Raw genomic sequence first — 72,089 nt, 5'->3', positions numbered from 1 at the left:
AAAAGATTGACAAAGACATATGAAGAGCATTAGAAACAATCACATCTCTAAAAAAGGTTTAAAGTTTAAATGCATCTGATGGGATGAGAATTTCAAGTTTTAATGTCCTGTGTAATTCATTCAATATAGTGCAAAGTAGTGGTACAGTCTTCCTAAATTTGGTATTTATTTGTGGGGTATCAAGAGTTAGCCAGGCTTAGTGAGGACCAGCCTACATTTTTTATAGTACACAATGATGAGTATGATGTGATGTGGTAAATGAGCTCCATTCATTTACCACCAATGTTGGATGTCTGATTGCCTGACCTGAATTTGCGGTTGATGCCTTCGGCTGTGCTGTGGCGCAAAAAGAACGGCGTGGGGCAATTTTGTGACACTCCAAAAAGATGATAATTAAGTGCATGTTCTAACACAAAAAAGATCTGTCCGCATGACTTCATTTGTATTTGTGGAAAATAACGTTAAGGCAACATCAATATGGCAGGGGTCAGAAGATTCAGCGGAGAATTCCGATAAATTATGTTGCGCAGATGATGTCGAGGAAACTGACAGAAACGTTTTACTTCTCCCTCAAAAGAAAGTGGGATAACAAAGTTGAGAGGGCAATTGTAATAAACAAGTTCAAGGAAACAACTTCTTTTCCCCTGTGCCCTCAGTACATTCAGAAAATACACTGAGAGACAATCAGATTTCCTCCCACACACATACACACGCGCAAACCAACACACACACACACACACGTCAAGTTAATGCAGACTGCGATGAGCCTCTCAGGAAAGAAATAGCTCGGTGAGAAGCGATTAGAGCTCCCTTTGGTCGCCATGGTGTTACCGATGATTGATGTGATTAATAAAGCTGTTGTCATGGCGCCCTCTATGCTTCTGAATGCAGGCCAAAAGACATAGACAGGGAGAGAGAAAGAGGAATAGGTAGAGATAGAGACTCTAAAGACACTCATGTATCTAACCACTGTGATTTATCTTTCCACAGCTCTGGGACAAACCCCACTCATCATTTTATTATTTTACACACCCCATCACCAACATACACATCAGTTGTCTTCACAGTGAAGCTGTTCACTCCGTCAGATCAACTCAAGCTAATTTATTAATTGGATATGTATTCAAATAATTAATTTTGAGTAATTTAGCCTTTGGGTATTAGAATTTCCCAGGAATTTCCCACTCTTCACTTTTATTCACTACATAACAGCTGAAAAACCAGGCAGTTGAGAATGGCCTCACTTCAAGATTAAGTAATCTTTCACTCTGGTTTTAACTAATGCATGTCTGAGTGCAAGAAATAGGGTAATGGGTTTGGTCAGGATTCCTGTTAAGGAACGCACTAATTTTCAGTGATCATGTGCAAGGGGGTTGGGGTGAGGGGTTCACTGTTTTTCCTTACTCCGTCCAGTGCTGAAGTCCACTGAATTTCTTACTGGCGGACTCAGAATAAAGTGGTAAAATAAGCCATGAGTAGTAAATAGAAAGTCCTGACATCAACCCCTGTCTAACATCTGTTTCATTAGCTTCTGCAAAGTTTCTTTGGGGGTCTGCTTTGAAAAATGAGAACATGTCCCTAGGGCTTAATATCCATATGCAGCATTATTATTTAAGTTCACCAAATTTCAACCTACATTACCTCATTTTATGGCCACTTAGCTCTGTTTTGGTCCACACTAACTAAAGAAGGAAATATCCAGCCTAGTTAAATGCTACACTATGTTCACAGGCTAGATGCTAACTTTGTGTGCTGTTAGATGCTGGGTATGTAGTTTACAGTTAAAAACAGATACCCACTTGGACTGAAAATGATGCTAATGGGAGCAGTGAGAGTGAATCATCACTATGAGGGAAAACTTTCTGGAGAAAAACCTGTAAATTCACTTTGACTCTTTTCAGATGTGGCAATCATTATCTTTCTCATACCTTGGTACTAGTTTACTTGAAATTACTTATTGGGAAACTACTAGTTCTGCACCTTAATACCTGTAAGGGATTTTTCTGTAATTATTGTATAATGGAATAAAAGATACAATCCTTTAATCAAGAAAAAAACAAGTCTGAAAGCGAATAGAAAGTCTTACTCCACTGAGCAGGGTGAAATGGAAGAGCTTTTCAATTTGCTTTGTTTGTTCTTTGACATTTCAAAAACTGGGCAACCTTTTTTATTCTTTTTTTCAGGCCAATTTTAAAAAGGCTCTGTGGACCTTCTCCTAATAACTTTTTCAAACATCTCAACCATGAATGGTGTAGCACCGTATTTTGATCGATCTGGGTTTGCCTTAATGTCTCAACAGCAAAGAGCCGAGGGAAATAACGTCATTATGCTTCATAAATGCCGGTGTGCAGTGTAATTAAGTAGGAAATTACCCAGAGGTCAATTCACACCTGGTGGAGCTGAATGACTCAGATAACGATGGGATTGTTTTAGCTTTGATCTCAGCTGCCTGCTCAATGATCATTGGGGGAGGGGGGAGGGGGGGGGGGGGGGTGATGTCCCACTCTGGCTTTGGCCCAGGCTGACGGTTGCGTTTGGATTCACTGAACCAAGATCATTTTTCCTGTAGTTCATCTGCGACCTGTCAGTTTTTCATGGTTCGACAGTGATCGCTTTATAAACAAAGGTTTATTTTAATCACAGCTGAGAGGCTTCACATTGCCCGTGTCTATCCATTATACCTTTCCCATTGAACGTGTTCCTTTTCCAATTCATTAGGGTTCCTATCTGTGTTTCGTAACATAGAGATGGAGAAAGCCTTGCGTAACACAGGGACAGATACATATAGTATGAAACCACATTGGGAATGACAACGTGACTTGCTGGGCTGGGAAATGAACAAAGCTGTGCTGTTCCACTGCTATAGACAGTGGGTGGATATGATAAGTCTTTCCCTACCAGCAGAGCACCGAATCAAATGAAAAATATCCTCTACAGAGTGCAACTACATTGAAAAATCCAACAAGATGTGAAAATATTACCTGCATGATTTGTTAATACTCTTCTTTCGGTGAAAGTTCTCTTAGATTAGATTATTTAATTGCATTAGCATAGCACTGATAACCCACTGCAGACTAGCTCTAGGAGGACAGAAATATTGTAGCTGTTGCCGTTGTGACTCAAACCAAATCAGACATGGCCCTAGGGAAGGAATTTGGAGGCCCGAGGTCCACCTGGCTGTGAATGTAGGCCACTGGGTGAGAAGGAGGGATATTCTCAGAATGCCCCTCCTCCCAGTGTTAAGGAAGTAGTCCTAACCATCGGCGATTATTACAGACGGCATGATAGGCTCTGCTCCGACATGTTAATATTACATGAAACTGTTAGGGATGACAATGAGCCTGAGGCGACAGCGAGACATTGAGATTTCTTCTTTTTTTTTTCTTTACAAGATTCGCCTATTTCTTTTTGCCCCTCAATCCATCCCAGTGACTTTAAATAACTCATGCCCTCCTTATCCAAATAAGGGAAAAGCACAGAGTAGCATTTAATTAATTTGACTTGGGTGTATTGCATTTCATATCGTGTTCCAATACAGTTTACTACGGAGAGAGAGTAGCAAAGTACAATGTGTTCCTCGAGTGTTTCTATGAAATGCTCAACATGTCTTAAATCATTTTTGCCCGATGCCATTTTATAGATTGAGAGTATCTATTCTCAGAAACCTTTTTTTTTCTCGCCCGAGAGGAAATGAGACATCTTTTGTCACAAGAGGAGGTTTCTCAAGCCTATTTTGTTAAAGCTTAAAAGGGTAAACACCTCAGAGAACCCTATAAATTCATAAACATTTATGGTGCATTAATGCTTGCCCAGTCCTACCCAGAGTCTAAAACATTAAACTGTAACATAAACAGGAGACTTCCTATGTGTTTTATCCTCTATACTCTGCACTCTCTCCTCTGTATGACATTCAGCATTACTTACTTTTATACGACCCCTCTCTCTCTCCATGCCATTTTATCTATCTACATAATCTCAGCCACCTTTCTGCCTTTACCCTCCGTTTCTCAATTCATCCCTCCAAGGACACAAGCACCAGGTCATTATCTTCTTCCTGCTGGCATGAATTTGAAGCATATCTATACAGACCTCTCACAACGTAAATGCTCATATGCACTCTTGCTTGGCCGAGGGCTTGTGTTTGATGAAGTCGAGCAGAACTAAGCTGATGGTCATTTACGTGCGCTTCCTTCATCGAATTGCAAATGCACGCATACATGCATGCATTCCTGTGTGCACACGCTAATTCACATCTTTCATTTTCAGCGCTCCGTCCACCTGAAAGGGCCTGTGCCTCCAAGGCAGGCCTACAAAGCCTGGTGACGGTTGGAGGGGCGAGCAGAAGGCATCAGGGAGGTGGCTTATTACAGCGACACAAAGGCACTAGTGTTTAGTGAAGAAGGTTGTATCATACATTAGACTGCTGCATCGGCCTGCCACTGAGCTGAGGTAACCATGGCAACAGGCTGCTGGGAGACAGTGAAGCGAGAGTCAGCAGGCTGGAGTCAGTGGGCCTTCAGCTTTTGAACACCAAGAGAGATTAGCTTAGAGCAAAACCCCTAAACCCCACACTACATGCAGCTCTATGATGGCTACTGATGTTGGAGGAAGTGGAAAGTAAAAGCAGTGGGGATACACAACATTTTTAGGCAAAGATCCAACCAAATAGTTGACATCAAAGCACTTGTGCGAACGCATCCTCTTGAACTCAGCGCTCATGGCAGTATGAAATGCAAAAATTATGCAGAAAGCATCAAGCAGCTGTGAGCATGGATAGTACAGGAATGAAGATAAAATGTCCTGTGATATGTCAGCAATCATTAGATTAAAATGGAATCATTTGTGAGCGGTGGATCAATCCCAGAGATTAATTATATCGTTAGGAGATGTGAAACTCATTGCCATGATGTCTGTAGCGGATCGCCATGGCAATAGAAAACAATGAGTGCATGGGAGATAAAAGAGGAGAGTTGTACTTACATAACAAATCAAGGGCAGGACATGAGGAGGCTCGATGTACGACAAAGACAAAAGGCAGAAGAGTGAGATGGCTGGAGGAACAAGGAGGAATAAATCGATGAGAAGAAATCTAGACAGGAGGTACGAAGGAGAGAGTAGATGAAGACAGATATCAGAAAGTCAAAACAAGCCAGAGACTGACTGATACCTAATCCTTAAGAGAGCTTTTAGCCTAGCTTAGGAAGTCAGGAATGCCGTAAAATATTATGAGTTTTTTAGAGCAGAAACACAAGGCAATGTGGACAGGATGTTGTGGCGGTAAATACTGGAAGAGAGATTATTTACTGAAGAATCGTGTTATGAAATAAACATGAGGAATCATCTTTACTCCCCTCCTTAATCCACCTACTCAAGTAGGACATGACACTCTCTCTCCCCTGTCTACCCGTCTCTTTACTTTATGCAATTTGTGTATCCTCCAGGGAAGAAGCTACGGCTATGTCCACACTAATGGTGATACATTGGAAAACACTGTTTACATGTAGGAAGTTTAGCGGTCAATACTTAGCATTTTTGAGATCTTTTTTTTTTAAGCTAAACCTGCAACACAAACAATATAAGTAGTTCAATTTGTTCTGCTTTTCTCTACTTTAGTTTAATTAAAGTTGGCAGACTTAAAAAAAAATGCTTCATCTCTATTACAATTTGGTGTCAGTCTTCATTCTTCTACTTTCACTCTTTAAGTGAGTAACTTTGATATAATTTGTAATGCAGTGTGGTTACATTTCTTATGTTTAAATGTTGATACCTCTTAAGGTCATGCTTAAGAACTTTGTTTAAACATCAGGAAAACCTCTTTGCTGCATTTTTTTTAAATCAGTGCTTTGGGTATCCCTAACCAGTATTTGGGTTTGGTTTTGAATGATCTCTGAACTACTTTGGGATATTAGAAGAACCTGATTCCTGCTGCCAAGCATTCACACACACAGATGCTTACATTTCCATATGCTGTAAATAAGGTTATTCAGCTACAGCAACACTAGCAGGTCTGTGAGGCCGTATTTAGGCACATCCTAATACAAATATGCTCACAATGACAGTACTAGCATGCTGATGTAAAGCAGGTGTAATGTTTACCATGCTGACTAGCGTTGTTCAGCGTGTAAGCCTGCTAATATTTGCCAATTAGCACTAAATATAAAGTACAGTTGAGATTAATGGGAAGGTCATTAGTTTTGTAGATATTTGATCATAAACAATTAGAAATGTTGGCTTGATGATGGCACTTGACGAAAAGGTAAAAGATCACAAAATTACTTATGAATGGAATACAAATATCTGAACCAAATTTAGTCTGGACCAATAGTGATGGATCAATTGACTGACCAGCCAACTTTGCCATGCTTAATCCTCCATATTATTGTAAAATGTACATCATGATGCAAGATAGTTCATAAATAAAACTATTCAGACCCATTCAATGATTAATAATCAATCATAGATTACATTTTTTCCAGTGAATTTTTTTTTTTTTAAACTGCTATCATCCCACAAATAATGTCAAGCAGTATGTAGGACACATTTTTCTTTAACGTTATGGGATTAAGCATCATTCATCATTTCATTAATTCAGAGACGTGGAGATGAGTGCACACACACAAGGAAATGCACTGACCCTCCCTGAACTGACCCCCTGACAGTATGACACTGATCAAATTTAAACACTGTGACAAAATAGATATTAAACAGACCTCCTGAGAGGCCATCTCTGGCCAGTAACTAAATTATGGCCTGAACTACAAGAATAAATAACCTTCAGGTCATTTGAACAGACAGAAAACCCCTTATCTTATCTTGCTAGACGAGACCAATAAAATGACTTAATATTGTTTGTTATAAAAAAAAAAACATGACAAATGGTTTAACTTTGATAACTATGATATTCAATTGAGGAGATATTAAGTTTTGATTGTATTACATTGTTCTACATATGAAAATACTGACCTCCATTGACTAAGGTTAGAACTTCATATTGAATTTTTAAAAATCATAGGAGTTAATTAATGTTCACATGGTCATTATGCAATAGTATTTTAAAATCACCTAATTGTTTAACTTGTAACTGCATTACAAATCTGATAGACAATCATATTTTAATAATTAAAAAGTCATATTAAAAGAATGTAGTTACTTAAGTTATATGAATGTAAAGAATCACATTTAACATTATTTTCTTTCAATATTAAATAGTAGTCATGTTAAATGTTTATACATTAAGTAAGATTCATGTTGAGTTCATATTTGAAATGATGTTTCATTGTTTATCTAGTCACATAATTGTTGCTTTAAAGTATTAAGTCTTGTGTTTCCACAGTCAGGAAAGTTTATTTGGCACTCAACTAAGATTACAAGAAGCCAGTTAAAGGCTGAATCCTCAACTCAAATTAGCATGTCACTCTGAAGAAGACAGCAGTGATTGAACCGAGTACTGACTTGATTGCTAGGAGCAGTACAGCCAAACTGAGTCGACAGGAAGACTCTTTCACAGCATAGCCTAAATCAAGCTTGACTCCTTTTCAATGGTGGGTAAACACCACTGCTTTCACAAAAAGGCTCATGCCCAGCACAGCTAAAGCCGGGTTGCACTGCGCCTGCTCAACACTGCAGCCAGCTGCAGCTCAACCAACACAAATCCAGACCTGCTGAGACGAACGAACAACAATGAAGCTTGTCAAGAGTAAGGCATAACATGGCTTTGTGATCATTGATGTAAAATAATGTTAAAATTAAAAAGATCATTTCTTTAGCTTTTCTTTGAGTTTCCCCCTTTGCAATGTTCCCTTTTCTAGCCTCAAGTCACACACCTCGAGCTGAATATTTCTAAGCGTTTCTTTAAATTGTATTTTATTTTCAGTTAAAGGCCTTAGTATTCGTTTTCTTTATTATCTCATGCTTTATCATGTATCCTCAATATGTTAAAATATTAATAAATGTCTTCATTTGTCGTAATAAGTCTTTGTTTTCTTTGCGAGAGCAGTAAACACAGTTCACTGTTTTGAAAATGACTTATGGATGTGAGACTGAATAGTTAACCAAATTTAGAGTTGAATTCAGGGTTTAAGAAGCTTACCCTTCAAATGAAGTGGGGCACAAACAATGACTTTAAATTAATAAATGTAGATAATATTCCTACAAGTATCAATGTCAAATTAACTTTGTTAAACTTTTTGTTACATCTGAGAGAGGTAAAACTAGTACAATGCCATTAAAAGTTCTGTTCTGTCATAACTTGCAGTCACACACACACACACACACACACACACACACACACACACACACACACACACACACACACACACACACACACACACACACACACACACACACACACACACACACACACACACACACACACACACACACACACACACTCAATATCTTTGAGAATCACTCCAATGGGGATGCCAGGGGCCTTACCTCCAGGTGTGAGAACTTGAGTAAGGCAGACTGAATCAATAGCCTGAAGCTGTTTCTTAATGTTCCAGCACACTGATCATACTGATGCTACCTTTCCAAGCTTTACAGAGAAGGAAAACCAATTTACCATTGCAAAAAATAAAAAAACTTCATAGAAAATATTTCTTTCTTCAGGGTTATGTCCTTTTCCACAATTGTCAAAGTATAAAAACAAAGAATTAAAAGACAGGTTTCAAGAAGTATATATATATATTTTTAAAAAATCATGTTTATGATCATGATATCTTCCGACCAAGTAATTAGCACATTTTTTAAATTACATCCCAAAATATTGATAATTTAAATCATAATTGGCCTTGCTAATGGCTCTGTTTTGCTCTTGCTCTGTCCAAGTATAGCTGACACATTTTTTAATTGCAAGGTTTTGGTAAACTTCAGTGTAGCCAACCCCCCAAGGAGCTGTACTTTCCTCTTCCCAAATATCAATCACTTGAATGAGATTGTCCCATTAAAAGAGCTTTAATGCTCCTAATCACTGAGGCGGGAGATGAATACTGAATCAATTAAACAGATTTGTGTAAGAAGAAAACACAGATGTGACTTCACACCTCATACGTGAAGACTTTTAAAGAGGATTGACAGGCTTTTTTGTGAGGGTCTGTTCACAGTTTGAGTCCGATATAACATAACTGTGGCATGGTTATGGTTATAGTCATATATATCAAAGTAAGTACAAACCATACACGAGCATTAAACTCATGCAGAGTGTCTATGTAAGCAAAAAAACCTAACAAATGGGGAAAGCTCTCACATCTTTTATGTATTTGTCTTTTTGCCTTTAATCTGATATTTAATGCCTTTACTTGATGTGTTAAACTGGATTGTATTGAAATTGAGCAATAGCTAATATCTTTTTTTTAAAAACATTTATTCATAGTCCACAGTTATTATCATCCCTAACATAAAAATATTACAAAATATCAATATTTATATGCAGGCTCTTACAGTCAAACAACAACATGTCAGGTTTGTACAGTTCACATCAAGATTTTGCTCCGCCACCACAGTCTGTACCTCTGTCGCTTGTGAATTATGATTTGGAATAGGCAGGTGACACTGAGGGAAGAGGTACCAGGTGTTTAAACAGTGCTTGGCTGTCTGTCTAGACTAACAACTTTGCACTAGTTTTCTGCTCGGCCATGAGTGGAAAAGGGAGGAAAGAGAAACAGAGGGAATGGACACAGGTGATGCATATTTCATCAGGGCATTGTGGTCCATCAACCCTACCAATACCCCGGTGAGAGGGGGGAGGAAGAGAAGCGGACAGTATGGTGGTCTCACATTATTGCTTTTTTTTGTTCCAGTAACCTTAGATGCATTCAAAATAGATGTTTTCATTCCATCCCAGCATTATTTGCCAAATGGCAAAAAAAAACGTTATATAAAACCCACAACCACAACCCTGTTCCATAAGCTGGCATTGAGACTTGCTGTAAATGTCAAAACCTCACACAGCATAATTCATAATACAGCAGCCATCTTTTCACCAGGTGATGGTGGTGGGTTGTATGTAAAGTGTGACTAATCAAAGCAATAGAAAAATGTACTGTACTAAGCTCTTTCATGTGAGTCTGCTGAGAAGATATTAAGGCTTTAACTTGCATTTGTTGATTTTATTTTTGGTCACTTCGGGGCAGCGCAACAAGATGAACACATAAAATTGACACATTTCTCATTTACAAATTCAGAAAACTCAAGGAAACAAAAGTATCCATTGGAATCTTTTTTCTGGCCACCAGACAAATCTAAGTTTACATTATGGGTCTGTATATATAGACTATTACATGTTCACATGTTGCATTATGGGTTGTAGTCTTAATGTTTCAAGGCTAGTAAGTATATTCAAGTTTATATTGAGTCTGTTAGTCAGCCCAAAAAGTGTTTTTTAAGCTTATTTTCACTTGCAGAAGTTTCTTGAAGGTTGTGCAATAGAGTGAAAACAAAGCATCTACCGACATCGTTACTGCAGAATCGGACCAGGGTCTGAATTGTCTGTCAAACAGCCAAGAATTACTGCTGTCACCGATGATGAGGAGCTCAAAAAGACAAACAGACAGACTTCAAAATGCTAATTGCTGGAGAAAATATTTTTTGACTGCTTTCAAGAGCCTGACAGCAGAGGGTTTGAGTATATGACTGATGTGACCATCTATACCAATGTGGGCTTTCTGCTTTGAAGGAAGTATTTCACTTTCAAGGCTGACGAGACAAGGCTGCAAGAATGAGGACTCTTCTCTCTTTGGATTATCTGTGTAGCAGGGCAACAGGATGAGTGTGAAAGTGTGTTGTATCTTCAAAAATAATTTTTCCCTATATTTTTTCCTAAAATATATGTCGGTAAAGGGGGGGGGGGGGGTCATGTTATAATCAGGGAATCAGGGCCATCTTATATTTGATCTAATACAATAATATTATCCTCATACCTCTGGTTTAGTGTCTACTGACTGCTGAAGAGTAATACACGAGAGATTCGTATCTCGCTGTTAGTTTCGTGCAATTCCGCTGATGTACAGTTGGTGGCAGTAAAAAATCAGGGTTCCGCCAACAACGATGAAGAAGCATGAATAATGCCAGATTTTTTTTATTCATAAAATGGCCTTGTAAATGTTTGTGAGGATTGAAATAATGTCAACACAATGTGTTTTGGTTTGAAACACAAGAAGAGTCAGAGAAAGGCACCTGTAATATGACGATACTGATTAGCTTTAAGTGGCTTACATTTAAACTTATGATTTTCTCACGTTCACCTGGTGGTTACCATCTCTCTTTCGCTATGACAACCATCCCTTTTGCTTCATTTCCTGAATAAGATGGTGGCAAGCTGTAAACAAATCCAAGCTTCAGAAGTCTCATCAGGAATCAACAGGGTGGCATCGGCTACTACTTCCAGGCTTTTTCCACAGTCTATACGTCGTCCTCACACTCTAATTTCATTTACCACTTAAGAGGTCTTTGTATTTTTTGGGCAAAGCGTTCTTCTGTAAGTGAACCTTTGGCATTTCACGAGAGAATACAGGGACGGCTACATCTCGGTGCCACTGAGTAGCAGAAAGCTTCCGTTCCGGTTCACATGTTCTGTCCTCTACTCCTCAGTGGGATTATGATCGCTTTGTGAGATGTCAACAGGAGTTAATGAATATCCCCTTTCACAAAGCCAGGGTAATCCTGCCAACAAAATGCCCCCCTCATTGATAAGATCTGCCATAATACCAGGAGGGAGACCACTGGCAGCCAGCTCTCAACCAAAAAGGGATTTTTCATGCTTTGATGCCTAAGCTGCATTCCTTTATTTCTTTATTTTGGAACACTCTGATTAAATTGGGTGCAGTTATTATTGGGGGATTTGTTGCTGGTGGTGGCAATGAAACAGTCTACATCCTGCTTAATCTACCCTCAAGTTCTACTTGCACTGTTTTTGTCTCATTTTATCAGTGTTTCTTTCTGCTGCTCTTTTTGTTTTCTCTCCCTACTTCACTCTTTTTGCCGCTCTCTCTTTCTGATCCTCATCTCATCTAAGGTGTGAACAAGTAATTGGCCTCCTTCTTATAATCCTTTTGTGGTGGGAAAATACATTTTTTTTAATCTACCTTCATAAGACAGAATCTGAATTTACATTTTAAAACAAGTGTTCATTTCCCAAAACTCTGGGAGACCAGGATCCTTTACTGCGAATTTATATTTCTCAGCCCCCAAGCACTGCAAGACTTTTGTGCCAGTGATGGTCAGTGCTTGGCATCCATCCCCCTGTGTCTCAAACTCATGATATTCTCTCCTTGAATCCATATGGCTACTGCACAGAGGAGAAAAATGACACAATGTGGGGAATAACAATAATCATAATCACATACCTTATACCTCAAATTTATTGACATTTGTTGACAATATTCTGGTACAAGATATATAGTAAATACTCCCCACACCAGACAATCTCCACTTTGACATTATATATTATGTGAACAAACTTATAGATTCTCTGTGTATCAGAGTTGGTAAATGTAATTTTTTTTTTTACATATACTCTTATAATGTCTCTTTCAGACCTGGAATTATCTTCTCTGAACCTTCTCATTTTTTTCTATACATTTTAAATTTTTTAAATCTAACCGAGGATCTGTATAATGATAAAACTATTCCCTTGCATACATTTTGGAAAGTTCATTTTTCAGCCAAGAAAAACAGCAAGTGCTCACATTTTAGGAACTAAAATGCTTGATAAATTACTTATTATGAATCCATTGTTATTGATCAATTTTCTGCCACTGAACTATTTGACTAATTTAGCATCAATGTCAGCATTCAAGCTAATTGTTACAAAGACAGTCCCTTCAGAATTCCTTTTTCCTTGAATTTACTACTCATAAAGTTTGTGTTTTTACAGTATGTAAAACTCTATTTATTATGAATTTATAGTTAGTCTACTTTGTCACACAGCAACCACATTCTCCTTCCATTTGCAGAGAGGTATTGCTTCAGCAAACTGTAAAACACATCACATCCCGTGTGCCGTGCACTTTTTCCCAGGGAATGTGGCTTTTGCCCATTGGTGTGTACAACAGCAAATCGAATATCTTTGCTGAACTGGAAACTGTCACGGATACAGATATCTTTTTTTCACCCCCCCGCCACACACACACACAAGTGCTCAAGCATGAAGACGACATGGGCCATGATAACTGCGCATGATAGTCACACTTAATGAAATGAACATGTCAAACCTAGTCGAACAGCTCTTAAAAGACCATCCTGTCAAGCTAGTCGTGTGTTCTAGTAGGTGATTAAGCATAAGGCATGAACCCTGTTTCAGTTCACTTCATCATATAGACATGAATCTGCTTAACATAAGCAGTAGTAAATCACCCTCTCCCTGATATTGATTCCAGGTCTAAATTTTGTCCTTTAAGTGTCATTTTGTCAATGGAATTACCGTCTATGCAGACACTAATGTCCATGATTCCAAATCAATTGTTAGTCATTGCCATTCTGCACTGGTACCCAGTAGGTCATTAAATAATACTTTCATGCACCTTTTAAACTCTTCTGATGAGTATTACAGTTCCTTACAAACTGGGGAAAGGAGTTAGACACATTATCACATTGAGGCTTAGATCTACATCAGTGCTTTCAATCATATTGTAATTTTAAAAAAGCCATAAAGGTGGCAAGCACCATATTTTGTGTTATTTCATTACATCCGACACAAGACTAAAGCAAGAGGGGGGGAAAGGTATTTTGCTTTTGAGATTCGTGACAGATCCTTTTTCCCCCAACTGTGATTAATAGTGTGTCTAACATTCGTGATGTTTAATTTGATAATGTCCCCAGGATGTGTTTCATTGTAAATAATTCTTATTGCTTTGTTTTGACTAAGAAAGATGTATGGCCATTCACAGTTTTTAACACTTAATCAGTAATGTGTAATTAGTGTAATCAATATTAGTGAAACAAATCTTCCCCATGTGGAGCCATGGGGCTCCCTGAGCAATAACAAGGTTAGACAAACAACATAATGCTTAACCATTTCCAGACATGCATGGAAAAGAACATTCTCAGATGTGCTGAAGTTCAAAAGACTGGTATTAATCCTCTTTATTTCCCATCAAATCGACTGTGTGTTTCCTAATCATTTGTGCACAATTTACATTCCATTATCTTGTGTGCTTTCATCTTAAAGATGAATAAATAGGACAAAAAGCCTGTTATATTTAAAAGCGGTTGTCATTACTCTGTGCTTCCTGTCATAGCTGATGCTACGGTGGGAGTGAGCTGAGTTGACTATTGTCTGATCTGGCGTAGGCTGGTTTCCATCTGTCAGTAATAGTGAGTGATCAGAGAGAAAATTTCAAGTCTCTTCCTCGCCTCTCACATCTTGTGCTAATTCATTGGAAATTTGATTCTTAACATCTCAGCACAAATTGTTTGCTCGCTTATAGTTTTACCCTCTGCGTTCCTGCAGGAATTCGCTTGGTGATAAAAGAAGCGGATGTTCCTTCTCTGCATGTTTTACTTGTCTGGTTAACCTCATTTGCTTCTTTTTCTGCAGCTCAAGGGTACTTAGATGGAAATGCATTCAGTGAAGTGCTGAGGCTTTAGAGAGAAATATCCTGTGGTGTAGGACCTATGGTAAACATGAGGAATATCTTGTTATTTTTTGCTTGAAACCATAATGGAAACATACTGCAACACAAATTCCAATTAAAAGAAGACAAGAAAGCAGTGCCAAATGAGGCAAAGGAAGGAGGCAATGGACAGATTTCTCAGTAGGTTTTCCCAAGGTGTTGAATGTGCTTAGCGAATATATACCCACTAAATCTCACCTCGAATCAGTCATACTCAGACTGACACCTGCAGGTGTAACTGTCTCCTGCTCGTGTTCCTTAAGTAAAAAAAGAAAAAAAAAGTGCTGCCTTTCCCGGTGCTCTGGCAGCTAAGAGCTGTTGAAGCAATCTGAGAAAAGGCATGTTATGCCCTTATCTGACAGCATGGGCCAGAGACAGGCGACACCTTCCTAACACAAAACCAACTGATTGCAACAACTCTTTATCTCCCACAGCTCCACAGTCACAGAGCTCCAGAAAGCAGACCCAGGCACCCCTTGGGCAGAAACCAGACCCATGCCTGACAACGAATGTCCATCTGTTCCTCAGCCTCAGGAGAAAGTAGCAACACTTCATCCAGACATTAATTTCAGATATTTCTGCAGTACACTGTGTACACAATGGAGGGTTTTGGTATGTTCTTAAAGTTGAACTGAAATTTGAGTTTTCTCCCCTTTTATCTAAAGAAATACTGCTGCAATGGCACACCTTTTTTCCGCATTTCAAAGGAGGATAAAATCGTTTCAGGACTCATTTGTGGAAACAGAGTCTAAGCTTCAAGACTTTAGATGGATATTTCCCTTGACAGTGGTTGACTGACACTGGATAGTCGGTGTTGCTAGGAGATGCCCTTTCAACTTCTGTGGTACGGTAATGACTGGAGCCATGGATGTATTAAGAGGGCTAGAAATGGAGCTTCCACATAGCATTGCTATGTGTCCCAGTGACCACTCATTTTACTGCAAATAAATAATCCCCTGCCAAAAGGCTCTTTCCCCATCGACCACCATTATAAAAAAAACCTTTGTAAAATTTTTGACAGGACACCCCTAACAGCAAAGAAAGTTAATTATTACTGTTTGTTGATAACAGTTTTATATTTGTACAAATAGAACAGCTATTTGTATGTGTGAAGTTTCCAATGTAAAGCAATTTTCATTGAAATGACTGGAGTCCTTAAATCTGGGATCCATTTCAGACCTCCCTGACTTGAGCATGCTTTTTTGTCTTTCGGAGCATACACTTCTGCTCTGAAAACTACATGTTGTGTTCATTGTGAAAGAAACATGGGAGAAATTAATTTTATATTTGTTGGTTTCATGTAGATGGAAACCTTGTTTTCATACAGCCAATCAAACCATTGCATTAAGCAATAACTAGACATTCTGTCATAGGCAGAGCAGACGGTCACACTGAGCCACACAGCAGCCTGCTACACAAAAGCCACTCTGAACAACCAACATTAGCTTTCCTGTTAAAGTCTCCTTCTTATCTAACTTACGGACATGAACACACGTCTTGTCCTGCACCTTAGTTTGTTAATGAGCCACCAAAAAATAACATTCACTGGGGAGGAGTACACGGCTAGATAGCAGAGAACCAGCATGTAAACATACCTGCAAAAGTCACTTCAGTCTGTTTAGACACTGGTGTGGTCCTTGCTCTTCAAAATCTCTGCTAACTACACTGTCTGCCCGTGACATGTAAGTTATAGCACGGGTTTGTTTACTTGTGTTTCATTCTTTATGGCAGCACTCATCCTGCCAGCAAAAATTATGACTAAGTGTGATTTCAGTTAGCCTTTTCAAAATATATATTTTAAGCAAAAAAAGAAAAGAAAAGAAAAGAAGAATGGGTATAGCTGATAATGAAATGATTCTCACCTCACACAACTCCAGCTTTTTCCATCTGATTGTATTTCTTTCCACCCACATGCACTTGGATGGATAAGGGATTTGAAGGGAAGCTGAAATTGATTCATTCCCACACACGGAGCACCTCACACACCTCACGCTTGCTGATGAAGTTTACACTTGCCTTGGAGGGAAAGATTGTAAAAGTACGGTATGTGGAATTTAAAACTGATAACCTTTCACGCCGTATTTGATTTTAAATGCACTTTCACAGGTTATAAAGTATAGAGTACACCCACACTTATCTGAGACATCAATCCCCACCTACACACACAAGTGCACACACACAGCAGAAACTTAAAAATGCAACTGGAAATGTGGAGGAATCTGCAATAGAGCTAAAACAGGTAACAGACGTGTGTATTCTGTGTAGACATGAGGTGTTGTCTTTGTTGATGCAGGAAGAGGCAGCTGGACCAAAAATGTACAGCACCTATCACCATATTTCATTAGTAGCTGGCTGTGTTTGTATAACCCCAAACCTAAATGCAGGCACGGGAGTCAGCAGCGAAAACAAACCTTGCACAGATGGCAAGGAATGGAGAAGAAAAAATAGCTTTCAGGATGTTGCTGACAGAGCAGACATAATTCATTAATAAACATTGTATCCTCTTTCTACTCTAGTTCCTTTCAGCACACGTACAGTCCATTGTGCAGCAGTGAAGCATGGTATATACAAAGATTATTTTTCTTTGAACCCCAATGGTCAATTATTCTCAAACAATACAGCTTTCATTTCCAGAATGCAGGAGGCCAGACTTATTTGGGTTTCTGTCTGTGTAATAGCTAAAAATGCTATTTGGTTTGGTCTGTTTGTTGCTTAATAGAAAGAAAAAAAAAGTTCCAAGAGCTCTTTGTTCAGTTTGGTTTTATGATGAAGGTCACTGCCTGGCTGCAGCATGGTGGAGGTACTATTAATATGTTCTTTTGAAACTGCAGTGGAATATAGACTTTTACATTTGTTGACTAAAGAGTGCCAAAGAAAGCTGATGAGGCCAGGGCATCCACTAGTGAATAAATGAATGGATAGCCCCATATGTTTTTACTGTTGCAAGGCAACAGTTAAACTTGACACTGAAGCTAAAGCTGTGGACTTCAAAGCAGAAAGCACACTTGCTTCTACACATATAGTCATCGGGGGTCAAGAAAACAATATGGCCATCACAACAGCAAGAAGATTTCCTTTGTTTGCTAGATAGGCTGCAAGAAAAAGTCAAAATAGGAAATGGCAAATGCAGCTTATGTGTCTTTGTACTCCTTTAAAGATATCTATTTTGTTTGTCTAGTATATGCATAGTACATTTTGGGCACCACACAAACGTCTGTATAGGGGTTCTTTGCAGACATAATCAACATGACACAGACTGTCACAGCCATGTGGATGCGGCAGGCATAAATTGTCTTAAGAGTCTACAGCTGTTCTAGTATCTCTGTGAGGCTGCACTTAGGTACAGCAGTGATTTGAGCTAAATACTAACAATATGCTCACAAAGACATTGCTAACATGCTGATGTTAAGTAGGTATCATGTTTACCATGTTCACCATCTTCGAGTGTTAGCATGCTAACATTTGCTCAAATATATTGGACAAACTTTTGACCTACTGGTGGTGCTAGATGAAAAGTCAGGGGATCATGATTACAGTTCATCCAGAGGGGGACATGAACGTCTGTAGAAAATGTCATGGCAATCCATCCAACAGACGACATATCACTCAAAACTACAAATGTAAACATCATGGTGGAGCTAGCAAAAGTCATCAGATTCAAGATCTAGTGGGCTTGAATTTCTGTAAAAAATGATATCATTGCAATCCGTGAAATTTATAGAGATTTCAAACTAGGCCAAAGCAATGACCTGACAGACACAAAGACTGTAATGACCTGCTTATATATAATCATCTTATTATCAGCCACTTTATCTTTGAACATCTTTTGAAAAACATGATTTTCCACACCACAGAGAAAGCCAATTTGTATCCCATCACAGCACATTACTTTTAGATTGACACGCCACTCAAAAACGCTGACTGACATGACACAGCAAAATAACAGACACAACGCTGTGTAAGTATTACTGCAGTGTCAAGGATGCCGTGGACTGATGTACAAATGACAATCAAAAAAAAACACTGTGGTTGAGCTTTTCATTTGGAAGGCTTGTGTCTATATCGCATACTGTAAGTGTGTCGTCATCACAAAGTTGGAGTTTCTTTACTTTCTGGTTTGCACCATCACCCTCACACCCTCCACTGCTTTTTAATTCCCTGCTCACAGATTTCACATGCACAAAACCCTGAGTTTTTATTGCCCACAGAAGCTCGTGCTTGCACTTTTTAGAATATCTCGCTCTTTTTGCTCTGTCACCAATCTCTCCGTCTGTACCACCTCTGCTCTCTTACACTTTTCCATCACTCCATCTACCCGCTTCCCCTCCCTCTATCTGTATGAAGCTGTTCCAGTGTGCGATCAAAGCACAGTGCGCCAGAGTGCTTTCCTCCCTCTGTCAGAAGCAAAAAGACATGGGAAACAAAGGCCCCACAGTAGTCTGCCACAAATAACCCCTTCACAGCACAACACTCGCACACAAACATGCACATACCAACTCAGCCTATGGCAGTGGTAAGAAAGTGAGTAAGGCAGATCTGTTTGAGTGTGCCGAGTATATGCTGCCACTTGTTGGGTGTCTGTAGTGATCCCCAGCATAAAAGGATGCTGCTTCTAATTATCTCCTATTCATACCAAACCGACATGACACATAGAGAATGACTTGACTGATAGGGGAGTCGAGTGCCTGCTTTGTGGTGCAGAACGGGAATTTAAAATGTGTCGCAGCTTAAATAATAGCATGAGCTGCAAGGAAGTAAAATCTGAAAGCAAGGATATGCACTTGTGTTCAGGTTTTGAAGCTTGAAGTGAGGGGAGAGAAAGCAAACAATTATCATTGTCCTTGGGTTTACTGTCCTTTGACTATCTGTTCTGTAATGCACATTTTTTTTGGATGGCCATTCGGGGAAGTGTGAATTATATTCCAATTTCCTCAGGAGACAGGTCCCACAGAGCCTGTGGATAACGTCTTGAAGAGACTATGGTGCAAATCTACTGTGGTGTTAATGCAAATATTCCAGGACTATTTCTTTTACACCCTGTTGCTCTGCACCCATTTTCTGCCTTTCTCCTTCTGCACTCGCATCCCTCTGCACTCCAGTTGCACTCCAGTGTAACTCTCTAAACTCCCCTTCACACTTCAGACTGACTACATCCTACATTATGCAATGTTTTTGCATTAATCGTCAGCCAAATTCAGTCTTTCACATCCAAACGCCTCAATCCAAATGAAACCTGCAGCTCCAAAAGCTTCTGACTGATGTCAGATCTGAACAGAGAACAGGAGAGGAAGCCATGGGCCTCACTTTGGTATCACTTGTACCAATTTGGCCTCCAGGAGAGATGGAATTTGATGAGGCCTATCTGTTGTTCTGCTTGGATGTTCATAGACATAATGGCCAATAATAAGGGATAGTTTATTACTGTTGTAATTATCAGGAGGGTGATGCAAGCACTGAACTAGAATGTGTGCAGTTTCAAAAAGGCCATCTGTTATGACAACAAAGTATAAGTAAAGCCTTCAAAAGCAGAAATGAACTTACAATGAAGCACACATCACATTGGCAACATCCTTTTTTCCTTTTTTATTTTCCTCCTTTGGTGGATTGTAAAGGATTGCAGGCACTGTGGCTCTGTGGTTAACCAGCCCCTGCTCGATGTCTGGTAGGCAGCAGGGGAAACTGTGTGGCTCATTATCCGCCATTAGGGTTTTTTGGCTGAATCAGTGTGGAGGCAGCTCTGGGCCGTATAATGAGCATGGCTGAAATCACAGAGGAGAGGCTGGAGCTAACAGCCTCGCAGAGCAGGTGCCACTCAAACACAAACCACACTATTCTCTACATCTGCAGCATGCATTACATATATGCATATCTATGCCCAATCACACAAATCTCTGCACACACAAACTCATGCGTAGGATTATGCCTGCGTATTAATCAGGTCATTCTAGGAAGAAGAAAAGAACTGACAGTATTGAACAAAGCCAGACACAATCTTATAATGAGGCTGATGTTACCTGACATATCCTATGTGGACGGCCTTCTTGTGCTTTTCTCTTTTCTGTCAGGAAAAACTGGCACCACAGGGATTTCACTTACCCCCCGCTAAACACTTGTGTCACGTAATAAAGTTATCACAAAGCTCTCTCTGCTATACAAAAGACACCAGTTCATCTGTCTTGATTTCACTCTCTTACTCTGTCTTGCTACACAAGCAGAGGTTGCACAGAGATTGTTCTTCAGGGCACCTCTGTTACATCTATGCCAATTAGGTGATATTGATGTGCTTTTCATGCCTCTGTTTTATTTCTGTTTCACAAGGAAATTAATGTTAAAGCAGTTTTCTCGCCGTCCCTCTCATTCCGCCTATTTCTCTTGGCTCACATCAGCAGATGGGATCATGTTTTGGCTACAAATAAACATTTTGCCAGAATGACAGTAGCCATGAGTTCTATCACACATTATCATACCTTTGACACCACTGATTAAGCTGCATTAACCTTTTCAAATGTTTAAATGTTATATGCAAATTGTTTCCATGCTGTGGATAAATCTCCTATTTTGGTCATAATTGGTGTCATCTTGCCCATATCTCTTTGAACAGCCATTTGGAAGCTACTGAGGATGTGGTTTGTACAGCGGTTGTTTGTTTGTTTGTTTGTTTGAATGAAACACTGTAGTTACAATGTTTGCGCAGCGGAACATAAAATTGTTAATTTTCTGGTTAAAACAAAAAAAAAACGTCTTTCGTTTTCGTCATTTAACATCATGAATTAAGCTTTAAGTACAAAGGGAGTGAGCACTTTACTGACACAAGCAAACACCGTGAGGCGGATATGTACAGGTCACATGATAGGCAGAATATTTCAAGACAATGGTTCACTACATCCACTTGGTGACATGATGCCCAGTAGCCACCTCTGCTCATTGCCCCACATTTCCTTCACTGTGGCAGAAAACCGATCATCCATTGCGATAACTCCCTCTTTGTGTTGCCTGCAGGCTTACAGACTGAGGCAGAGACTGAGGCACTCTGTGGAGGGCTTAGGCTGAGATCTGTTCACTAGCTCAGCCATCTAAGCGCTACAAATGACCCACAATATGCTAGAGTGCCCACAGGGGAAATAAAGCTTGCAGACATGAGACTCCATCACCACTGCGCTCAAGTGAGGGAAATGGAGGGGCAGAGAGCGTTTAACCATGCTTGCTTCACTGGCCTCCCGCGTCTTGTTAAAAGCCGATGGCCACTTATGACAGGAGGGATAGCCGAGATGATGAAATGTAATGGTCCAAGAGGAAAGGGGGTTTGGCTGAAGAGGTCTGAGAGGGATGGGGGTGTGTGGATATGAGAGCAGATGGTAGATTTGAATGGTCATAATAGGAAGATGGGGAAAGTTATGCTGTGCCCACCCGTAGTTTGTGTGTGTGGGCGTACACGCATGTGTAAAAAAGTGCTCCCTGGAGTACTTCATGAGGACAAAAGAAAGGCAGCTTGTTTTGACTACACTCTTACTTTACCGGTTGTCCTTTTGTATAATATGTGATTCACCACTTTGCTGCAGATAGTAGAGTACTTTCAACAACATCCACTTTCTACAAAAAACTATCCACCAGCGCTTTCGTCATGTTCGTGGTCGGCGTGGCTCTCTGTGAGTATGAAACCCTGGGAGGCAAGATTTAAAGACAATGTGCCTGTGGTAAAATGTATGTCCAAGATAATCACTTGTGCTTTGATGTAATTGTAAGCATGAGAAAATATTTGTTGAAATAATAATGTTCTATTTATATAGAACTATATACTGTATAGTTCTGATACTACAGAGCTTCTTTGTAGTAGGTATTAACAGTGGTGACTATGGAGTTTACTTATCATTAAGAGAAGTCCTTGCAAAAAATCCAAAACAAAGTAATGCTTTAGGGCTGCAACTGATGATTACTTTCATCATTGATTAAGCTGATGATTATTTTCTTTTAAATATCCAATACAATTTCCACAGCCTAAGGTGATACTTTCAAATAGCCTGATTTAATTGTCCAAAAGTCGAAAACTCAAATATATTCAGTTTACAAAAATATGTAACAAAGAAAAGAATAAAATCCTCACATTTAAAAGGAAAGGAATCAGGATATGTTTGGCATTTTTACTTGAATAATGATGTGATGAAACAATTATTAGACAAGTAGTCAATCATTTTTCTATTGATTGACTGATCAACTAATACTAGACTAGTTCAACATTTTGGGACTCTCTCATGTCTGTGTATTAGTACAGAACTGGAGCCGGGACATGGTTAGCCTAGCATGAGGCCTGGACCATGGAAGCAGGGAGACACAACTATCCTGGCTCTCTGTGAAGTGAAAAAATAAACATAGACTGCATGACATTTTGGTAATCAAAAAATCATTTTTTTTTCTTGTTTTGCTATGTTTGTTTTGTGTGCTTGTGTTTTAGGATGTACAATGTAGCAAATGTGTGCCCTGACCTACCTCCTGTATGTGCAGAGCAAACACCAACTTTAAACACAACTGGTTCCCATTGTGTTCCAAATGGGTTCCATGCAGATTGTCAGGATCCACATGTTGGCAGGGCCACGTTGGTAGTCACCCTGCTGTGAGAAGGTCAGCGCCTTGCTGTTCCAGAGAGCCCCCTCTGGAACTAGTTCTGCCCTTATCAACATGCATGATAGATGCTCTTTGTCACAAGATGATTTGCCAATTGTGTCATGCTTGTGAATAAAATTTCGGCAACGTGTGTCATGTGTTATTTGTGTGCTCGCTACCTGAGTGTTGCTGAGAGACTGAATTGCTGCTAATTTTAATGAATAGGTAATCATAACAAGGGGCCAATTCAATGAATGAAGGATGACGTTTTAGGTTTCTGTTTGGTTTTGTTTCTCTCTTTCTCTTCCGCCTAAAGTTTCCGCCAGGTAGGAAATGGGTAAATGCTAATTTGTGTAACACAGAGAGAGATCAGGCCTAAACCATAATCTACATGATTTTTTGAACAAATACTGAATCTCCTAATAAGCTACTCGGTGTCCTCACGCATCCCCACTGCGACCACTGCTCTGGCATTAAAAAGAAAACTTACATTAAGGAATGGAAGACGTCCTCCAGCGAAACATCTTCTAGCCAGCCTTTGGCCTTTACTGTGTTGGCCTTACAGGAGGAGATGAGACAGCCTTATCTCTGTGTTTCTTCAGTGTAATGCTTGTAGGATATGTCCAGGATTAGGATTATTAAAAAAAGAATAGTCACTATCTCCCCTGTGAATTATTGCAGAGAAGGATTTATGTGACTAAAGTTAGATTCAAGGCTTTAAGTTAATTCCACTATTCCTTTAATGAGACGTTCATTATTGTGAGCAACAATCAGACAGACGGTTTCTTTGTCTCAGTCTATTAATTCTTGAGGCCTGCTGTAAATTATCATGGAAATCTGACTTCTGTTCAATGCTCATAATACTCTGCAGCTGCTGCATAGTAAAATTGAACATTTCATGTTCACATTTAAATGGCAACACACCAAATATGTAGCATGTTTGCTGTATCTACATACATAAGTGAAGGAGTGAAGGTTTTAATAGACATGGCTAAAAAAGTAACTTGTAAGAAAATGTTACAGATAAATACGGTGGAAAGGTGTACAACAAATCTATTTTTTCCAAAGACCAGCACAACTCAGTTACCAGTCCATCTAATTTTCTATGCTGTTGAATAAAGGGTCACAAGTAGGTTTTAACTTTGCACAAATGTCCTCAAGGCCTTACAAGGACACAAGGAAATCTGTGTTTACTGTACAATTTGCAAGTACCACAGGTGAAAAGATGGATGTGTTTGTGTGTGTGTAGTGTGTATCTCTGCATGTGTGTTTGGGTCCTTATTCTGCGAGGCAGCTGGATTTGCATGTCATCTTGAGATCACATGAGAATCCATCTTGTCAGGCTTCAAGTTATGCTTCACCAGTGGTCCTGACCAATCAGCGTCTTATGAGGGTTGTCACATGATCTTGCAAATCCAGCTGCCTCGCAAGGTAAGATGGTGATAGATGATGATAGACAGTTAAATCCAATCACCTGCCAAGTGTTTTTTGAAAAGGCCTGCCATTTTCTCAACAGTGTCATTCTTCTCAGATGGTTCCATATAACAAACATCTGGCACATCAGGCGATTTGGGTCCCACCTGACCACCATCTGATTCTTTCTCCTTTGTATTGAATTTCTGTTTTGTCAAAGAGTGTTGTATTTTTTGTGTAGAGAAATTGTCTGTCATTTTTTTTCATGTGACACCCAATGAAATGATAAAATAAAGAAATGTGGAAAAAAAAGAAGTTCCAGTAAATTCATTTTCTGTCTTTATTTTCTCATTTCATTGAGCGTAAAGTATTACAGTGAGTTGTTGGCTATATTTTACCTTCTGAAAGTTGATTACTGATCAACGACTGCCATTACCTATTATTTTACATTAGATAATGATTGTTAAATATATCATTGTGTCATGACTTTAATTCATTATAACACAGCTGTACTGTATGATTAGTTTGTACTGTGGGCTAGAAGTCGCTCAGTGACGTCAGTTCGCTAATGGTGTTTGGAGGAGGCACAAGAGCAGCGAGAGGGGGGTTCTGACCACATTCTGAATAAATGTTACTTGTGGCAGTGAACAGAGGAGTAGCAGGCGGTATGATGTCAGTCTTCTCAAAGAGACCACTCTACTGCATTTCCACTGAATGCTGAAGTGGCAGAGGGCTAGCAGTTCAATCAATGCCTTTACCTTGTAATTAAAATGCATTAATTCACAGCTTTCATTAACAGCTCTTAAGAGCCAGTCAATGATGGCATTTATACTGTATGAGTCAGTTGGTTGATCAGGTAGGTGCCTAATTTATGCCGTCAATTTAAGCGTCAAACTTTATCACGACAAGGCATTGATTTATCATGATTCATGCCTTAAGTGTCACTGATTTATCTTTGGTGTTTCCTAAAATAAGACTTTGTGTTTGCTGATGCCGGTACAACTGTTACTTGTGCCAGTGCAACCTCCTCCTGTTACCCCTCAAGGGAATTTCAGACATCTTTCTGTTTGAGGAGAGAGCTCAGGGACTCATAATCTGTGTTCACCTGTCAAAATGATTTATCCAAGCAGCTGAAAACATATGGGCGTGTGTGTGTGTGTGTGTGTGTGTGTGTGTGTGTGTGTGTGTGTGTGTGTGTGTGTGTGTGTGTGTGTGTGTGTGTGTGTGTGTGTGTGTGTGTGTGTGTTGTTCGAACATGAGTGTATCCCATGCATGTGTGCGTGGTTAAGCGTTGTGTGTGCCTGCGAGTGTGCGTCGGCACAAAAAAAAGGAACAAGAAGAGTCTGGAGCTGGTGAATGCACTCATCCAAAATGTTTTCACTTCACATGAACATGATTGTAATTTCAAGCCTCTCAGGGAGTCATCATGTGGTGCATTGACTGGGGGGAGATAGCTGGCCGAGGCGAACATACGTGTCCCCGTCTATTCTATCTCCCTTTACAGCCCGCTGCTGATATACTTTATATGTATGTGTGTGTGTGTGTTGTGTTTGTATGTTGGGAGAGAACAAAACGGAGTCAAATATGAAAAAAGAAGAGCTTATTGCTGTGAATGTTTTATGCATTGCACATAATGACACGGTGTCATATCTCTTCCCCCTAGTGGATACCTGCTGTCACATCTTCAGCAAGTGTGCACACAGATATCTGCCATCCCCACAGCAAAGCCAGCTAAGCCAGGTGCCCTTGCTCCCAAAGATAAACCTCTAAAGCTTGAATGACAGGTTGGGCACACACATGCGCACACACACACTCCTTTCTTCACACTTTCAACTTGTCTTTCCCTCCCTCCCTCCCTCCCTCCCTCCCTCCCTCCCTCCCTCCCTCACTCCTTCCCTCCCTCCCTCCCTCCTCTCTCTCTCTCTCTCTCTCTCTCTCTCTCTCTCTCTCTCTCTCTCTCTCTCTCTCTCTCTCTCTCTCTCTCTCTCTCTCTCTCTCTCGCTCTCTCTCATCTATCTATTCATCTACCTGTGAGTCTCTAGTCTCTCACTTTGGGCTAAGCCGGATCAGTTTTGTTTCCTTTAATGCAACAGAAGAATAGGTGTCATAATGTCAAAGTGTTTACATGCACTTTTTTTGGCCATATTCATAACTAACAAATGGGATTTTCTCTGGCATATAAATTATTTGATAATCCTGAGCAATAAAACACACACACACACACACACACACACACACACACACACACACACACACACACATACAATTGCCAAAAAGTTTCCTTGTCACAACTACTAAAACTTTTTTTTTGGCAGGACAGCGAGGATGTGAGATTGTCCCTTGGTCTCTGAGGGGTGTGGTGAAATTGGATGGGACTCGTGCTCAGAGTTAAGAAAACACACACAGCTGATAGACTAGTGTGAGAGATACAGTAGCTGAGTAAATAGCAGAGAGGAGATAGCCAGGTCTGGTGTGTGTTATCAGTGGGAGAGTTTAAATTGGTTTAAAAAGTATGCGAGCGTCTGGATGAATTCAAAATCAAGCAGTTGTGTGTGGCTGAGTGATAGTATTGATCATTAGACTGGATTAAATGTAACTGCTGGGCTGGCTGGGGGGGAGGAGGGGGGGGGGGGGGAGGGGGGGGGGGGGGGGGTAAAATCCTGTAACACTACATGAAATGGGCCATAAGCGGCAAACCATTTAGCAATTTTGAGCACCTGTTTCAGACTGTATGTTACATATCTTTGTTGTAAGATGATTTGGCTGCTATCTGTCATAAGTACTGAAATATAAAAAAATGGCAGATCTCTTCATTTCACATAATCAAATGCACTCTACTTTACCCTTTATGGAAAACACTTGTTAGGATGATAGAGCTATATCAATGCATTCACCTGCAAGGCTACAGGCATTGTGTTGAATTATTACCATGGTGCATTTCTGTGTCATCAATAGTAAATATTTACCTTAATACCAGTAGCAGATCAAAAATCAACATTCAGCCCCCAGATGTAGAAAATTGAAGCAAACAGCAGTTGGTTGATTAGATGAGGACACAGCCTGTAGGAGGGAAACAAATCTCCAAACAAGAGTATCTCCTATGTAGTGCAGGAACGACAAAACTAACGAGCATCACTTGCATCAACACGTGATCTACATCAATCACTGCAATCACATGGATACAGTAACTTTAATATACTGTACAAATAAGCACGCTGCGCCATAGATACAATTATTCATGCAATTGGAAAATGAAATAATAATGCTCCTCTGACATCTTTACCCTGGTGGTTTCACAACAATTCGCACCTCCATTCATGTGAATCTGATGATTCTGTTACATGACTCCCTTGTTACCTCAACGGCTCTCATGTGACACTGAGCGGAAAATGACTCACATTGTTAAAATGATCAACCACCAATCAGTAGGACTGCCAGCCTCTTAGCTGAGTGACACATCATCTTACTACTTGACTTTCATAAGATATAAAGTATATCTTAAAGAAAGACTGTTATCATTCCTCCTGTTCATAAATGATCCCCTGCTCTCAGTGTAAGAGATAGGGGCCAAAATCCACAGTATGTCCACACAGTCACTTTGTGTAAAAATGCATTTAAAAATGATATTAGGCTGTCACGTTTATAGTCTTTTTAGCATCATATTCCCTCTTTGTGTTTCCTTAGACAGTGTTTCTCTTTTGAGCTGTGGTGAAATTAAAGTGACAGAAAGAAGGACTTTGCCACTAAAAAGACTGTAATGTTGAAAGATATCTACTTGATTTGACTCATTTGGATAGAAAAAGAAGAAAAAATTCATTTGGATGCCTGACTGTTGTTTTATAACAGTGACACCACTCCAGAGGTCATGCCACCTTGCCAATGTAATAAACGTGACCACTCATTCTCTAGGTAATAAAAAGTTTTATAGAATTACTTCAATTAATTTGGATTGCCTCCCTATTTAGCATTGCATTCCTATGACATTGTTAGATTCACATGTTTTTTAAAGGACACAAATGTACATAAACCGCAGATTGACAGATACTGTCTTTGTTGTTCTTTGAGTTCCTCCAAGTCAAAACCTGGCACCTATACTCACTATGCAGCACGACTTAATACACTCCACTGTGCAGATTCTGGTGTGTTATGCCAGTAGCGGCTAATGTAGCCTCAAACAGAGATGATGAGCAGGCCTCAAAGGTCTGATAACCTCACTTCTTTCTAACTCAACATCCCCTGATTTTTTTTCGGGGTAATTTTCAAACTTGTAGTCTTCTGCCCCAACTGCAGTTGCCTCAAGTGACATCACCTCAGGTATGAGTTGGAAGATGAAATGCAATCCAGAAAGCAGTGTTCCTAATCAAACCCAACCAACTGCCATAAAAAGCCTATTGTTTAATTTTCATTGAGGAAAAGTTTATATATAAATCCTATCACATCCAACCTTCTGTTTTCTCTGTACAATTAGGCAAACTTCAAACCACCACTATAATATTGAAATTATAGAATTTTAGATGTTACATTAAATGTTAGAAGGTACTTCCGTAGGTCTATTATCAAATACCAAGTCAGACATATTGGAACTTTCAGAAAATATGATCTTCACAGTCGGAACTGTAACCTGGATGTTGATGTAAATGCTATTTTCAAATGTAATTACAATAACTTTCAGAGGAACATGGCAACCTTTCATCCGTGGAAACCACCAAAATGGTACAAACTGTATACACAATTATCACAACCCGCCAAAAACAATTGTTTTCCACACAGTTAAATAAAAAAAAATAGCCAGATTGGAAGAGTGCCCAACACCAACAGGAAAATCAGTTTGAGCAGTACAGGTTTTCTGACAAAACACTACACATTACTTTATAACATCATAAATCAGGACAAAACTTTTTAAAGATGCATCAATCCAACTTTTTCTTTCCTGATGCCAAATGTGATACCTCCACTCATCATCCCTGCCAAGTACAGCTCTGATACTAGCGCTCTCTTTTCCCCAAATATACCCCAAAATGTCACTGCTTGGAATCATTTTTATGGAAGGTAACATGAGGAGAGGGATTGCTCTGACACTTAAGATTGAGTCAGCATCCTGCTGTGACTAAATGAACATAACTGATAGCAGCAGCCCTGAATTTTTATGACATTCACTAAGAAACTGTATTGAATGTGGATCTGTCATGCTATGGCTAATACACCACTCACTTAGTGAGGTCAGTCAGTTGTGGGACAAGTACCTTTTACTTAGAGGTATACTATGCAGCATTTGTTGGCAGGTGTTTGTAATTCAAAGTTGACTCCTCCTACTGGCCTGCGGTCGCGGCGGTCAAGTGACCTTGGAAGTGAATGAAGAGAGCGAGTGGCACTGCCAAGAACAAAGCCGTGAATAAAGCCAAGATAAATAAAATGTTTTCGGATTGTTTCACAGCAGTTATGTTCTAAAGCACAAATAAACACATCCACACCTCCACACACCTCCACACACCTCCACACAACCCTGAAGGTGCCGCAGTGCTGGATTTGAATGCAGAGCTTTATTCTGTCTGCTGTGGCCCCTTTTGGGGCTTTTCAATTATACAGTTCTAGCTCTACTCAGCTCGACTCGACTCTACTTGGTTTTTTTTGCTTTTCCATTAAGGATAGTACCTGGTACCTGGTACTTTTTAGTACCTGCTAACCGATACTAAAATGTGACATCAACAGGCTGCCGGCCACTGGTTGGTCAGAGAGTTTTGTCACTGGAAGAGTCATGAGCACGACGTCCCACACAAGAATCAAAACCTGCCATTTTGATACCGGCAACAATAGTTACAGCGAGTTTCACGCAAGTTAGTTACAGCAATTTTCACGCGAGTTAACATGGCTCCTATGTTCAAAACTACACCGTGGTCCTTCTACGAGGTGCAGACATTCCTGTGTGTGGTGGCAGACGAGAGGATTCAACGCGAGCTGGACGGCTATGACGACCCCGTCTATGTTGAGGAGGTACTATGAAGTAATGGAAAACGACGTACCTGGTACCAAACCGAGTAGAGTCGAGCCGAGTAGTGCTAGAGCTGTATAATGGAAAAGCGCCATTAGTTCTGTGTGTGTGTAGACTTCCCTAAGTCAAGCAGACACACAGACCTGCTGCTCTTTATATATCCATGACACAGAGACAGAGAGCAGAGTGGAGCAGAGGAGAGACAGAGAAAGCGATGTAACGTGGTCACTACGCTATGAGTCCCGACCTCACACCCTGTGCACTGTTTCTTGCTGCGAGCAGAACACCCACTGCCGAAACGTTGACACACCAACATACTAAGAAAATGAGAAAATACAGGCAGAGGTCAGGGTCTGTGCAGATAAATACACCACTACACACTTCTAGGGGGCCTTAAGTGATGGTTAAGAAGGATTACTTTTATATGAGTCTATACATTGATTTTTAGGAAAATCCTGTATAGAATAAATTAGCAACAAAAAAAAAAAATGCCCCAACAAGTACAAATCATGCATTGAAAATCATACTTAAAGCAAAGAAAGTAAGATTTTTGAAGTAGTAAGAGCAAATGTAAATGTAGAAAATGTATCAAAATGTAAATGTATATGATATCCTAAAACTTTATCGTGATACCAAAGATCCTGGAAGTGAGCCATTGTGGCTGAAGAGACAAAGGGAGGAGACATGATGGGAAGGAAAGGTGACCTATGCTATGGGTCAAGCATGGACTCACACCCTGTAGCATTGGCTAAAGAAAACAGTGCTAATCTGATCAGAGTAGGTCAGGTCAAATATATGCGCACACTCTGAGGCAAGTACACACACACAGAAGCCCACACACAGCTTACTCATAGGATTGGCAAAGGTGCACAGGCTGCTCACAGCACTGGTAAAATGACATTTTCAAAGGCGTGAGAGAGAGAGGGAGAGTTGGGAGGAGGTTATCAACAGATCACTTGGAAACATCTGGGTCCACAATCAACATCTCCCTCCTTCTAATTAACTTCCCCTGCATCCTAATTTTTCCTCTCCATCCTGTACTATCCATCTTGTGTCTTTCTACCAGTAAATCTATCTATCTATGGCTTCACCATCCTTTTCTTCTCTTTCATTGCACCAAAGAGGCCCATATTTCTCCGGTTTGGCTCTAATGGAACAGTTTCAAATGTAAAGGCACACAAACGTGAAAAAAAAAACAAAACAGGATGACACAAATATACACAAATGGTTTGATGTAAGGTTGGTTTCGAATGCCATCGTCATGGTAACACTCCCTCGCTCCTTTGCTGGTACAAACGAACAAGAGCGCATATCCCAGGAATCTGTGTGGATTCTTATGTAACTACAGAACCCCACGCACGTATACACAGACAGACTGACAGAGAGACAGACAGAATGATGGAGTGAGTCAGTGCTAGACCACATAGTGAGAGCATCTGTCATCAACGTTATACCTTTCACTGTGACAAGAACAGTATGTACCGCTGTGTTAGCCTACTTCAGCCTCATTATAAGACACACTCCAAGCACACACTCATCCACAAGCACACGCACATTCAGCACTTCACAACATAGAAAGAGGTGGAAATAGCTGTTTAACTAGTTATGGCAACACCACTGGCTGATGTATCAGCATACTAATTATTACTTTTCCTCCCCGAGGGCACTGTACATGGAGATGGTGGTGGTTAAGTGGGGAGAGGAGGGCTGGAGGAATGAGAATGGGGTCAGTAGAGGCATCACTATAGATATAATGAAGTGACTTGTAATTTCTCGTGTCGGAGCAACACAGGAGGGAATCACAGAGGAAGCAAAAGCGGAGATAACGACTTGTGCTGGCCTATTTATATGCAGAGTATGGGTTTGAGTGTGAAGAAATGAGCAAAGTGCAAGTGTGAAAGCACAGTACATGGCATCCCGTATCAGACATTTGAGAGTTCCAGGACACTGCTCTCCACCCACCCCGCCACTTCTTTACCTTAGCAGGCTTGGAGTATTTCATCTGTTGTTTTGTTATTGGCCTTGGTGTTGCAGTGATACATTTGTATGTGTGGCTGAGTGATGCATTGCTCTCTCTGGTGCTTAATATACCAGGCAAACAAATGTCCAGTGTATGATTTATAGACGGATCAAAATGTGAAGCGAAATGGGTGAACAGGTTTAGAAAGGTTTGATTCATGCTTCATGTTAATAAAGTGGGTGAGTTTCTTTCCACTGGGTTGATATAAAGGTCTGAGGTCACTTGTTTATTATTCACTCAATTTTGAGACACGCAGTTTTAAACCTTTTGGAACTGGGCTGTCACTCATTCACATATTCACATTTAGTGGCCTGCAGACTCCCCACAGGGGGGAGCTGTTCAGCCAAGAGTGACAGACTCCCAGAAGAGGAATGCTATAGCTGCTGACTTTCTTTCATTGACTGTGGTTGAGGTTTGTTAGCTTAAGTAAAATTAAAAAAAAAAAATAGAACATCACTATGTTATGCTACCATCCTACCTAGCCTTCTTTTCTCGACTCTATTGCAGGTCTGAAACTTCTCCGTCAATGGATTATATTGTATGGACCTTGGAAGCTTTGCATCAGTGAAATTGTGTCCTTGTTACTCTAACACCGCAACTCCCACTGCCTCTTTTCTCAACTTTTTCATGTGATAGCTTGTCACTGCAGTACAAGCTAAAACACATAACCAGATATACACATGCAAACAGGCATTCTTGCACACATTCACAGCTGTGTGAAGGTATATTTACAGGAAAGGTGTTGATATAACAGGAACTATAACTGTTAAAAGCCCTTGGAGTCATAAAGAAGTAAAGCAATGTTTTTGCATACAAGATTACAGCAGGTCAGATAGTTTTGAATTCTCATACTGGTCCTTTATGCAGCCCCTCAGTTCAGCCTCTGTTTGAAACTGGTCATTTAAGCGCCTGTCTCTTTAAGGGCCCCCTCCTAATGAACCCACTCTGTTCTGATGGACCATTTCCTGGAAGACTTCCAGTCATTCTGGGGGAAAAATGTCAACTTCTCAAATGCATCTGTACATGTCTGGTCCAAAATCTGATCCAAAACATGCGAGTGGATAATGCGAACAAGCTGTGAAACAACCTCAGCAACAAATGCCACGAAACAGAAAGCTGTTTGTGGGCATGTGTGAATGATTTGATGTCAGTTCAATGGGGAAGTAGAGGTAACTTCTGCAAACAAAGCGTTTAGAGCAGACTGAAGCCTGGGCTGATGAATTTCATGGATCATTTTTACATACAGTACCAGTCAAAGCTTGGACACACCTTCCAAATTCCCTTGAATGAAAAAGTGTGTCCTCACAGGGGAAGCTCCTGCTAAGAAAGGAAAGAAAGAGAAGAGGCAGAATTTGTCATTGACCTGAACTCCTTTCATTGTCAGCTTGACATTCAGTACTTCAGTGCAACAACAGAGGGCTAAGGAATGAAGTCCAGTGAAAGATCAAGGAGGGGCGGGGTCAGCCAATCGCCCTCACAGAGGAGGAGGTGAGGCAGGGCCTGAGGTTGTTCATCTATCCAAGGCCCAGGAGCCTGATCTCATTAAAGGGAGGGTGGTGATGGAATGCTCAGATGAGGTGGCCACCATTCTCCATCGTATGTTCAACCACTATCTCTGGGACATCTTCATACACTTTGGGAGTGTTCTGAGATAAGGTCTGTCCCTAAGACCAACAATTCTGTTTAGCTGAACAAGTACTGACCTGTGGTCCTCACAATGGTCTTGGTAATGCCTGGAGAGACAAGTGCTATCCTTCCTCCTTTGCAGTTTGCCTATAGGCAAAACTGCTCAGCAGAGGACATGGTGATGATTGCATTACATACCACCTACATTCACTTCGAAAAGCCATGTACATATGCCAGGATCCTGTTTGTGGATTTCTCTTCGGTCTTCCTGTGCAAGCACACCTCTAACATCCTTGCCCATTTTGAGGATGAAGCGAAGAAGCTGTTCCAGTGATGCAAGGAGCACTTTCTCTAGACAAATGTGAGGAAGACAAAGTAGCTCCCCATAGACTTCCAGAGGAAGGCTGACTCTGTCCCATAGCTGACACACAACAGAGAGGCTGTGGAAAGGGTGAACAGCTACAAGTACCTCATGACCACCATTGACAGTGAGCTGACCCTCAACAACAACACACAAACCATCTTCAAAAAGTGCCAGCAGTGGATCAACCTCCTCAGGAGGCTCAGGTGTTTGGACGTAGCACCTCCCATCCTCTGCAGCTTGTGCTATATAGAGAGCCTCCTCACCTTTTATGAGAGCTTCTCAGAGACCAACAAGGCCAAACTGCAGAAGGTGATCACCCTGAGGTCCAAGCCTTGTGGGGAGCTTCATTGTGAGGGATTCAGTTCATAACACCAGCAACTGCTTTCAGATCCTGACCTATGGTAGGAAATATGCTGCCCTTGTATTCAAAACAAACAAGGCCAGCTTGATCACTTCTGAAATCAGGCTCTTTAACAAACTTATCCCCCCCATCACTGGACCTGTTGTGCTAACACCGCCTCATGCAGGCATGCGCATGCATGCACACACGCCCGCACAACTTTGCTTTTCTTTTTAAAATCCTTTCTTTTATAATCATACCTCCTGCAAAATGAATTTCCCTTTGTTCTTAATAAAAAATCTTTAAAGTATCTTTCGAAAAAGATTTTTAAAAATCACCTGATGGTTTGTCACCTGAATTAATCGAATCAATTATGTGTCAGTTCCCATTCATTCACACATTGTTTTGAAAAAGTTTTAGCACTAGTTACAGCCATGGTAATAATACACATTGTGCAGTTGTACAGCAACAAGTATTGTCTAAATGTTGAAAATATAAATTGGAGCAGTCCCTCCAACTATGATTGGTGAGGCTGTTGCTGACAATCAGTTCAATCTCCGTTGTTTTGTTTGAAACAACTACTGCAAAGTGAGGAGGTATGGTAATTGGTGGCCAGTGGCTCACTCACAATTGGCTCCTCAAAACTGTCGTGCTTGTGAAAGCTTCCTGGAGAAGCCGTGGGCCAATCATCACTTCTACTCTAAGACAGACTATGACTGTTGGAGGCACAGCCTGTGGTGCATGAAATCTGACTGTCAGGGTCTGCTGACCCACCTACCTGCAGACATGCCCTAACACACACACATAGGCAAACACGCACACACACCAAGGCTGGTAATTGGGCTCATGAAGCCAAAGGACTAGAACAGCAAAATCTCATTTCCTGTCTTTGTGTAGTGTGTAAGTGTGTGTTGAATGCGTGAGTGGTTTTCTGTGTTTCAGTTCAAATGCCCTGGCATACCCTTGCCCTCCTAAAAACAGGCAATTTCCTGTGAAGCCATCAGAGTGTGACAGCAGAAAGTACCTAATGGGTAAATCTTAGGAAACAGGGCATTACCAAAATCCAGCAAACTCAATTGTATTAATCCTCTGGATTAGCAGCTTTAATTCTCAGCACGTTTCCAGTTTTAAAAGTCTTATTTCCTTACTGAAAATGGGAGCAGCATGTGAGGTGAATTTTCAGCTATTGAAAGTGTAGAATAATAGTTTTCTTCCTTGCTTTAGTTGGCAAAGCTTGTTTGGTGCACTTTAGTGCATAATGACACATTTTTGGCATCATCGGAAATTAGATTTAAGCACCGAAATTAAAAAAAGAGACGTGAAAACTGTGACCAGAAGTCTGGGATTGTCAAACATGAAAAGCCTCTGTGTGCGTTCAACATGTACCATCATATCTGTAGTTTACTTGTCAGTTTCATGATGAGCAACATTCTTGCTAATTAACCCTGTGAGCAATCCCTTGCTGATACTGAAGACCCACTATCTTAACCCCACTCCGCTCATTGCCCCTAAGACCACTGAAAACTGTCAGTTTTAATCTCCCTCACTGCCACCGTCCTCCCGTCTCCTTTACACACGCACACACACACATGCATACATACACACGCACACACACAGCTTTGAAATAAGGGATTTAGATTACAGTGAACAGTGCACGCTTCATGATGATGAAGTGTGTGTACTCAGAGGGTGAGCCTTATTGGAATTCATATGATGTTTGTTGACTCCCTTCATATAAACAGGTGGCTGTGTGGAGATAACGTATAGCATATTGTGCGGATGATGCACCGACACAAGCACGCGCCCGCACACACATCTACAATGTTGTGTGTGTGTTGTTTTTTTCAAATCCTAAAGCAGTCAGAGGGACATTTATTAATCTCTCTATTTCAGAAGAAGAGTGCCAAAGCCTTTCAGGTGTATGAGCAGGGATTCCTGAACAGATGTCACCTCATATCCACCCGGTGTGGAGCTGCAACAACAAAACAAAACCTGCAGAAAGGTGCATAATAAAAGCCTCCACCTTTCTGTTCCCCATCCCCTGTATTCTCCCAAATATAGTTTCAGTTTATTGTCAGGGCTCAATTTCACCAATTTAGATGACTTTTAAGGTTGCATGATATGCCTGACAGAAAGATGAATACTATATTTTTAAAGGAGAGAATAGGGACAGGTGGATCTGTGTGTGTGGTGTGTATTTTTGAATGCGTTTCATTTTAGAACAGACACATATGAGCCCACATACACACACACACACACACACACACACACACACACACACACACACACACACACACACACACACACACACACACACACACACACACACACACACACACACACTTTAATACGACTGTGACCCATGTCTTGGTTTGTGAATGCTCTTTTCTTTGGTTCTAATAAAAAAATGAGGGTTTTTTGTCTCCTCTTCAAATGTCTTGGCTGGCTTTACTACTGTAACACTATGTGTGCATGCTGACCTTGCCACTTCAAATCCAGTAGCTAGCCAACCTTGGTATTGATCTCTCATTTCAAAGGCTCAGAAACACAGGCAGACAGGGCTGACAAAGCTATTACAATTTATCATGGCTGAATCAAGTAGATTTCAGAATGGGATCCAACAATTTAGACCACTTGTTAAAAGTGCTTTAAATATGATTTGTTTCTCTCCCATGACGAAAACGAAAGGATATATTGCAGATTACGGTATCGTTTTGAAATGATTTATATAACTCACTGTTGTAGCCTCACCTACTTCCAGTTTTAACAAGTCAAAGATAGAACAGATGCTATGAGTGACTCTGCAGTACTGCAGTATGTGTCGCGTCATTAATGACAAGGTATTAACATCTTTAAATGCTTCCTCTGACAACTCCAACAATGATTCCAAAGCGAAGGCTGAGCTACTGTCTGTGTCATCAAGCCAGCGGTCCCTCTAAAAAATAACGAGGAATCTAATTGAGTTAGAAAACCAATCAATGCTGTTGACATGCTGGGCATCTTTTTTGGGAGATTGTCAGACTAGACTCACACTCGACCAATGAAGTTTGAGACAACTACAGATGACGGCATTTTAATAAAAGATATTGCAAATTAGTGATTTATCAAATGTACACAAAACATTGTTGTGGCTGCTCGATAAATGTCAATAGATGCCATGTTATATTATATTCTATAATTGGTTTATCAATGAATGATTTTAGTCAGACATTGACTACTCATATGGATTCAAATTCAGTGCAAAAGTTAATTAATATTAAATAATTATATAATATTATACAATTCTACATTCCTAAAACTGACACTGTAGTCTTCGTAGAACATTCTGTAATAATTCTCTGAATACTTCTACTGTTATAATTTACAAATGCGTTGGTTTCCAAAGTAACAAAACAAACATTTTTTCCTCTTCTTGGCACTGGACATTCAGAGCAATAAAGCTTTCTGAACTGAACAGCAATTGACTGCTTGGATCACAAGCATTCTGACGATACAGCAAGAATCTCAACACTGCATTATCTAACTGTCACCATGGACAACACTGCCAACTTTTAAGCACTCAGTAAAGGTAGATTTTTAAGAGTTCAAGAAACACTGTACACTCATGTATCCAGTAAAATATGTTTCTTTTTTAACTAACACTGTGAACTGCTTCATTTATTTTCAGGATTTTAGTCCTTTGTTAACGTTAAAAGTCAGCAATCCCCAGGATGCACAGGTTGAAAAGCTGTGTTAGTGCACAACATTTAGTGGCTAATTGTTATTCTAATTGCCACAGATGAAAAACTTTGCATCACACTCCATTTTTTATTCCTTAAGGCAAGAAATCATTCTTTCAGTCGCCCTCCTGGTTTCACTTTTAACAAATGAGTAAATGTGTTTGTGTTGTCACTCATTTGTTCATTTAATTTACTGATGCATGGATTTAAAGGATTGATCGTTCACTAATCCGTTGAAGCCTTCGGTTGTCTGTGCGCTAAATGTGTTGCGTTTATCCCTGAAAGAGAGAAAGTAAGAGGAAACATCAGAGGAGGAGATGATGGAGGGATGTTGATGAAGAGAAGATGCATTGAGGATATTTACTTTGATGCATTATGTTTTTCAAACAAAACTTAAGCTCACCCTAAAAGTGGAAGTTCAGGAAGTATGATGTTACACACAAACGCCAATAACAACACACACACTATTGTGAGCAACAGATTCAAACATTGCCATTACTCTCTGATACCTGATAAGGTGCATTACAAACGTGTTTTGTGTTTATAGCAGCACTCTAATCTTCCATCTATCTCTTTCACTCTATCGCTTCCTCATCCCTCATCTCTGTCTCCATCTCCTCTCCTCCCTCTCTGCCGCTTCCCTTCTTCTCTTTTCATCTCTGTCACTGTTCTCCAGCTGGCTAGGTGAGATAACTCCTCCACACCAAGATACTCTCAGCTCATTGGCCGGGTGATGGAACACGGAGCACCAATCACATTCTGCATCATTAGTTGTGGAGCTCATGAGCTGAGGCCGGGTTCTTATCTGGTCTCGCTGATCCTGCGCTGTCCAAACCCATGCTGCCCTTCCAACAACTCCTCTCAAACACACTCCATTCTAGTTTGCACATCAGCTGTTTTTTTCTTCACTCTCTGATCGTGCAGTAATCAGATTCCTTTGAGAGATAAATCAATTCTCTTATGTGCTGACTGACAAAGTACAAAGATTATTTTCATAAGGCCTCTGCATATTTTTTCCATCCTTTCAATTTAATGCTGATAAAAGTGCAGGATTTAATTGGTGTGAATGTGGTTGGTAATTACACTTCACACACTTTACTTGCTCAATAACAATGTCATATAATATAAAAAAAACATAACCTGTGTGCCGGTGTGTATGTGTGGGTGAATATCTGATAACACTGAAAGCTTTTATCTATGCTCCAGAGAGCATACTGTATGTGTGACTGGGAAACACATGAAATTGACCACAAAGAAAAAAAAAGAGGAGGAAAATAAGTACAAGGAGTGTGATGGTAAAAAGAGAAGAGTATTGTTCAATTCCCCCTCTACTCAGAAAAAGTGTTTTTCTTCTTGTTTCTAGTTGAGTATTTGAGCTTGACTGTGCAGAATGATGCATCTGCAGAGCTTGACACTAGAAGGCTGTTTTTAGCTTGAAGCCTTCAGTGCACATACATTGAGAATGGACTTTGCAGTGAAGCAGGATACATCTTGTGTGCAGTAGTTTTTTGAAACGAAAAATATTAGAATATTTTTAAGGAGTAGGTGATATTTTAAGGATTTTAAAGTGATAATTATGCTTCCTTTGTGGGAAAACACACCAAACACACATTATTGCTCCAAGCATGAGTATTTTTATGTCACAATACATGTCTGGAAAGGATCTTTAAAGGAAGAGTTTGACATTTGGGGGAAATAGCCTCATTTGCTTTCTTGCTGACAGTGAGACCATTGGAAGTGGTATCAATCTTCTCGTATAACTTTTGGCAAGAGAGCAATGACTGCATTTCGCAAAACTTTTCTATTCCTTTAAATATGAAACAAAAAATCCAGTACACACAGACTGCTGTCCCTCACGGCAAAAGCCCAGTGTAAACTCACTCAGTGACGCTTTTACAATGAGGAATAGATTAAATGTTTTGCTGTTTCCCAAAATTAATTGCCATCCCTTTCTATTAAGTAACAAACTTGGCATCAACACAGAAACTAAAGTCTGCTGTAAAAGATAACATTCCAGTAAATCAATCAGAGCTCTAGTGCATAATTCACACTTTATGCTTACTGTATGTGTCGCATTCATGACAGTGAAAGTTGCTTACTGCTGAACTGCCAGTGATCTCTTGTTGTCTTTAAGTGTCACACTAAACCACTGAGCTTACAGGCTTAAATCTCTAGTCACTATTAAAGTATGGACGAAACCGTGTTTGGAAAAGTGTGAAGAGTTTTTTATTTTTTTAATCACATTGGTGACATAAAGATTCAAGCTGTTGTAAACTGTGATAGTGACAGGTGAGGTTGAAACTTTGCAAGTACTCAGAGACGAGTGCGCCCTGGTGGTCCCTTATATACTGTTCACTTCAATGCAGCGTCCTGCCTGAAAATTTAAACAGTCCTGTGCCGCCATCTTGTGTTTAAGACTGAACTTTTTTTTCCTTTTTTTTTTTACTGTACACAAAAAAAGCTTTTATATACGGGGGTCAAAGACGTATAAGGTTTTCAAAGTAGCAAAAAAATAAAACAGCTAGTACAGTTCCCTAAAAGGGTTTTTTATGTTCATTGGAGTGTCACCTATGACCTTATATTAGTTATTCTCAAGAATAAAACCAGTAATTCATTTTTTATTGTGATTAATAAGAATATACCGTAGAAAAATGTCATTCAGTGTAACACTAATTGTTGTTTTAACAAAAAGTATTTTATTTCCATTTATCATAATCATATATATAATATATCTAATATATATATAATCTATACTTATGTTTAGACTGTCAGAAATATAACTACCCAGAATAAATTACATTATTTCATTTTGAACATTTTGAATATTTGATGCGTCATTGGTACAACTCTAAATTTGTTGAAGGCTTTTACAAACATTTACTGCCTTGCACTGAATTTTTTTTTTTTGAAATGTTTAAAAAAAACAATGTACTACATCCTTTAAGATTTGTTTTTGTCTCTGTGAGTCAAAAAAGACAAATTACTGTATATAAATATAAAATATTGGTGTTACACTGTATGACAATATCTCGTTACACCGAATAACACATATCAAAATGGCCCAAAAATATTGATTAAATGTGATTCCTTTAGCAACAACAATAATGATCCTATAAACAATTATCTGCAGCAGCACCGGTATTTTTTTTAAAGTTAAAAACTGTATAAAAATCAGGACAAAATGTTTAAGATGTCTACAATATACAGATAATGTGCCTTGAAATACATTCAAATGCCATAAAATAGTTAAAAATGATAATACAACAAATCAATATGAATTGCATGATTAAATGTTATAAACTAGTGAAAACATGGGATAAAAATGCTACTGTCATTCAGTGTAACGAATGACATTGTGGTGTAACATGTTTAACACTGGAGAATTTGTTGTACTGAATGACATAAACGTTACACTGAAGGACGGATCTCATACATAAACACATTTATCAGGCAGTTCCTTGGCTACCTATATGAAGTTATGACCTTCACCTATGGACATTATCATTAATTATCATATTTAATAAAGCTTTTTTTTTCTTTTCTGTGTCGCACTGAAGGACATACATTTTTGTACCAAAGGTTACAAGCGGGTGAAAAAGTGAAATTATTCAAATATTACAGAGAGATGTAGTCACCTGACCACAGAGAGGGTCCTCTAAGGGTCCTTTTCATGCTGTCACTCCCTTAATTTAATACTTTGACCCAAACATTCTTCTGAGTGAAAAGATGGGTAAGGGTTGAGTGTTTTAATATTATATTTATACATATATATCTTTTTATTTTAAATTAATGGTCCCCGGACACAAAATGTACACGTCTCGTCTTTGACCCACATATTTATATATATATATACTGAATAGTGTTACATAAAGTCGAATTAGATATAATAAATACAATAATTATCTATTTATCTACAGTACCAATTGTTCTATTCAAACTATTCTATAAAGGTTTTGACTATCCATGAACATCTTAAACTTCATGGTGCCACCGTCTTCTGTTTGTGTTTGTCTCTGAAATGAACGTTTATCTTGATATTGTCTAACAACGCAGAGACAGACTTGACCTGGGTAAAGGTTCACTGGTCTATTATCATCCACCAACAGGCTGTGGGCAGTCAGACAGTTGTGACAGGTCATTTGGCTGCCAAATCTGACCTTTGTCAGTGTGCATCTCGTCTCCACGCTTCAAATATGATAACATTTCACACTCAAAAGGTTAATAAGAGGGCTGGGGCAAATTTAGAGAAGGTCAAAGAATGATAGCACAAATAAACAAACAAGTCAATGGAGGCATACTTCTGAAAGGCTGAATTACTGAGTGATCTGAAGGACACTGAATATAATTAGTTTCACAGGGCTATCACATCAGTTAGATCACTCTATTAGATATTGTGTGTAGTATTCAGAGATGCACGGTGTCAAGGGAAAGTAACAAGGCTGCATGTTTCAATTCATTTTACAGCAGTCCGTATTAACTTGGTAAATGGGTCAATTCCAGACTTCAGCCAGCAGGTGGTGCTGCAGCCTCTGTACAGAGCCCACCGCGGTATTCATGACCTCATCATGACGTTTCCTGTAAAACCCAAAGTCATCCAGTAATATGATGTCATACATTAACACAGCGCTTACCAGAGCCTATAAGTGGACCTGCTTGCTTGGCTCACTGTATCATTCAAAGGGTTGAAGTCACGTTGACTCATCATCGCTATTCTATTCTGAGATGAGCGGTATGCTCTGAAATGTCCTCACGGGCTGGCCTCAGCAGGCTGTAACTGTACCTCTGGGAAGATTGAAGAGGGAAGACCAGCAGGTTTCATGATGTCAGCAAAGTACCATGAGCTCTACACTATTAGAGTCTGATGTAATCAAGAGCTGCATGATAAGCTGCAAAATAAAGGATGTGACAAATGATTTTAAAACCAAACACTGATGGTTAACTACAAGTAGCTAAAATATTCTGCATGTTGGTATGATTAAAATGCTGAAAATAGTTAATGAAAGTCTATATAGGAGTTACATGTACAGTGTATGCATGACTGCATGTAGGGCTGCATTATTCTGATCAATATAAAATGTTTGAATATTAAACCAAAGGTGACAATCCTAATATATTCACTTAGAGGACGAAGAAAACAAGCAAAAAATCATGGTTGAGAAATTGCTAAAAAATGTTATTTAAATTATTAATAATATGTGTTCTGTATTCATTTCCATTTAAGTTTTTAAATTATATAAAGGCCCATCTAGGGTCTGGTACTGCAAACTGGCTTGGGCTATAAATGATGTGGTATGTGGCATTGGTCCATGATATATACTTGTTCCTATAAAAGGGAGTTTTCTGCAGTGCTGTGACATACTGGCAGACTCACTTATACACTATAAATACCCATAACACTGTCACATCAGCATGTAAAATACTGTATGTTATAAAGGGATGGAAGTACAGTTACGGTACATTAAAAATCCCACAACTCCTCTTCCCACCATCTCATATATTTTGCCCCAGACTTACTCAGCACAATCACTGTATACTCATAATATTATCTGAATTATTAATAATAATCAATCTCATATCAGCTAAACAGCACAGCTGTTTCCTATCAGTGGCTGGCTTCCTTTAGTCTTTTCCCTCGAGAACATTAATATTGATGACAAGAAGGAAGGCTGACTAAGCTCTCAGTCACCCTCTCTCTCTACCACCTCTCTCTCTCTCCCCTCCCTCTTATATCCACACCCTGGACGCAGGCAGGCGTGCGCACACCGGCAGACACACTCAGCTTCCGTATCGCTCTCCCTTCTCAATCTCTGTACCTCTAGCCCTCCCTGCTCTCTCCGCTGGTGGATTTAAGCCCACTGCTGTGTGGAACACCGGTAAGAACTAATCCTATCTTTTTCACTATATTCTTAATTTCTCTGTGTCCATGTGTCTCTTTCTGAATCCTTTTTTACTAGGATTGAAACAAAGGGATTGGGGTGTGGCTGGATCAGCAGAGGCTGACTGCTGATGGCAGCAGTGAAATGATGTGAAAGAGGGATGGTGGTGATGATGGTGATAAAGGAACAATAGTACTAATGTGTGGATCATTAGTTTTACTGATGAGCTGAAAAAGGTGTGTTCGTGACAACTGATGTTCATGCTAGCTTAGGTGGATGTACATTAGCTATCATTTGTATCTGAAAAGGTTCAGCATGTCTTGTTTCAAGAGATTGAAAATTTAAGAATTCTGGCCATGTGCCGAGCATGTCTATTTCTGCGACAAACCAATTATATTAGGCCCCATTCAAATTCACAGTGAGAATCATTTTATAGTAGCATGTTATGAAAATGACTGGCTTCAGGCTGGTGGGCTTGTCACATTTCCACACCAGTCTCCGACAGAGCAGTGGTTCAAACAGGCGTGACTGGGCCAGACTGTGCAAAACAGATTTGTTAGACCTGAGGCTAGGTCAGGAATATGACTGCAGTGGAGCCTGTGGAGCATTGCCGACATCCACGAGGCTGCAGGGGTGGATGCAGACAGACAGACAGAGAGAGAGAGAGAGAGAGAGAGAGAGAGAGAGAGAGAAAGAGAGAGAGAGAGGGGATGCAGAGGGAGAGAACAAAGACCTCAGCCTCGGAGAGAGGGAAAAGCGGAGACAAAGGAAAGAACAGACAGCTGGGTAAAAATAGGCACATGTTAGCAACATAGGCGTTTTGGAAAGGAGCACATCAAGACAGAGCATGTGTGGGAGGCATCCACCACCACTCACAGGCACCCATGTGGACGTATGTGTAATGCGGCGTAGCCACTCCCTTTATGTGCAGTCAGTTGTTAATGTATCATTTCGGATCAGGATTTTTGACAGCTCTTGTGATGATCTTTCAAATGACCTCATTTCTTTTATGTTTAAGAGTATACCTAAGAAATGCATATACATAATGTAAGGTAAATCATCAGTATAACAGGAAAGGTCAAACCTGTGCTTTTTCTTTCACAGCCAAAATGTCTGACAAGCCTGACATGACTGAGATCTCCCGTTTCGACAAGACGAAGCTGAAGAAGACAGAGACAAAAGAAAAAAACCCTCTGCCCACCAAAGAGAGTGAGTGTCCCATTGCGTGTTTCTGAAAAGCTTTTTGTCAAACCTTCAAGCCTTTATCCCCTGAAGCAATTTTCTTGTCAGTCCTTACTCATCCCAGCCACTGCTGTCAAAAGATTACATGCACTGCAGCAGATAGCAACCTGCTGAAACATCAGCAATCATTGACATACAGCAAATCAAAAAAAGAGCACCATCCACTCACTTGCTCACTGCACGAGCCTGCTGACCGACACTTTATTTTTCTCTTCTTTTGCAGCCATCGAGCAAGAGAGGAAAGGCGATGCCACACCTTGACTTTTGAGCACATGAAGAAAAGAAGCTGAGATGCCGCAGCAAAAAAGCACTTTCTTTTGATTATCACAGTATTTGAATCTCTTGCTTTGTCTTCAGAAAAGGGTGCTCTTGAATTCCCTGGGGGTGCTATAAGGATATATGGCATCCTCACATGGGGGCTCTCTTACCACATTGGGTGAAAAACGTTATAGCCTGGGTGCCTGTCTTGCACTGTTAGCCTATAGCTAAAATGTCTCCAATATTGCCAAACTAGGGAGTGGTGTAGTGATGTAGCACTGAAAGATAGGCAGGCATCCAGGCTAGGAGTGGGGTAGGGCGGGATGGGGGTTGTCTACGGACAGGGGAACAATCATAGTCTAATCATGTGGGCTGTTTTCTTAATAAACTTTTTACTTTTCTTTATGAAATAAATATGAAGACATGGAACCAGTTGATCCTCTGGATTTTGGTGTCGCCTTTTTGTCTATGTGCAAATAAACAACCTGTGGTCATCATGAGGCATGGACTGATCATGCACAGCATTGAAACAAACACACAATAATAAAAAAACATGTTACTATATTGGCTCATGGTAGTTTCATGGAGGGGTTTCTCCTGATGTAATACATTTGCACCACTGTGCCTGTACAGTATTTACAGTGTTATAGTATAAAATGTGGTACCTCATGTATGAGCTTTGCTAACAACCTATGATGTTGTTGATGACATTTGAACAAACCTACATAATGTTAAGGTTTCATAACATACATGTCCAGTGCAAAGGCAGGCCACATTTTACTGTACTTTACTGAAACAATAACAAGGTTGAAATGTTCTTTTGGCTAGTCCTAGAGCCAGCTAACATTAGCTTATGTTGCTAAGCTTTACCTGGCATTGAAGCGATTAGTTAATGAATCAATCTGCCAATCAACAGAAGAATCAATAAGAAACTATTTAGATAATCAATTATTAATTAATTAATTAAAGTCATTTTTAACAAAAACACTCCAGAGGTCCAGTGGTTCCAGCTTGTCAAATGTTAATATTTGATGGTCTCTATAAAAGTAAATAAACTACATTTGGGTTTTTAAGTGTTGTTTGAACAACGAAGTTGATGACATCACCTTAGGCTCTTGGAAATTGTGCTCAGCTTTTCTTTTCTTTTCTTTTTTTTTTAACTATTCACAAACAAATGATTGATTATATGTTAATCATGAAAATAATCATCATATTAATAGATGATCAAAGTTATCATTAAACGCAGCCTACTGGGAATTATTAGGTGAGCATTACTAGTAACAGCAATGTGGTGATTTGAAGGATTTCCAGATTAGAGACACACCATGAAGAAAGGTACTAAGAGGCTGTTATAAGTTTCACATTTGATGAACAGGAGCTAGCATGCTAGCAGGCAGTTGCTGAGCAAGGAGGCTGCGGGTCTGGGGAGTGGAGTGTGATTGGCTGAAAATGCGAAGGGGGCGGGGACTGGAGACAACAACTATACTATACTTTACTGAACTTTGAAAGATACTACTATGAAATAAAAATATACATTTGAAAAAAGGGGCACGTATAAGAGGTTGTTTTTTTTTAGTTTTACTAATAAGATAACTTCTTTATGTCACCTATTATTTATTTACGACATGCTATTTCAGAATTCCATTACAGGTCATTTACAACCCAAAATCTCCGCCTGACTGATGTCGCTGACTGGCGTCTTCAGTCCTGCCACCCCTCCTCAGCCTGTCAAACCTGTCACCTCCTCAGTCTTTATTGCTCTGTTTCTCTCACCTTGCACTGCCATAAATCACCCATCAATGCACCCTGGACGGCCTAATGCGCCTGAAATATCTGTTAGAATTTAATTAAAGTGTACTTTGACTTCAGGTTATTCTAAGCATATTGAAGGCCCTGACATTTCCTCTTGTTTCAGGTGTTGAGCTTGAATACACACCATCCAAAGTTGTATCTAGAAGCAGAATAACATGTCAGCCTACTCTATTATTATTAGTGTTATTATTAATAGTAGTAGTATTTCATTTTTAGTGGTAGTAGCACTCATAATCATCATAATCGTTTGGAGTAATTCATTATGATAATATTTGTCCTTGACAAATGAGTCATTTTATTTTGTCTTGTCAGCTTGAAAAAGTGATAATTAAAAAAACTAAAAAAACCTCAAGCCAGCACTGCCCACGTGATTTGTCCTTAAGAGTTTCGATGTTTATGGGACATCTAGCACCCATGTAGAAACACGCCCAGTTAGATCAGCCACTGTTTGCGGGTTATTAACCCATTAAAATCGTTAAAGGAGCTCTCAGTCAAGGGCATATTATGAATCGTAACGTGTTTATTTTTAATTGCTCTGTATTATTTCCCAGCCAGGTGTTGAGGGGCTCTAGGTTTCAGTCATATTGCAGGATGAATGTGGGCGATATCTAATTAGTAGGGATTATCCTCACCTACACCTCTCCACTATTGTGTGGAGGACCTCAGCCAGGCCTCCGCCCATTGTCCGCCGAGCTGAGTGAATTGTTGTTTTAAGGGATTTTGAGTGGCTTATTGGGGATTTGACAAGTGTAAGCAATTTCATTTAAAAACTGTAACGTTAATCATTAATTTGGGAATTCTCTCGCATCAAATCACACTGGGAGTATGAAATGACAGAAACTGCCATGATGACTGTTGATGGAAGTGATTATTTAGACTAAATCAAGGACGATAATCAATAGAAATAAATGTGAATGGGCAATGTAGCATACAGAATAATCCCAGATTTCTAAAACCAATAACCAGGATCAATATTTTTTAAGTTTGGTGAGGTGTATGCCCATCTAAAATGTGTGGCAATAATCCCAACTAATATTTTAAAGCTTTAAACATTAAAGCTCTCATGTATGTATACTCTTGTAAATTCCAGACTGTTTTCACACCAAGTTGTTTCCCAGGGAAACATCTATTATCCTATTATCAGGACGATGCCAATGTCGCCAATGTGTGAGGCAGTATTTACATGACTATATACCGTCAGCTTCTAAAAGACTTTATGGCTTTGTAGTCACTGTGAGGCGCTAGTGCCATTTCCCAAACGTTTCCAAGTACACACTACGCTACAAGACGATATCCACTACTGTATTGCTGTAACTGAAATGTATTACTAATGACAAAACTATTAAATTACGTATGGAATAAAGTACATGAATAGAGGAGCAGGCAACCCCTCTACAAATCCACGTAAATCACTATTATATTCCTGTATCATACAAGAAGGTTATAGTGTGTTAAATTGTATACGCTGAATATCTCCTGGCACAATTTTCCATATTTTCTAACATTAATATATCCTATAATATTCTAAACCTTATTTAGCTTATATCATAACTATGTTTTTAACCTGTTATTAATATACTGCAGACCCTGTGTTAATAAAGAATGAAACACTGACTTATTCTGTAGATATGCCTCACAGAAAAGTGTATAGGGATTCAAGCCTGGGAACGACAGGTGAATGAATTGGGGGCTGTTTAACTGTCTGCGTCACTTCTTTGAAGTGCACTTATGCAACGACGGCTCCTATTTGTCTATAGGACACGGCGATCAGTGTCGTCGTTGATGCGTTTTCACAGTGAAACGCTACCTGCGGGACAAATCTGTCAATCAAAGGGGTTAGACCATATAAATATCATCTGCGTTGAGTCTGTGCTACAACATCAGTTGCCTTCTTCTCTCTTGGTATTCACATCTGGGATATAAGCAAACAGGCCTCCGTTTGGAACTCAGCTGTTATGGGACCACTAAATCTCCTCACAGCAATGGTTTTATCCATAAGCTGTCATTTCCAGTCTGCATCGGCTTGGTATGTCACTTACTTTTGGAGGAATTCGTTTAAAAAATGCAATGCGGCGTAATCTGTGTCTGCTGGTTGTTAAGTGATTTTGGATTAACATGATTCTCCTGTTTTGTTTCTATAGGACGGTGAATAATTTCCTCATGACTGGACCCAAGGTAAATACAGTTTTGTCTTCATGTATTGCGCGTAAAAAATGTTATGTGGCATCTCTGGCTAATACATTTGTTTTGTAACAATTACATGCCCCTTGCATTTGATTATAAGTGATAACCCATAACGAAGACCCTTGCTTTCTCTCCCAAGGCTTTTCTGACTTATGCCAGCAGCGTTCAAGGGGGCGCACAGAGTGGAATACAAGAGTGTAAACATCAGTTCGCTTTGGACAGATGGAACTGCCCAGAAAGCACACTTCAGTTATCCACACACAAAGGCCTTCGAAGTGGTAAGAAAGCTTGTATCTATATTATACTTTTGCCACAAATACTTGGCATGCAGCAGCAAGGGTTCACAAATACTTGGCATGCAGCAGCAAGGGTTCAAGTCCGGTAACTGTCAACTGTGATGAAGCGCAATTGCGCAATAACTGAATCCCTCAGACCAGTAAAGACACTTCTCTGTTGCTGATCCTGCACTCTGACCTCAATGGAGAAGGAACACAACGGAAAACTGACAATCCTTGCAGAAATCACATTGATAAAACTCAACATTTTCACCATATAAACCTCTACAATTACATTACGCGCAGTTTACGCACCTTTTACAAACAGTATTTGAGTGTGACCTTTGCGTATTCATGTTACCAAATATGATGGCAAACTATAAAATCATGTTTTGCTTTCTTTGCTACTTATTTTAGCCACAAGGGAGACATCTTTTGTCCACGCTATCAGCGCCGCTGGAGTGATGTACACGCTCACCAAGAACTGCAGCATGGGAGACTTTGACAACTGCGGCTGTGATGACTCCAGAATTGGACAGACAGGTACATTTATCTTCCATGCGTATTCTATTCACTATTAGGCTAAATTACGCGAGACAGTCATGATACTCTTACAATGTAATAACAAAGTGCTTTTTTTATTGTCCAGGTGGCAGAGGATGGATCTGGGGAGGCTGCAGTGATAATGTGGCGTTTGGAGAGAAGATCTCCAAACAGTTTGTGGACGCACTGGAAGATGGGCATGACTCTCGTGCAGCAGTTAACCTGCATAACAACGAGGCAGGCAGACTGGTATGATTTTACTAGTATTAAGCCTTTCAAGTATGTTCAAAGCAGGTATTAATAAACCAACTGAGGGTAAACGTTGTTTAAGTCCTGAATAACTCAGCATCTACATATGGGTTCAAACTCAAGAAACCGGATAAAGTTGTGTAGGGTTGATCAACTAATTCTCTCTCTCGTTCTTCTTTCAGGCAATCAAAGCTACCATGAGAAAAGCCTGTAAGTGTCACGGGGTGTCCGGGAGCTGCAGCATCCAAACCTGCTGGATGCAGCTGGCCGACTTCAGAGAGGTGGGTAACTACCTGAAGATGAAGCACGAACATGCGAAGAAACTGGAGATGGACAAGAAGCCGGCGAGGGCTGGGAACAGTGCTGACAACCGAGGAGCCATTACGCACGCTTTTAGGAACATCGCCCGGACCGAGCTCATTTACCTGGAGGACTCTCCGGATTACTGCGTAAAGAACCAGAGCCTGGGGTATCAGGGCACAGAGCGGCGGGAGTGTCTAAAGGGTGACAAGAATATGTCCCAGTGGGAGAGAAAGAGCTGCCGCAGGCTGTGCTACGATTGCGGCCTCAGAGTGGTGGAGAAGCGCATCGAGGTTGTCAGCAGCTGCAACTGCAAGTTTCACTGGTGCTGCACAGTTAAATGTGAAAAATGCACCCAAGTCGTTACAAAGTATTACTGTGCACGTAAAGAAAATGGGAGGAGATCACATAATAAATCCAAGCGGAAGCATCGTGCGCGCCGGCACTGATTGTTTGTTGCATAGGATATTGCTAATCACCTTTCATTATCAATAATTAGGCTATTATTATTCTGTATTACAAGAATGTGATTTGTACAACTTCATCTACCACATCACCTGAAGCCTTTCAATGCACTTCATCCTACTGATTTGATTCTGTATTTTAGGACCAAGTTCTCTGCGCAGCTCACCACCTCAGAGTGTTTATGTGTGATTTGTCCTGTGTTGTCTGCCAGAATATTTTATATGTATTTTTAATTGAAAAAAAATAAACTAATAAATATTTTTGTAACATATGCCTATATGACCCCGTCTGGTTTGTCGGAGGCAATAGTCTGATTCCGTTATTTGTATATTGGTGCCCTGGTGTTATGCAGCCTTGGGAAGAAAATAAACTACCACCTAATGCCACCCTTTGAAGTGCGCATATAGGCGTTTCCTAAAGTCACCCAATCAGCTCTCGGACCCGGGGGGACAAAGCACAACAGTTCCATTTGTTCTTCATTCAAATAAAAGAGAAAGTAGAAGTACAGGGGCTCAAAATAAGTAGCTCTCTTCCTTGTTGGCTATCGGTGGCTATATCGAAATGGTGCAATTATTATTCTGGCTTCTACTTCTTCTATATAAAATGACTCCGGGATATGCCTGGTAAGAGACCATTTCCTGTATCTTTACCATATATATATATATACACACACACACATATATATAGTCTTAAGGTCGATTGATTGATCTAATTATTTAATGCTCATCCTGTATCTTCTTCTCAGGGTCGCAAGTAACTTTCTTATGACGGGACCCAAGGTAAAAAGAAAAGACTTTGTTTCTTGAATTAAATCTCAGACAAATTGAGGACATCATTTCTGAATGTGATTCAGGTCAATTAATGAATGCCATTATTGCCTCTCCTGCAGGCCTATCTCACCTATGCAAGAAGCGTGCAGGTGGGCGCACAGAGCGGGATTGAGGAGTGCAAACATCAGTTTGCTTGGGATAGATGGAACTGTCCAGACAGCGCAGTGCAGCTCAGAGGACTAAGGCGAGGTAGGTTATGATTGTAAACACGATTTCCTACCTGCTGTTGTGGATGCGGGTCCACAAAGTTGAAAGAAACATGATCTTAAAGAACTTCGGCCTATGCGTAAAAATGAGTCTTGTTTCCATGCACCCAACTGAACTTTTATCGAAAACACTAAAAACTTGCTATAAAGGCTCAGATAAATTCGGAAAGGTTTATAGCAATCAGTGATATATTTATCTAGCAATGTCCTTGTTAGTTAGTCATGCCTAAAGAACCCGGTTGAAATGTTTTGAATTGTGAGGCATAATTGCACCTACATTTATTGTACAACTATTTATATGTTTAATATGTTTATTATTATCATCATTATAACAGGTAACTCTTTCATTTTCACTTACTTCCATTTTTAATATATCTTGGCATGACATAAGTAGCCTACTGAATGTGTGACATGTTTTACCCTACAATATATTGATTTCCCAATCCTATTATGTATTTCCTCTCATTTACAGCCACCCGAGAGACGTCTTTCGTCCACGCCATCAGTGCAGCGGGGGTCATGTACACTCTGACCAGGAACTGCAGTCTGGGAGATCTCGACGACTGTGGGTGTGATGTCTCAAAGAACGGGAAAATTGGTGAGGCTCACTGCAAAACATATATAATAAGCTACTGTTGTCGACATTAAACGTATTTCCCATGTATATGCATTTAAATGTAAGCCATTTGAAAGTTAAAGTTGGTCTAACTGTAACTGATATTTTGTGTGTAGGCGGACGGGGCTGGTTATGGGGTGGCTGTAGTGATAACGTGGATTTCGGGGAGAGGATTTCCAAACAGTACGTGGATGCACAGGAGACCGGTCAGGACTCCAGAGCTGCTGTCAACTTGCACAACAACGAAGCTGGACGTCAAGTAAGAATCTTCAAACCGCAGGCATTTTTCATGACATAGCAATTGAAATATTTGGCAGCATTTAACTAGGCTATCCCTGGTTCCCAACAGGCTGTAAAAGCAACAATGAAGCGCATCTGCAGATGTCATGGCATGTCTGAGAGCTGCAGCGTCCAAACCTGTTGGACACAGCTATCCGATTTCAGAGACATTGGCAACTATTTGAAGATCAAGCACGGCCAAGCCCAAAAACTGGACATCGACAAAAAGCGTATGCGGGCTGGCAACAGCGCGGACAACCGAGGTGCCGTCGTGGACGCGTTCGGCAGCATCTCCCGGGCAGAGCTCGTCTACCTGGAGGACTCTCCGGACTACTGCAGGAGGAACAGCAGTACGGGGCTGTACGGCACGGAGGGCCGGGAGTGTGTGCAGCATGGAGAGGGTTTGACCCAATGGGAGAGGAGGAGCTGCCGCAGGTTGTGTCATGAGTGCGGCCTGAGGGTGGAGGAAAGGCGCACGGAAGTAGTGAGCAGCTGCAACTGTAAATTCCACTGGTGCTGCAAGGTGAACTGTGAAGACTGCTCCCAGGTTATAGTCAAATACGTGTGCGCCAGGAGGGATGGCGGTGAGGGACACGGCTTTAGAAGGAGATATCGTGGACCAAAACAATAAAGAGTTCACAAAAGTAATGACAGTCTGTGGGATAAGGGCCATATCAGATTGAGCTGAAAATGATAAATGTCTAATGTTTGCACTTTTGTTTCATTTTTCAGTGTTATATGTCTATTTATGAATACTGTGTTTGTTTAATTGAAAATAAATGGTTGATTTGGGCAACTGAATTGAATCTATGTAAAAGTTAAAATAAAGTTGTTGTTTTTTTAAATGTCAATTTAAGTCTTTTTTTTAGTTTTTATTTGAAGAAGAAGAAAAAAAGCAAGAAAAATCGCATTATTTTATTCCGGAAATTTTAGAACAGGGCACACCTAAAATTGCTGCCATTAGAATAAGAGTGGACTGAATACACTTAACAGAGGATTACATGGATAACATGGTGCAGTTCACACCTAGCCAAGGTGTTGATCCACCGTTGATCCCTTATTACTTTGATGTCAACGTGTATTGATTTGATTCAAAGAGCAGCGAGGCTTTGAAAGACAAATTAGGGGAAGTGTTTCTACCTCTACAAGTCAGGTATTTGGCCTGATAATCTGGGACACCGTTGCCTATCCGAGTTTTTGTCACATCCCACAGGCAATGCAAATGTTTCACAATACATCAAAGCATATGTGGGAAACGCGTTGACAGACAGAATTTCTCCTCAAAATGGGTCTCATTGAGGTGCAGTTATTACAGCCAGTGAAGAGAGAGTTATAAATAAGTGTGACACACATTCCACCTTGAAAGCAAGTTAATTTCTAATCTTATAATTTGCAAATAATTAGGTCTAAGAGAGGCCCCAATCCCCACCCACCGGCCTATCTGTGTCTAAGGAGCCATTCATTTAGCCCCCTTCTTTCCTCTACCCCCTGTATCTCCAAAAATCTTCCTCTCAGCTGGATGTGTCATAAATCTGCCACTGCCTCAGTTAAATGAGTGATGGCATGGATATTACCTTCATCAGGGGGTATGTGCCTGGGGCGAGACGGGGGTGGGAGTCTAACAGAAAAGAAGGCAGGTCACAAGGCTGTTTTACTGTCTTTACAGAGCAGTTACTACAGAAGCAGGTAAAAAGCAAGATAAGAGCAGCTTGGATTACCATTATGTGAGACCATATATACCTAAGAACTGTGGTTAAGAGATTCCACAATTTGATCATATCAGATGATTGACATTTGTTATATCAGCTGATGGGCACTGATTAAGGAAAACATCAGCTTTGGACACTTCTTACTGAAGGGAAGGGTCATTCAAAAGGTAAATGTAGATTTTCTGGACAAAATTGGGTTCTCAATGGAGCTCAGGCAGAAAAGTAACACAAGCCATGAAACTATACAACTACACCCTGAGTAAAAAAGGAATCTCAAATGTAGGAAGAACAAGTAAACACTCTCACACAACAAAACACTCCTTCCGAGCCTTCCCATTTGTCTGTTTGCTTCTGGGGATGTCCTGTATTTCCCATGCTGTCCTGCTGTGTGTTAATGAAGGTTTCACCCCACTGGAGGCCTTTACTGATCCACCCCTTATCTCTGATCTCCACTGGGTAGATTATTGGTTCCATATTGGTCCCATCTGAGCATAGTCTGACCTGATGCTCACTAGTGCTCCAGAAGTGTAATGACCACATGTTCTTCCACTATTGTCTGTTGAAATACCTCTTTTCCACTAGAAAAATGTCAATTCTAGATGAGAAGTTGTCTTTTGTGGCCTTTTCATTTTTATGAAATAAATATGTTTTAAACAATTTAAAAATATGTTGTTTTAAAAAAAACCAAAACAACCAAATGTTCTAAATGAGAAAAAAATAACTGAAACCAATTTAACACCTTGCTAAAATTGCTGCATCACTTTCTATATATTTATACTGAATGTTGTCCCTCCTCTACAGTGGCAGTATCATGTCTGTCATTGGGGGGGGGGGGGGGTCCTGCCACTCAGGAAAGAAGAGGAAAACAGCAGAGGGGCTGATCTCCCACGAGGACCCCCCAGGAGGACACCTGTATTCCCCCAGACAAGGCCTGGGGGGCTAGAGGGATCTGAGCGTGATTGATCATCCTTTCTCCCCGCTGCCCTCCTCTCTCACCTGGGTGTGAGATACCAAGAGGCCTGACTCAGGACAGGCTGCAGCTGGGATGCAAGATCTGACAAAGACATCAGTTTGCAAACCACACTATGAATTTGAATAAAAAGCAGAAGTCAGAACATGGCTTACAACAAATATCTCTAAGCAGCAACATTAACCCTTGCATACTCATATTATCACTCATAATTAGTATCTACACCAACTCACATTCATAAATTCGCCATCAGTCATAAATGTCTGATCAATCCTTAATTAAGAGTGTATTCTGTTTTTTTATGGAGAAAAAAAAGACATTCACAACCATTATATTATGGTTCTGGAGAACATTTTATGAATTATGAAGAATACATGTTTGAACAATGATTTTTGAATTTTCTTTTAATAAACACAGGTCAAATTTCCCTTTACAAAAATGTGTATCAGTTGCACAAAAATTTAAAAATTATGCAATGTGTTTTGATTTTGTATATACAGGGTCACATTCGGAAAAGTCCACCTAGAAGAAATGTGTATAGGGTGTTTTTACAGCTCTCAAATGTAAAACTAGGTCAAATTTGCCCCTGAACAGTAGGTAAGAGTTAATATGTGTAATGTATACGAATAAAACAATTTAGAAGTGTGTATCCACGTTTAGGCCTGAGCAACATTAAAGTCTAGATCTAAACAGATCTAAAATTAAGACATCTGTATCTCACAAGATCTTGCTGTTAAGTCACAAATCAGACACATATTAAAAAATAATTTTTACTAATAGTGACATGCTGTAGTTGTGAGACAGGAAATTAGCTGCCTCTATGTTTAGATATTCATACTCTGCAGTCTGAGCGTACTGTAATATTTTAAGTCTTTATGACCACAGCTTTCTATCTGAGCCTTTTACACAACAGGCACATGAGAAGATGACATACCACAAGCCTATTTAAGGTACTGAGAGGTATTTCTGAACTATTCATTTGTAAGGTAGGTAGGTTGAGAAAGAGATTTCAACACTTTTCTGGATCCGCTGCCAAACAAAAAGGTTCTGCGTTTTTTCAGTCGGTGTGATACTTACAGGAGGAAAGCATGAATTTAAATAATGTTCCTTCTAAAGCAGAGGTGATGGGATGGAATCCCCAAACTCTGTCCAACTACATGAAGAGGGTGAGTAGCAAAACAGCAGCTTCACACTATAAAACCTGTACTACTGTCTGGTGATATTCTTGTCTACAATCTAATGCATTTCTTAAGACTAAATCTAGTAAGTTAAACTCTAAGACTGAGCTACTTGATTATTTTCAGATAGCGATGTAATAACTCTACGCACACAGTGAAAGTTAACTTACCTTCTCTAAGCGTGAGACATCCTATTATCTTCTCAGCTTAAATTAACAGGCTGTGACAAAGTGGTAATGAAGGGAAGCATAAGTGGAGCACAGTTCCTGGTAAGTGTGCGCAAACCTTTAAAGGAAATGTACTATTCTGAAATACTCAGTCACTGATTTTCTATTTTGTTTCATTACCGTATGTGTAACTCTACATTATCCAGCGAATGAATGAGTGTGACCTCCAAGTGTTCCCCAGCCATCATTTTCTGTAAGTTCCTTTTTTTTTCATTGACACCAAAAGCATCAATAAATGATCAATCGGCCAATATCTCTATAGGCATAGTGGTTAATTATGAACATGTATGGGATGTTACTTATACACAGAGCATATAATTTTGCATTAGGCTGCAGCAGGGAGTGGTAGTCATTACCACAATCAACAGTTACAGTGGACTAGTATCTTGGTAATGTTTTGGTCTTGATTTTTGCAGAACACTCACTAAGATCCAAAGTGAAGTCTGTAAAGGTGAGAAGAAGAGGAGTCATGGTAATAGGTAAGCAAACAGATTTCACTCTGTACTGAACTTCTACTATTTAATGTGTGACTGTACATTTTTTTTAAAGTACAATATTCATATTTACTTTTTGTACAGATCAAATGCACAAAAGTATCCAACACAAGGTAAAAAATGCTTGGGTACAACTATGCTGATTTCAAAGTATACAGTAATATTACTTAAGCTCAGTGCTATTAAGTCATTTTATTGTTTATTTTCCTAAACAGCATTCACACAGGAGCAACAGAATTGGGACTCAGATGAGTTTGTAAGTAAAAACTGCAAGTTATTATTATTATTTTTTAAGTTTGGCGACTTTTACTTGCACAAACGTAAGGGTCAAAGTAATTAATTCAAACTATATTATAATGTTAATTAATATGTGCATATTACAGAAGGAATAGTTTAAAAAACTGCCTTCTCTGATATGTGTTGCTGTTTATGCTATGTTCAGGACAATGACAGCGATGAAAACTATGAGGAAGTGGACCCTGAAGAAAGCGAAAAGGGCTACATCTCTGCTGTGACTGAGACACAGTCAGCTGAGGAAGAAGACAGTGAAGAGTGCTATGAGTGCTTTGATGGTAACTTTGAGCTGCCTTTGTCCCCACACATATTGAAGCCACCTCAAACTTACCAGAATATCACAGAATTTCCTGTATGTGTGTGTATGTGTTTGTGTATGTATGTAGAGCCTGTGCATGATCCTCCCCCTGTTGAACGGACCTCCAAACCTCCAAATCGTGCCCTACCAAGAGTGAAACACTCCCCTCAGGAACCTTTCAGACTACCAAGTCACTGTAAATTGACTTATTCCACAATCACCCATCTTATTGATGACGATGGTGATGTTTGTTGGCAGAAATACAATGTGCCAAATAAATCATCCTTATCTAAAATTATTTTGTCGTCCTGAACAGCAGCCGGCCAACCAAGTACGCATATGGGCAGGAGCAAGAAGCCTGGACAATCCGGCCAGTCACTCTTGGAGCTTCCAAAATTAAGTATGAGCTGCTCATTGTGTGTTTGAGGTGATGGTAACCGATGTTAAAGGTTGTGACAATTTATTAAATTTCTATTTCAAACTATCAATCATGTCCACAAGAGGGCAACGCTGTCAAGGCTCTTGGCTCATTCAGCAGCAAGTTCCGTCCACCGAAGGCCCCTAAGCCTACAGAGCTTCCTAAAATGTAGGTCAACCTGAACAATCAAGGAGCCTAGCAACCTCTTCATTCTGGATAATGCCATTATTTACTTTTTCAATTCCTGCTCTATTTCATCTCTCCCTTCCCAGACCAACTAAGCTCCCTCCGGTTCCTCCAGCACCAACACAACCTCCTAAAATTGTCAGTTCAAAACCAGGACAAAGAAAGGTGAGCTTGAAATAGTGTAATCAAAACTACTGTAAGCCACAATTTCCTTACCTGACTGTGTACTGTGCAAGTTGGAGGACATATAATGTTTTTCTGTGCAATTACACACCTTGGGCACTTTCAGAGGGGAAACAGCAGATGGCGATGTTGTAAAAAGAAAACAATAGCAGGGACCTTTATGTCTGCTTGAGAACTTGTTCATTAAATTGGCCATATACTATTACTTTTGTGACGTTTATTTACCCAACATACCCAGTCATTGCAATAGAACAATTAATAGAATGAGTTAGTCTAGTCCTTACTATGACTGTTTTATTATGATGTATCCAGGATTTTGATTGCAGCTGGTATGGAGGACAGGTGACCAGACATCAAGCTGAAGATGTCCTCAGAGAGGTGAACAAGGTCCGGTGCTGCCTCTCACATCTCTCACCCTCTTGTCTCTGGAGCAGAATAACAAAAATAGCAGCTGAAATTTTACAGGATTTTCTTGTTGCAATATAATGTTGTAATAATGTGTGTCCGTTTTTGTCTTCAAGGACGGGGCATTTATGGTGAGAGACAGCTCAAAAGGTTTTGCTGAGCATCCCTACACCCTGATGCTGCTAAAAGAGGACAAGGTTTACAACATTCAGATCCGTAACCAAGGCAACTCCTATTCCCTTGGGACTGGCCTCAAGAACACTGAGGTAAAGTGAAAGTGATGATACCATTAACTGAGATGTTAAAATGAGAGGAAGAAGTCAACGGGTACACTCAGAGTAAACTGAAAAGTTCACATCTTGCAACACGCCTCAGGGAATGTTTGATGTTGACTTGTGCTGTGCTGCGTCATAAGGTCCTTGTCATCTTTTTTGTGTGTTGCTGTACTGTAGAGTTTCCCTGGGGTGGAGGAGATGATTACCCATTACAAATTCAACCCGCTGGTCCTCATTGACGGCACAGACCGGGACTCTGAAACGCAGAGCCAGAGCTGTCTGCTGCACCCTGCAGGACTCTGAGCAGTACCGACAGCAGGCTCAATGTGGGTGTGTGTGCATCCGTCTCTGTGTTTCTGTATGCAAATTTGTGCACATTGCACGAGCGGGCTTGTTCATAAACCTTATTTTAAAGACACCTGTGCAAATGTCACAATTTGAATTCCTTTTTTGGCACTTTGACCTGTGTTTGCAGATTTTTACATGGGAGGTGGTTTGTAGATTTTGTTAAACTATGTTTTTGAGATACGCAGCATTACCTCTGCTCTTCACGCATCAGTTTCAGGTCAAGCTCGGACTTTCAGGAATGCCAGCTTGTCAGGGCGGCCAACACAAATGATCAGATCACACTGTCTGCGCTGGGTTTGCACTGCAGGCAGAAAACAAAATGTCCTGTTTTACATCTGCCTCAGGTCAACACAGTCCTGAGATGTCCAAAAGCAACATTTCATAATATATGAGTTTCCACACCAACGATGATCAGACTGAACAGCAAACAGCCTGAATACTAAACTTAAAAGTATACATTCCTCTCTATTCTATTAATTTCTATTTCTACTGTTATTTTAAAGTAATATTGGTTTTCGCTGTATAACTGTCCAAAGATTCCAAATACAAAAAATTATGTTTGTGCCCACTGAGTGATGAAACAGCACAGAAAAAACAAAGTGATCGATCACTAGTACTGGGGGTATTTTATTCTGTGCAATGTTTTGTTTAATTGTCTGACTGTAGGCTACTGTTTAATTGTAGAGCTTAAATGTTTTAACCATGTAAAGTATTGTGATATATAAATAAAGTATATTATTATTCCTATCATCATCATCATCATCATCATCATCATCACCATCATTATTATTATTATTACTTGTAGCAGTAGTAGTAGTAGTAGTAGTAGTAGTATTAACCCTTTGGGAAAATAATTTTCCTTTTCTTAATAAGTCGTCATACATGAAACTGGCAACATTTTTCTAAAGTCAAGGTTTGATTGACATTTGTTAGTGCATGTCTTTTATCATTTCTTGTCAGTACTAAATGGTCAATTTCTTGTAAACTGTCTGCCAAAAAAGTAAACTAAATGGGGACACCGCATCAAGAGTCACAGCTCCTTTTTATCCAAAAAAATAAAAAACAAACTTGATATTTTCCTGAATTCAAGGCTTTACGCTATTAAAGTGAGCAGATAGGTGAACTGAGGTAAGACAACACTAAGCGGATTACATCAATTGTTGTTTTCCCATAACTGTCCCCTGTGGCAGAGAAGAGGTTGTAATATCATGCTTCTCATCAAATAGCCTGATGGATAACCATGTGTGTGAAAACCTTCAGTTACTCCTATCTGCCCATCAGCAGAGTGCAAACTGACAATCATCATGTGGTATACAGTAACTCTGCACCACTGACATCTTCAAGCAGGGCTAACTTGCATAGCAGTTGGTGTACAATAATCCACTTTTGGCTATCACATAGCAGATCTAGGATAACAGTTACATCATGCGCTTTGCATAATTGCAAATCGATCAAGGTCATCTTACTGGCATAATTGATGCTTACTGACATTTTGGAGGTGTGAAGGTTAAGAGAGGGGATAAACAGTTACACGTACATGCCAGATGATCCATGCAATTAGACAAGGAGTCGAGCTCTTTCAGTATGTTTTCCAGATCAATGCAGGCAGTGGGAGTAGCTTGTTCGATGCTCTTCTCTGTGTTTTCCATCTTCAAAAGAATAATGAGAACAAAAACAGGCTATGTCAACTGACATTACATGTCATGAGCAATCCCCCAACATAAACCTCAAATGCAGATGTATACGGCTAAAGGTAAACATCAAATAGTCTTAGTCAAATTACACACTTCAGTGAAGGAGATAAATGCCAATCTATAAAAAAAACACCTGAACACATTCTCATTTAAAACTGTCTTTATTTATCACATTTAACAAGCTAAACAAGAACAGACCACTTAAGTAACTGCTTTACACACAATAGCTGCAGTCCAATTTACAAACTAATTACAATCATACTGCAGTCTACATTACTGAATGAAAACGTTTCAATGCAAACAGAAGGCAGATACACCAGTCCAACTTCCTACTTCTCCACAGCAAAATAAGTATTTACTTGAACACAATAAAATGTAATGTAAAACTGCCTTAACAACGTTTTCTCCTCATTCAAAGTGCTTGTGGACTGAAAACGAATGATTACATTACATTGGAGTGAGTGTTGTAACAGCAGACTCAGGACATTTGTCACTTTGTGGCTTCTGGTCTCTGGTCTCTCCACTGACAGCAACTCTGCACCTGTAATACGCTTCTTCCAGTCTTTTCATAGAGGCCACCAGCTCGGGGTTGGTCCGCAGTGCCACCATGTCATAAGCCATCCATGTCAGCTGCACTTCAGGTGCACAGAGGGAGGAGGACGAAGGTGAAATTGCAGTTAACAAACATTCATGTTGGATTTTAGCTACTACAGCGGCTCACCAAATCTGAATCCCCATGTAGCTGAAGCTTGTTTGTCTTAAACCACGCCACAATGAACTTAACTTCAAATAAAACAGTATCATACCTGACATATTTTCAGTGTCCTCAATCATTCTCTCCAAATCTTTATTCAGTTCCAACGCGTCGTCACTGTTGTTCTGCTGAAGCTCAGTTGGTGAAGATGAATCGGCCATCTGAGTTACATTACAAACCGGCATATTGCTCGTATCAGCTGCGGTCAAAGAAACTTCCCCGCAAACACAACTAACGTCAGCTCACGTCAGTTAACGCCTGAAAGTCACATCTGACAGCCCAGGTAGACGTTAACTTACGACGCTGTGGTCTCATACTAGCTTAAAGTTAGCATGTTTGCTTCGTTTAAAACTAACATTTTGACTGATATACTGTTTATTAAGCGTGACAAACGTATCTGTGTATGTTACACAATATGTCAGTTAACATGTTATGGGGATAACAAGCTGTTTTGTTTTTTTTTATCTAAAAGTGTGTAAAACTTACGATAAAGAGGCGTTTCTTCACAAAATCAGACGTTATCAAACTAATTTAAGAAAATGACGCAATGCGCATTCTCGACGTAAAGAGCGATGACGTAGTTAATTTAAGACTTTTTTTCAGGGAAATCTTTACACAATAAACTTTTTATATAAACCTGTTGCATCATAACCTGCTACTACCTGGAGTTAAGATACACGACATATAGACAACAATTTAGATTTGTATTATTAAAATTATAATTTATAGGAAAAATAGAGAGATTCTAATAAGATATTAGCTTAATGCTATGTGTTAAAGGAAACTAGGTTAAGAGTAAATAATATCAAAATACATGTCAAACTATATAGGCTACTGTCACTGCAATACTGCCATTATCCTATTGTTCCTACCACTACAATAGGCTTCTCCCACTTGTGTGGTATTTCTACTGCTAAACCTGGTTTAAAGAAGCTGTTAGACTAATCCTCCAATTATCTTTCTATTCATCTATATCTTACACTTGCCAAAGAACAGCCTAAGATTTACAGAAAATATTAATATAATGTTTTATTAATTAGTATATATAGATACTAAATAAAGTATGAAACGTTAGCCAGGGTGCATCACTATCCTCTCTTAAAGTACCGAGAATGACAATTCTCAGTACTGTAAGGGAGGGTTGTCCATCTTAATGACAACTAAGCTGTCCATGATTGCAAGAAAAGCATACAGAAGAAAGACACATTAAAGTGTATAATCTAAAAGGTCAAGCTGTATTATTTCAGTCTGTTTAAATTTGCATCATGATCATTAAAAAATTACAGATGACTGAACTCAATAAATGTTGAACTAACAGCTTAGAGTGGAAAATTATTTAATTGAGAGTGAACAAAAACCCCTCGAGGAACTGAACTAGCTGACAGAAGGAAAAAAACAGATAAAAGCAGGAACAGGCTACTCACCTGAGAAAACAACCAATCAAACGAGACTGGGGGCGTTTCCAGGGAAACAGATAAAGCAGGTATGACAGGTGACATCTTGACAGAAAGCAAGGACAAACAGACAAGAAAGGAGGAGAAAAGAGTAGCTTACAACTTGGAAGCTCACCAACTGCACTGAATATTTGCAACAGACTGAGCAAGACTGAGAGGACTTTCACAGGCGAAAAGAAATTGCTCCAAAAAGATTTTGACACAAAGAGGAAGGACAACCAAAGACAAAGGTAAAGGTGAGACAAAACCCTGCCTTGACAATGTCATCATTTGAGGCCCAGGGCCAGTCTCCTCCTCGGTGTGGCCCGCAGTTCCCTAGCCTTGGCCAGGAGCCCCCTGAACTCAGCATGTACAGTGACTGTTACTACCCTCCTCCCTCACTGCCGAGCCCTCAGCGCACCACGCCAACCTCTTACGACCTGAGCGACTACGCCACCTCCTCCCCAAACCCCTACCTTTGGTTCAACGGCTCTGGGATCAACACACCACCATACCTGGCTACCACCGGCCCACCTGGGAACCCTGGTCCTCCATTTGTCCCTCAGCACTATGGCATGCAGAGGCCTTACCTGGGTCCTGCTGGTGCTGGAGGTCCTGGAGGGGAGCTGAGCTGGTTCTCCCTACCCTCACAAGAAGACTTGATGAAGCTCGTCAGGCCCCCTTATTCCTACTCCGCTCTCATTGCCATGGCTATCCACGGAGCACCAGACAGGAGACTGACACTGAGTCAGATTTACCAGTACGTTGCTGATAACTTCCCTTTCTACAACAAGAGTAAAGCAGGCTGGCAGAATTCCATCAGACACAACCTGTCACTCAATGACTGCTTCAAAAAAGTACCAAGAGATGAGGACGATCCAGGTAATACTTTAAATATGTTTTTGGTTTCTATCCTACAAGCAAATATTTACAGTATATGATTAATTCATTTAATTTTCATTTACAGTTTGATTGTTTTGCATATTACATTGTGTTTTCTCTGCGTGTTGCACACATAAGCTATTTCACCATTTAAAAAAATTAATCAAATCTTTTTAACTTTTATTTTACAGGTAAGGGCAACTACTGGACCCTTGACCCCAACTGTGAAAAGATGTTCGACAATGGAAACTTCCGCCGCAAAAGGAAGAGGAAGTCTGACTCCCTCTCCGGTGGTGAAGGTGGTTCTGGGGCCCCTGAGTCAGGTGACAGTGAGAGGGGCAGCCCTAAACACTCTGGCAACCAAGCCCTTAACATCTCTCCCACAGCGGACAGGATTCCCTCCCCTTCATCATCAGGTCCCGCACCTTGTCTGAGCAGCTTCTTATCAGAAATGTCTGGGGTGACCGCTGGAGCAGCTAATGAGGTAGGAGGTGATGGGTTAAACCGGCCGCTGCCGATCAACCTTCCTATAGATGGGCCTCATAGGCACACGCAGCCTGGAAGCTTTAGTAGCTACTCTCCTAACTCAGCGGGCCCAGAGTGGGTACCACAAGTGCCAGCTCCCAGCGTTCTCTCCTCTTCACCCACCCAGTCCTCCCTAGCGTACACCAGCCCCATCCTCAGCCAGTACAGCGGGTCCAGTGGGCATTTCTATCCTCCACTGGGCTCGACAGGAATCATCTATCATCGTGAGGGCACAGAGGTTTAATAAGACATCAAGAAAGGAAAATGGTTCATCCTGGTGGTTCGACAAGACTCTTTACAGGAACATTTTACCTGTCTGATGACTTTTGTGTTAGAGAGCTTCTGTTGTTGTTGTGAAAGGCAAAATACACACAAAGTATGTTTGCGCTGACTGAGACAGTTGAGATCACTATAGCGTGTGACAGCAGAGTAAAAAGGCTTTGATTCCCACAGGAACAGCTGAGTTAGCAGCAAAGGACCGCGAGTGTCACTCCCTGAAACCGCAGCCGGCCTCACTATCAGATCCACAGTCAGCTTTTATTCTAACCAGAACAAGTCTCTATCAGATCTGACTCATTATTAACAGATCCCAGATCTGATCTGCTGACATCAGGCCATTCCACACTGCTATCTGTGATTCTTTGATGGTATCACCCATGCAATGCTCAGTGAGCACATTTATAGGGTAGTTAAATTACACCATTGTCTACAAAGTGTGTTGGTGCTGCCTTTATAGAAGCAACAAAAGGTTTAAGGCAGATTTTCTGTCATGTTTTTTTTTTTTTTTTCTGTTTTTTTTTTTTTTTTTGTAGTGCTAAAACTAAATTGTCTGATGAACTTGTCTGAAACACATTCTACTTTGTAAATATTTGTATGTGTTGTGTAATGTTAGACATTTATATTGTTGGTTTATTGGTGCAACTGTTATTGTACAAAATGGATTCTTAATGTAATGTATATGTTGTGTTTTTGATATGAATAAAAGGTTTAAGAGTCGTACAGTTTCACTTGTCATTTTATTATTTTTTATGAATCGTAATGAATGATAACTACTTACGAGCTCTTGGCTATACCCTCCCCCACAACCCCCTTCAAAATAGAGAAAGAGGAAAGCAGATAATAAGCACACACAGACAGAAAACAGTCCTGTCAGGAAAGCGATGACCAGTAGAGTCAAACCTGCATGTCGATGAAACCTGATCTTTGTGTGATGGGTAGTGATGGATAGTTAACTGCTTCTCCTAAACAGTGAAAATCCACATTCCCATGCTTGTCACTCTTCCTTACTCTAAACATTGACATGCCTTTCTGTCACACATCTATACACAGATGCTGCTGACTTGATGCAAGCAGCTTTATCAGGGGAGAGGGACCAACTGTAAAAAGCTGTAAAGATGCTGAAGCGTGAAATAACGGCTAAATAAACAGACACTCAGCACAGTTCACAACCTGTTGGTTCATAATTGCCCCTCAAGCAAAATGTTAGGATGAATGTCACCACTGTTTACCACCATTTTTTGCTATCCACCATCAAAACTGATAAACAAGAACATTCTGTACAAGCAATCAAGTAAAGTTAAAGTTTAAAGCTTTATTGTAAGATGAACAAAGAAGTAACTTTTGCTCACCTGTGCCATTCATAAAAACAGCACATAAAGATTTTTTTAATGAATATGTAGAACACACAAGACAAGATGTTAATGTAATAATGAAGGTTATAAAATGACCTAAAGTAAAGTAAAATAAAGAAATATAAAGAAACAAAACTTGACAGTAATGTTAATTTATTTAGTCAGATGTCCAACAGTAATACACATTTGTACAATAAGTTAGATGCACTGCAGTAACAAGAAACTGTATTAGTTGATATATAGTTGATTCTGATGTGCCATCTGTTTTGATACACACTTTTCCATGCTAGAGAATATACAACATTTCATATGCCAACACTTTTTAATTATTTACACATCACAGTCCATGCTTCCACTGTCATACTATAAATTTGGGCTTTACTTCATCATCAACTAAATTAACCAATGTTGTTTTACACTGATTCATTTGAAAACTAAAATACATACAATTTAACTTGTACTGGTAATATTCCGTTCTTGTCTTTTCTTCAGGCATCCTGCTGATATGGTTTTTTTAAGTAAATGTAAACCCTTTGATCAGTGTCAGCCTTAAGCCTTTATTTACCCTGAAACAGAGGCAGCATGACATTAATTTACACTAAACACAGACAGTCAGAAAGAAAGAAAGAAAGAAAGAAAGAACATAAGACACCCAGATCAAGTGGAATTTAACATCTTGGCACAATTGACAAAGTGTATAAGTGGTTTGCAGGTTAGGGGGTCAGCCTGTCCAAATTTGCATAACTGATTTCTAAAGGAGTGATGAGGTTGCATTTAGATGGATCATCAAGTCCTGCTTTGTTACTTTTGTCAGACTTACAAGCATATCTGATTTACCTGTGTATAGAGTCCTGCCCCATACTGTGCTATAAATCTCACTTCATCAGTCATGATTCAGGGAGAGTTATGACTGTGCCAAATATGACTGCAAAATATGCAAATAGAATATCTTCTCCTGCAGATATTAGTCTGACAGAGTGGATCAGCAGCATTAGTTAAAAAAAAGAAGGAGAGAGAGAGAGAGAGAGAGAGAGAGAGAGAGAGAGAGAGAGAGAGAGAGAGAGAGAGAGAGAGAGAGAGAGAGAGAGAGAGAAAAGGACAAAAGAGAAGTAAATATAAGAAGTATCACTGTCACAACATGTCGCACTCATATCATACATTGTTTTGCATTTGAATAGTTTGTGCAGCCAATTAGTTCTTTTGGGTTTTTTTTTCTCCATATCTTGTTCAAACTTTGCACTGGCAGGTGAAAGATGTGGCATCAAGAATAGGATTGTCCTTGTCTATCTATTTAATATGAGCTCTTCTCAAGTGTATCTGCCAACAGAAACATCATGGGGCTTTTGTCTCAGAGACTTCATTAACAGCAGACATCTCCTGCTGTCTTATTCAGACAGTTTCGAACTGATGCAAATTTGTAACTGTTAATCATGCCATGGATGGGGATAACAAGGTCAGGGGGAGAATGTCATGTTCCAGATGGAGCTTTCCAGATAAGAAACGGTAAAACCTGAGGGATTTACCTTTACCGACTCCCTGAAACCAAAGTCAATTTGCTTTTATTGAAACTCATAACACAATACACACTTCGATGTTTTGGAACTTCCCTCCTCTGTTTGTTTTTTGTATTTGTACTGAATATATTATTTATTTGGACAGCTAGCTCATCCACGGATTTTACACTTGTCTAACTTGATATAGCATTCAGTTATTATATTTTCCCCCTCCTGGCATTTCTTCTTCTCTGCTTTTATCTTTTTCCCACTCTGTATATAAAAAACCTCATCAACTGTTTGATTTTCTGCTACCTGTGATTACTAGAGCACAAGCTAGTCTGCATATGTTGTGGAAAACACCAGTTTCTCTATGATTCAGGGATACCCTGCACAGCATCCATCAATCACATGTACTGTAGCTATGGACCTTCCATGCCTGAGGCAGTAGAATTATTGCTCAAGACTGATACGATTAAAATCTATAAATCCTCATCTCCACCTGCCGCCTGGCTCGTGGCAGTCTTCCACACACCTGTCGAACTAACGGAACGCGCCCACACACATGAACACACATATCGTTTGTGTGTGCGTGTGTGTACGCGTCTCTGCAGTAGAAGATACAAGACTGTGGTGTTTATATTATAAACTCAGACAGAGAACGATTATACCTTAGCTGCTGTGCATGAGGGATTTGTGTTTACTGTATAAGGAGAGTCCTGATTATAGCGGTGTTCCAAAAGATTTCATACCACATATCACTGTGAGGTGGTTAAAGAGTCTGAGAAGTCTGACAGGTAGTGAATCTGTTTAAGTTTATTCCTCTAATGTGAGGCAATGCAATACTTCACTTTGGGTAAGTGCTACCTGGACAGAAAGCTAACTGTCCTGATACTAAATCAACCCAAAACACAGACAAGGGCACACATACATACACACGTACACACACACATACACGTGCGTGTGCGTGCTCTGTATTTACTAAAACAGTCATGTCCTATCAAGGCTGTTTAGTAAACGATAGGAGAGAACGTCAAGCCTGGAGACATGTCATCATGCCCAGTGCTCCAGCAAGAAGTGGGCCCGATGCATTACCAGCTTGCTGTTATGTGTAAACACCCACACACACTCCAGACACACGCATACAGGTGATGAAAGGAATGAAATACCTTGCCCTCAGTCTAGAAGTCATTGAACAACCTTTCAGTTTTTGGGTTGTTTTTTTTTTTTTGCTCTTTAAAGTTAAACTGAAAATACTAAAATTAATACAATCTTTTGTATCCAACTCTGTCTACTGAAGTTTGATGCAAATGAAATGTTCTTTCTTTGCATTTTTTAACATAACAACTGTTCCAAGTAACAAATGCATAACAGTATAACTTGACAATGCTTAAATACTTTTAAATACATATCACACCAACGTTGCCATCACCAGTGTCCAATCAATCTTAGTCCGTACAAAATGTCCCAGTTAGGCCAAATCCATTCCAGTTTTCCATGTAAAGGTATAAAAATGCAGCATGTCCGTCTTTGTAAAATAGTGCAGTATCCCGTCCGGCTCAGCATCCAGGCAATAAGGTAATGAGTGATCTCCCTTTCCTTAACATGGCTTATATACACGATTTGGGGAAAAGTGAAGTTTAAAGACAAACAGAGAGCACACTGAGAGTGTGTGTATATATGAATCATTACTATTTCACCCTAAAATATTTTCCATGTCAACATGCAGTAAACATGGCGATATGAACAGGGCTTTGCAGAGAGGGAGGGAGAAGGAAGAAGGGGGGAATAATGTGTATATGTCTTACAGGACATCTGCTGAGCTGAGTGGGAGATTGATGATAATAACCAATTACCCTCTTTCTGTTTGTTTTTTTGCTTGTTTTGTTTTTTGCATTTTAACATTTACCGACTGATTGCACATTGAGGACTGTGATTTGTACTTCCTCACTGGCAGAGACATACAGTGCCGGAGTAAATCAGTGAAAATGTTACTGAGAGTGAAGTGAAAGCATAACAAGACACCATCATTTCCCCATCACATAAAGTGACTAAAAGTGACTTAAACAGTAAAAAAAAGTTACAAAAAATCAGAACTAAAGAATGTCTGGACACTAAAATATCTGTAAAGAGGGAATATGATATGACAAGTTGCATTATTATTGTTCACAGGGAGTTTTATCTAATATGACTCCTGGATGCAACAAGGAACATAATAACCTGAAAGCTGGGCTTGAATAACAATTTAAGTGCCAGCTGAGTCCATACAGGCTTTGCGAGGTTGTATTTTAGTATGCGGGATGAGGACTGCGTCTGTTTAGAGGAAAGCATGCACTAATGCACTCCATGTGGCAAAAGAGACCCACATTTATTCCCATTAACCAGGTCTGAAACCTGAGCAGACAGTGTAAGTGAGTCAAACTGTGTCAATTTAGAAGATAAATTGGTCAAGAGACACCTAAACCAAAAAAAGAAAGAAAAACAAAACAAAAATGGCCCACTTTCCAGTTGGAAAATAACCTTCAGACAAGGTCTCTCATCCAGCAGTTTTTCCTCAGGCAGATACAACAGAAGTACAACAATAATAGTAGCTGATTTCTGGAAAGTTGTTTTTCTTAGAAATGTCACATTGCATCATTTTTTGAGTCTAGGATGTTAACGTAATAACTCAGAGCTTGAGGTGTTTTGTTGTTGTTTTTAGGTGAATGATGATGTTTGTGATGTCTAAGTAAGGCACTCTGTCTTCTTCCTCTTCACTTTGTATAAGCATTCAAACACAGAGCACAGCATTCAGCAATGCACCACAGAGTGTGTTACAGCTCACCAGGTTATCTAACAACTCACAGAGCACATTTGTCAAGCTTCAATCCAAGTTT

At 39.9% G+C, this 72,089-nt stretch overlaps 5 protein-coding genes and 1 long non-coding RNA gene across 6 annotated transcripts; 5 read left to right on the top strand and 1 right to left on the bottom strand.

Annotated features, from left to right (window-relative positions):
* The first annotated feature begins 45,666 nt into the window (after positions 1-45,666).
* On the top strand, positions 45,667-46,250 carry tmsb2 (thymosin beta 2). Its single transcript, XM_062425801.1, has 2 exons — positions 45,667-45,766; positions 46,023-46,250. Exons 1-2 carry the CDS (start codon positions 45,667-45,669, stop codon positions 46,058-46,060), a joined length of 138 nt encoding a protein of 45 aa, XP_062281785.1. The 3' UTR covers positions 46,061-46,250.
* A 3,574-nt stretch (positions 46,251-49,824) lies between these two features.
* LOC133985898 (protein Wnt-8a-like) lies at positions 49,825-51,869 on the top strand. The gene is made up of 6 exons (XM_062425637.1): positions 49,825-49,895; positions 50,011-50,044; positions 50,193-50,331; positions 50,746-50,871; positions 50,978-51,120; positions 51,303-51,869. The coding sequence occupies exons 1-6, from the start codon at positions 49,825-49,827 to the stop codon at positions 51,867-51,869; spliced, it is 1,080 nt and encodes a 359-aa protein (XP_062281621.1).
* Positions 51,870-52,446: 577 nt separating this feature from the next.
* LOC133985636 (protein Wnt-8a-like) lies at positions 52,447-54,447 on the top strand. The gene is made up of 6 exons (XM_062425291.1): positions 52,447-52,508; positions 52,631-52,664; positions 52,775-52,904; positions 53,394-53,519; positions 53,654-53,796; positions 53,887-54,447. Exons 1-6 carry the CDS (start codon positions 52,447-52,449, stop codon positions 54,445-54,447), a joined length of 1,056 nt encoding a protein of 351 aa, XP_062281275.1.
* A 5,094-nt stretch (positions 54,448-59,541) lies between these two features.
* LOC133985469 (uncharacterized) lies at positions 59,542-60,125 on the top strand. Its single transcript, XR_009925469.1, has 3 exons — positions 59,542-59,572; positions 59,677-59,755; positions 60,086-60,125. It is a non-coding gene; the product is annotated as an uncharacterized LOC133985469 (long non-coding RNA).
* Positions 60,126-62,942: 2,817 nt separating this feature from the next.
* On the bottom strand, positions 62,943-63,490 carry syce3 (synaptonemal complex central element protein 3). Its single transcript, XM_062426092.1, has 2 exons — positions 63,302-63,490; positions 62,943-63,130 (listed from the first exon to the last, which is right to left on the bottom strand). Exons 1-2 carry the CDS (start codon positions 63,432-63,434, stop codon positions 62,943-62,945), a joined length of 321 nt encoding a protein of 106 aa, XP_062282076.1. The 5' UTR covers positions 63,435-63,490.
* Positions 63,491-64,963: 1,473 nt separating this feature from the next.
* On the top strand, positions 64,964-66,333 carry foxi3b (forkhead box I3b). Its single transcript, XM_062425956.1, has 2 exons — positions 64,964-65,564; positions 65,756-66,333. The coding sequence occupies exons 1-2, from the start codon at positions 64,964-64,966 to the stop codon at positions 66,331-66,333; spliced, it is 1,179 nt and encodes a 392-aa protein (XP_062281940.1).
* The last annotated feature ends 5,756 nt before the right edge of the window (positions 66,334-72,089 follow it).

The sequence above is a fragment of the Scomber scombrus genome, chromosome 9 (assembly GCF_963691925.1).
Source record: "Scomber scombrus chromosome 9, fScoSco1.1, whole genome shotgun sequence".
NCBI classification, from domain to species: domain Eukaryota; kingdom Metazoa; phylum Chordata; class Actinopteri; order Scombriformes; family Scombridae; genus Scomber; species Scomber scombrus.
This window is presented reverse-complemented; position numbering and strand designations above follow the sequence as displayed.

Coding starts and splice junctions, on each gene's coding strand:
- tmsb2 (XM_062425801.1), top strand. CDS start 45,667: ATGTCTGACAAGCCTGACATGACTGAGATCTCCCGTTTCGACAAGACG. Junction 45,767..46,022: donor CCCTCTGCCCACCAAAGAGA/GTGAGTGTCCCA, acceptor CTTCTTTTGCAG/CCATCGAGCAAGAGAGGAAA.
- LOC133985898 (XM_062425637.1), top strand. CDS start 49,825: ATGGGACCACTAAATCTCCTCACAGCAATGGTTTTATCCATAAGCTGT. Junction 49,896..50,010: donor TTCCAGTCTGCATCGGCTTG/GTATGTCACTTA, acceptor TTGTTTCTATAG/GACGGTGAATAATTTCCTCA. Junction 50,872..50,977: donor CTCCAGAATTGGACAGACAG/GTACATTTATCT, acceptor TTTATTGTCCAG/GTGGCAGAGGATGGATCTGG.
- LOC133985636 (XM_062425291.1), top strand. CDS start 52,447: ATGGTGCAATTATTATTCTGGCTTCTACTTCTTCTATATAAAATGACT. Junction 52,665..52,774: donor TTCTTATGACGGGACCCAAG/GTAAAAAGAAAA, acceptor CCTCTCCTGCAG/GCCTATCTCACCTATGCAAG. Junction 53,520..53,653: donor CTCAAAGAACGGGAAAATTG/GTGAGGCTCACT, acceptor TTTTGTGTGTAG/GCGGACGGGGCTGGTTATGG.
- syce3 (XM_062426092.1), bottom strand. CDS start 63,434: ATGCCGGTTTGTAATGTAACTCAGATGGCCGATTCATCTTCACCAACT. Junction 63,131..63,301: donor GGACACTGAAAATATGTCAG/GTATGATACTGT, acceptor GTGCACCTGAAG/TGCAGCTGACATGGATGGCT.
- foxi3b (XM_062425956.1), top strand. CDS start 64,964: ATGTCATCATTTGAGGCCCAGGGCCAGTCTCCTCCTCGGTGTGGCCCG. Junction 65,565..65,755: donor AAGAGATGAGGACGATCCAG/GTAATACTTTAA, acceptor TTTATTTTACAG/GTAAGGGCAACTACTGGACC.